Source organism: Nerophis ophidion, linkage group LG21 (assembly GCF_033978795.1).
Source record: "Nerophis ophidion isolate RoL-2023_Sa linkage group LG21, RoL_Noph_v1.0, whole genome shotgun sequence".
Classification (NCBI taxonomy): domain Eukaryota; kingdom Metazoa; phylum Chordata; class Actinopteri; order Syngnathiformes; family Syngnathidae; genus Nerophis; species Nerophis ophidion.
The window spans coordinates 45,409,934-45,482,022 of NC_084631.1; the positions used below are offsets into that span (position 1 = coordinate 45,409,934).

A 72,089-nucleotide genomic window follows, 5' to 3' on the forward strand; every position below is an offset into this window, starting at 1 on the left:
TTTATTAGTAGATTGCACAGTACAGTACATACTCCGTACAATTGACCACTAAATGGTAACACCCCAATAAGTTTTTCAACTTGTTTAAGTCGGGGTCCACCTTCATCAATTCATGGTAAATCTTCCTTTATTACCTCCTGCTTCCATTGAAAGTCCAGTTTAGAAAACTGTTTTATTTTAGATATGTAATCCTCCATGTTAAAAGTGCAAGCAAGAGGGAAAAATAAACACACGCTGCTTGTTGTCACTTCTTCTGCAGCCGAGTAGTCGCAAGAAGGATCACTAGCGCCCTCTACCACCAGGAGGCGGGAGTCATTTAATGACTCATATTTGACACACGCAGCTACGGTATATTAATAAAACATAGCTGCTTACTGTTCTTTTTAGCATATTCAATAGCTTGGACCTTAAATCCTACTGAATAGCTCTTAATCTTCTTCCCTTTATGCGATTTCAAATGATTGAAATCAGCCTCCTCCATTTTGAAAATGATGACAGGTGAAGTGTCACTCGTGACGTGACGTGTTTGACCCGGTGGAAATTCTAGACATGCGCTAATTATTTGGCGAAACGAGTTTGACCTGGCAGAAATTCTAGACATGCACTAATAAAAATAATATTTTGCGAAACGAGTTTGACCCGGCGTTAATCCTGAGCCGGCGTTAATGCTAAGCATGCGCTAATTATTTTGCGAAACAAGTTTGACGCGGCAGTAATTCTAGTCAGGTGCATACTATATACCTGGCGGCAATTCAAGGAAACGCGGTAGTCATGAAAATCAAAGTAACACATTGAATGAGGAGAAGGTGTCCACACTTGAGGCCTGCAATGTACATGTTGACACATTCAATGACCACAATACAAGTAGGGAAAGTGAAACTAAAACGGAAGTCTTTGAGCACTCTTGCATTAATTAGACTGGCGGACGAGTTTGTTTCAGTAAAAAAAACAACTTTAATGAGGCGAGTTAAATCTGAAGATTCCTCGACTCAGACACGCTACACAAATATGTCACATACTTTTCATGAACTGAGCATCTGCTCTGCAAATGGGCACTAGGGGAGGTTCTGACCATCAATGCTGTCGTTCTTGACCCACACACACACACACACACACACACACACACACACGTCACATTCAAGCGTCCGTGAGTCAGCCGTGACTTGAAGCGGGAGGAAGGAGCTGAGCCGGCGTGACGCCATCCACCTGAGAGGCGGGATCTGAGGCGAGGAAAGAAGCGGTTAAAAGAAGGTGTGTGTCGTCGGCCCTGAGAACCCCAGGCACACCATGCTCACACATGCCATTGGGCGCTCCTGAGGGTCGCGAGGCCCCGGCTGGCATGTGCCCTCCCCGGTTAGATAAAGACTGACCTGAGGACAGAAGCAGACTGCAATGTCAGAGCGTGACTTCACTTCCTCACACGGCTAGTTCTTGTCCTCACTTGAAGGCGTGGTGAAGCCCTGCTGCTCCCTCTGCTGGCGGATCTTCATCTCCGCCTGCTTGAGCTGCTCCGTGTGGAAACTCTGTCGCTCCGTCAGAAGCTGCTGGCGCTGCTGCTCCAGCTGCAAACAAACATGCTAAATAAGTGCTAGAAATACATGGAAAGGATCTCATAGCTCCTGAGCCGCCATTTTTCCACATTCATTTCACCGTCTGAGTCTGATTGCAGCAATTTTGCCGCCAATGTGAGTAAATTTAGGTCAATCACCATCAATTGATAGGAAATGAGAGAAGCACAGCATTTACTTATATGATTCAATCCAAACAACCTTCCTTAGTCATGGCGAAGGTTGTCCCAATACCAATATTTTCGAAACCAGAACCAAAATGTATGTCAATACTTTTCTAAATAAAGGGGAACACCAAAAAATGTCATTATTGGCTTTATTCAAACAAAAAATATTCAGGTACATGAAACATATGTTTATTATTGTCATTTAGTCCTTAAATAAAATGTTGAACATACTAGACAACTTGTCTTTTAGTAGTAAGTAAACAAACAAAGGCTCCTAATTAGTCTGCACTAACATATTGTGTCATTTATACACCTATTATTTTATACACATTATGAGGGACAAACTGTAAAAATTAATTATTAATCTACTTGTTCATTTACTGTTAATATCTGCTTATTTTCTCTTTCAACATGTTCTATCTACACTTCTGTTCAAATCACTTATTCTTTTCTTCTTTGATACTTGACATTAGTTTTGGATGATACCACACATTTAGGTATGGATGTGATACCAAGTAGTTCCAGGATCATACATTGGTCATATTCAAAGTCCTCATGTGTCCAGGGACGTACTTCCTGACTTTATAAACATAATATGAACTTTAAAAACAGGAAAAATGATTTTGTGACGATAAAAAATATCGATGTAATCATCGTAGTATCGACTAGATACACTATTGTACTTGGTATCATTACAGTGGATGTCAGGTGTGGATCCAACCATGGCGTTTGTTTACATTGTGACGTAATCATCACTTATTCTTCTCTTGTTTGATACTTGACATTAGTTTTGGATGATACCACACATTTGGGTATCGATCCGATACCAAGTAGTTACAGGATCATACATTGGTCATATTCAAAGTCCTCATGTGTCCAGGGACGTACTTCCTGACTTTATAAACATAATATGAATTTTTAATAAAGGAAAAAATATAGGTGTAATCATAGTAGTATCGACTAGATACACTCTTATAGTTGGTATCATTACAGTGGATGTCAGGTGTAGATCCACCCATGGCATTTGTTTACATTGTGACAGCAGTGATCTATTGTAACCTCCTATGGTGTGTAGTGAAGCATGTTTAGCTATTCCTCATCCATCCATTTTCTACCGCTTGTTCCGTTCAGGGACGCAGGAGCCTATCTCAGCTGCATTCGGGCGGAAGGCGGCGTATACCCTGGACAAGTGGCCACCTCATCACAGGGACAACATTCACACACTAGGGACCATTTAGTGCTGCCAATCAACATATCCCCAGGTGCATGTTTTTTTGGCCTTGTCCTGCAGTGATAATAATACTTGTAAGAGACTTACTTTTTTGGGCTGGGCAGTGGTTATTGCTATAGTCTTTACTATTTTTTGTGAATACTGGTTTTGTACAGTACAGGACAATAGTTAGGACACACCTTCTACTAATTCAATGTGTTTTCTTTATTTCCATGACTATTTACATTGTAGATAGTCACATCAAAACTATGAATGAACACATGTGGAGTTATGTACTTTGCACACTCTTGGCATTCTCTCCATGAGCTTCAAGCACACCTGTGGAGTGAAAAGCATTTCAAGTGACTATCGAGAGAATGCCAAGAGTGTGCAAAGCAGTAATCAGAGCCAAGTGTGGCTATTTTGAAGAAACTAGAATATAAAAGATGTTTTGGGTTATTTCACCTTTTCTTGTCAAGTACATAACTCCACATAGTTGTCGTGTCTTCAGTGACTATCTACACCACATGTGTTGATTCATAGTTGTCATGTCTTCAGTGACTATCTACACCACATGTGTTGATTCATAGTTGTCATGTCTTCAGTGACTATCTACACCACCTGTGTTGATTCATAGTTGTCATGTCTTCAGTGACTATCTACACCACATGTGTTGATTCATAGTTGTCATGTCTTCAGTGACTATCTACACCACATGTGTTGATTCATAGTTGTCATGTCTTCAGTGACTATCTACACCACATGTGTTGATTCATAGTTGTCATGTCTTCAGTGACTATCTACACCACATGTGTTGATTCATAGTTGTCATGTCTTCAGTGACTATCTACACCACATGTGTTGATTCATAGTTGTCATGTCTTCAGTGACTATCTACACCACCTGTGTTGATTCATAGTTGTCATGTCTTCAGTGACTATCTACACCACATGTGTTGATTCATAGTTGTCATGTCTTCAGTGACTATCTACACCACATGTGTTGATTCATAGTTGTCATGTCTTCAGTGACTATCTACACCACATGTGTTGATTCATAGTTGTCATGTCTTCAGTGACTATCTACACCACATGTGTTGATTCATAGTTGTCATGTCTTCAGTGACTATCTACACCACCTGTGTTGATTCATAGTTGTCATGTCTTCAGTGACTATCTACACCACATGTGTTGATTCATAGTTGTCATGTCTTCAGTGACTATCTACACCACATGTGTTGATTCATAGTTGTCATGTCTTCAGTGACTATCTACACCACATGTGTTGATTCATAGTTGTCATGTCTTCAGTGACTATCTACACCACATGTGTTGATTCATAGTTGTCATGTCTTCAGTGACTATCTACACCACATGTGTTGATTCATAGTTGTCATGTCTTCAGTGACTATCTACACCACATGTGTTGATTCATAGTTGTCATGTCTTTAGTGACTATCTACACCACATGTGTTGATTCATAGTTGTCATGTCTTCAGTGACTATCTACACCACACGTGTTGATTCATAGTTGTCATGTCTTCAGTGACTATCTACACCACCTGTGTTGATTCATAGTTGTCATGTCTTCAGTGACTATCTACACCACATGTGTTGATTCATAGTTGTCATGTCTTCAGTGACTATCTACACCACGTGTGTTGATTCATAGTTGTCATGTCTTCAGTGACTATCTACACCACATGTGTTGATTCATAGTTGTCATGTCTTCAGTGACTATCTACACCACATGTGTTGATTCATAGTTGTCATGTCTTTAGTGACTATCTACACCACATGTGTTGATTCATAGTTGTCATGTCTTCAGTGACTATCTACACCACACGTGTTGATTCATAGTTGTCATGTCTTCAGTGACTATCTACACCACCTGTGTTGATTCATAGTTGTCATGTCTTCAGTGACTATCTACACCACATGTGTTGATTCATAGTTGTCATGTCTTCAGTGACTATCTACACCACGTGTGTTGATTCATAGTTGTCATGTCTTCAGTGACTATCTACACCACATGTGTTGATTCATAGTTGTCATGTCTTCAGTGACTATCTACACCACATGTGTTGATTCATAGTTGTCATGTCTTCAGTGACTATCTACACCACATGGCAGTAATGGCTGCTTTCAAAGGGCCGCTTTTTTTCAATGAGTTGACATAATGTTTGCAGGTAACAACCTGTCATTAATCATCATTGATCAAAATGCATGTGCATTTTATTATTAGATTTGTTTATGTGTAACTTGCTTTGAAATCATAAACAAAGGTGAAAAGCAGATATTGAACTATTTGTTTTAACTCACAAAAATACTTTTGCATTACATCCATCCATCCATTTTCTACCGCTTATTCCCTTCGGGGTCGCGGGAGCCTATCTCAGCTACAATCGGGCGGAAGGCGGGGTACACCCTGGACAAATCGCAACCTCATTGCAGCTTTTGCAATACAGTATATAGTAATATACTTGGCCTGGTCAGATAATATCAAAGTATGAAATGTGCATTATTTCCCCCCGTCTAATTTGTAAGAACGAATGCATCTAGTAAAAAAATAAAACAAAAAAAGAAGTATTTTATTTAGAGATGTCTGATAATAGCTTTTATGGAGACATTCCGATATTCTCCAACTCTTAATTACTGATTCCGATATCAACTGATACCAATATATACAGTCATGGAATTAACACTTTATTAGGGATGTCCGATAATGGCTTTTTTGCCGATATCCGATATTGTCCAACTCTTAATTACCAATTCTGATATCAACTGATATCGATATATACAGTAGTGGAATGAACACATTATTATGTCTCATGTAGTTGTGATGCCCCGCTGGATGCATTAAACAATGTAACAAGGTTTTCAAAAATAAATCAACTCAAGTTATGTAAAAAAATGCCAACATGGCACTGTCATATTTATTATTGAAGTCACAAAGTGCATTATTATTTTTTTTGGAACATGCCTCAAAACAGCAGCTTGGAATTTGGGACATGCTCTCCCTGAGAGAGCATGAGGAGGTTGAGGTGGGCAGGGTTAGGAGTAGCGGGGGTGTATATTGTAGTGTCCCGGAAGAGTTAGTGCTGCAAGGGGTTCTGGGTATTTGTTTTGTTCTGTTACGGTGCGGATGTTCTCCTGAAATGTGTTTGTCATTCTTGTTTGGTGTGGGTTCACATATTTGTAACAGTGTTAAAGTTGTTTATACGGCCACCCTCAGTGTGACCTGTAAGGCTGTTGACCAAGTATGGCTTGCATTCACTTGTGTGTGTGTGTAAAGCCGTAGATATTGGCGCAGTGGGGAGAGTGGCCGTGCGCAACCCGAGCGTCCCTGGTTCAATTCCCACCTAGTACCAACCTCGTCACGTCTGTTGTGTCCTGAGCAAGACACTTCACCCTTGCTCCTGATGGGTGCTGGTTAGCACCTTGCATGGCAGCTCCCTCCATCAGTGTGTGAATGTGGAAGTAGTGTCAAAGCGCTTTGAGTACCTTGAAGGTAGAAAAGCGCTATACAAGTACAACCCATTTATCATTTATTTATCATTTATATTATGTGATTGGGCCGGCACAGAAAGGCAATACCTTTAAGGCACGCCCCCAATATTGTTGTCTGGGTAGAAATCGGGAGAAAATCGTGAGAATGGTTGCCCCGGGAGATTTTCGGGAGGGGCACTGAAATTGGGGAGTCTCCTGGGAAAATGGGGAGGGTTGGCAAGTATGACTGGGAGACACAACTGCTCTGTACTTCTCCCTACGTCCGTGTATCACTCTGTACAACGCCGTTTGAAACCGATAATTTCCGATATCACATTTTAAAGCATTTATCGGCCGATGTTATCGGACATCTCTAATTTTATTGAAACCCATTTTTTCCAGGCTCGGGTGTTTGTTCTGTTGCGATTTATTTTGTAAAACCTTGTTACATTGTTTAATGCATCCCAACTAAATGATATATACCACTGTATATATCGGTATCGGTATCAGTTTGAGACCTGTGATCTACAATGTAAATAGTCATGAAAATAAAGAAAACACATTGAATGAGAAGGTGTGTCCAAACTTTGGTCCTGTACTGTATATTTATATGTTATCTGCTGATGTAATTATGTTCAAACAAAAAAAATGGCAGACCCCAAATTGTCAAAATGCAAAATATCAACGGCGATCTCTGTCTCCAATTAATTACTAATTATTTTAATATTTAATTATGAACGTACTTGAACTGCATTCCCTTTACCATGAATTGATTAACGTGGACCCCGACTTAAACAAGTAGAAAAACTTATTGGGGTGTTACCATTTAGTGGTCAATTGTAGGGAATATGTACTGTACTGTGCAATCTAATAATACTAGTTTCAATCAATCAATCAATCAATCAATCAAAACTGGTTATGTCTTCTATGCACATATTCCCACAGCCACATCGAGCAAGCCCTGACTTATTCTTTGTTAAAAGCTCTGTATGCAAAATATTCATCAGAAATTGAATATTTTCATAGTGAGTGCCAAAAAACAAACAGTTTTCAACTTTCTAAATGTAAACATGAAAAGACCCTCCTAGTCACCTTTACAAGCTCCAAAGTCAAACTGCCTTCCAACACTCACGAGGCTGCTTATTAAAGCGCGAATGGGGGCCACAAACAATATTCCTGGTGCATGGTTGACTCACCGCCTCTTTCTCGCGGTCCATGATGGTCTCCAGCTCCTCAAAATGCCGCAGTTTGATCTCCAGCTTCTTCATCTGGGTCTCCACCAGCAGCGCCACCAGAGACTTGATCTTCCGCTCTTCCACCGCCGCCAGATGCTGCGCGAGGAGAGCGAGGACAATGTTAGGCACCCCCGGGAAATGAGAAAAGAGATGAGATGAAAATGGGTGTGACAGAGCTCGGACAAATCACATGTGACTAAATAATGAACTCAGTGTGGGGAATGAAAGCAACAATAAAAATAACTTCATGAGGCAATTCCTGAAGGAATTGTGTGTGGATGCTCCAATGCTGAAGTTGAACTGAAATACTGGAATTTGTTTTGGAATTCCTGAACAGGCGGAATATTTAGAAGTTGGAACTGTTTGAATCAGATGAAAAATGTGGGAGTTGTGGAACGTTGAAGGATGTTCCCTTGATTTCAATGGGAATTTCAGGAAAAGCAGGAACTTTTGAAAATTGTAAAAAACTTGATTGGTTGGCAATAATAATAATAATAGATTTTATTTGTAAAAAAAAAAAACCTTCACATTGAGCAAACTACCTCAGTGCTACACTGTATTAAAAAAAAAAACAGCCTAATAGCTAGAACTAGTATGGATATATCTAAAAAAAAAAAAAACTTTTTTAAAAAGAAGGGTTTTCAAGCCTTTTTTAAAAGCATCCACAGTCTGTGGTGCCCTCAGGTGGTCAGGGAGAACGTTTCACAGACCGAGCAGCGGAGCAGAAAGCCTGGTCTCCTATTGTTCGTCGCTTTGTCCTCGGGGTTGCAGGAGGTCAGCCTGTCCGAAGCGTGGGTGTGGTGTGGAGGATTTGGGGGTGAGTGGTTCTTTGAAGTAGAGGGGGGCATTTCCATGGAGGCACTGGTGGTTTAGTAGGGAGACTTTGTATTCAATCCTGAGTGGAACAGGAAGCCAGTGAAGGGATTTGAGAGTTGATGTGATATGCTGGTATTTCTGCACACCAAGTGTGTTGGTGTTGGAATTTTTTAAATTGGTCAAGAAATGTTGAAGTAGTAACTTGTTGGATTGAGAAATGACATTAAGGAATTTGGGGAAAACTAGGAATTTTTCCAGTTCAAAAAATCAACTTCATTTTTTGTTGTAATTAAGAGGAATGTTTTGATGTGTCAAAGTGATGTGGAAGGAGTAGACGCCAGAAAAAAGGGTGAAAATAGGGCTTTGGAAAACCAGGAACTCTGGAAAATCCTGGAAGTTTTTTGAACTTGGAAAAAAAGTCATTTAAATTTCCAGGATGGTGAAAAGTGTTGAAGGTGGAATAGGTTTGAAATGTGGAAGTTTGAAAAATGGCCAATTCATTTTGAATGGGGAAAAATGTCCTGGAAAACCTGGAATTCTGGGAAATGTGGGAAGAGTAGAGTGGCTGTGCCAGCAACTTGAGGGTTTCAGGTTCAATCCCCGCTTCCGCCATGCTAGTCCCTGCCGTGGTGTCCTTGGGCAAGACACTTGAGCCACCTGCTCCCAGTGCCACCCACACTGCTTTAAATGTGACTTAGATATTGTCTTTCACTATGTAAAAGCGCTTTGAGTCACTAGAGAAAAAGCTCTATATAAATATAATTCTATATCTTTGAGATGTATTGCTATGAGAGCAGCCTGGCGGAGGTAATTATGGCCGCCTGCCTTTCAGAGCTGCAGTCTATAATTACATTTAATGTAACACAGGAGGACATTGTGGCTCCCCAAAATGTCAAGAGTTGCTAGGAGACGGAATGTCTTCCTGTGATTGGCGGGGTTCCAAAGGAAGGGGCGGGCCTTACCTTGGCCTTTGTCGCAGCAGAGGCCAGAGCTGCCGCCGCTGCCGTGGTAACGGTGCTCTCCACCAGATCTAACTCCATCATCGCTCTCCCCTCGTCTCCTTCTGCCTCTTGTCCGTGAACATTGTCATCCTCCGCTTCTCTGCCTGGAAAAGGATGAAAGGATGGGGAGGTCATCTAGTGGACTAACATCAGGCCAGACCTGAGCAAATGAAGGCCCGGGGGTCACATGCGGCCCATAAACTTTTCAATCTGGCTTGGAGGACATTCCCAACTATTTTTGTTAAGATCTTTAAGATGTAAAGTGTAGCTGCCATTATGATGTGTGCTCATCTTTTATAATGACTGTAAGTCTTCAATTGTACTAAGTAGTTCAATGCTTGGAATCTGTGCTTGTTCATGATATACTAGTTACTATGGTCATCTAATTAGTTATTATGGTCATCTAATTAGTTACTATGGTCATCTAATTAGTTATTATGGTCATCTAATTAGTTATTATGCTCATCTAATTAGTTACTATGGTCATCTAATTAGTTACTATGATCATCTAATTAGTTACTATGCTCATCTAATTAGTTACTATGGTCATTATAGTCATCTAATTAGTTACTATGGTCATTATAGTCATCTAATTAGTTACTATGCTCATCTAATTAGTTATTATGGTCATTATAGTCATCTAATTAGTTACTATGCTCATCTAATTAGTTACTATGGTCATTATAGTCATCTAATTAGTTACTATGGTCATTATAGTCATCTAATTAGTTACTATGCTCATCTAATTAGTTATTATGGTCATTATAGTCATCTAATTAGTTACTATGCTCATCTAATTAGTTACTATGGTCATTATAGTCATCTAATTAGTTACTATGCTCATCTAATTAGTTACTATGGTCATTATAGTCATCTAATTAGTTACTATGCTCATCTAATTAGTTACTATGGTCATTATAGTCATCTAATTAGTTACTATGGTCATCTAATTAGTTACTATGCTCATCTAATTAGTTACTATGGTCATCTAATTAGTTACTATGCTCATCTAATTAGTTACTATGCTCATCTAATTAGTTACTATGGTCATCTAATTAGTTACTATGGTCATCTAATTAGTTACTATGGTAATCTAATTAGTTACTATGGTCATCTAATTAGTTACTATGGTCATCTAATTAGTTACTATGGTCATCTAATTAGTTAGTATGGTCATCTAATTAGTTACTATGGTCATCTAATTAGTTACTATGGTCATCTAATTAGTTACTATTGTCATCTAATTAGTTAGTATGCTCATCTAATTAGTTAGTATGGTCATCTAATTAGTTACTATTGTCATCTAATTAGTTAGTATGCTCATCTAATTAGTTACTATGGTCATCTAATTAGTTACTATGGTCATCTAATTAGTTACTATTGTCATCTAATTAGTTAGTATGCTCATCTAATTAGTTACTATGGTCATCTAATTAGTTACTATTGTCATCTAATTAGTTAGTATGCTCATCTAATTAGTTACTATGGTCATCTAATTAGTTACTATGGTCATCTAATTAGTTACTATGCTCATCTAATTAGTTACTATGCTCATCTAATTAGTTACTATGGTCATCTAATTAGTTACTATGGTCATCTAATTAGTTACTATGCTCATCTAATTAGTTACTATGCTCATCTAATTAGTTACTATTGTCATCTAATTAGTTACTATGCTCATCTAATTAGTTACTATGCTCATCTAATTAGTTACTATGGTCATCTAATTAGTTACTATGGTCATCTAATTAGTTACTATGCTCATCTAATTAGTTACTATGCTCATCTAATTAGTTACTATGGTCATCTAATTAGTTACTATTGTCATCTAATTAGTTACTATGCTCATCTAATTAGTTACTATGGTCATCTAATTAGTTACTATGGTCATCTAATTAGTTACTATGGCCATCTAATTAGTTACTATGCTCATCTAATTAGTTACTATTGTCATCTAATTAGTTACTATGCTCATCTAATTAGTTACTATGGTAATCTAATTAGTTACTATGCTCATCTAATTAGTTACTATGGTCATCTAATTAGTTACTATGGTCATCTAATTAGTTACTATGCTCATCTAATTAGTTACTATGGTCATCTAATTAGTTACTATGGTCATCTAATTAGTTACTATGCTCATCTAATTAGTTACTATAGTCATCTAATTAGTTACTATGGTCATCTAATTAGTTACTATGCTCATCTAATTAGTTACTATTGTCATCTAATTAGTTACTATGCTCATCTAATTAGTTACTATGGTCATCTAATTAGTTACTATGGTCATCTAATTAGTTACTATGGTCATCTAATTAGTTACTATGGCCATCTAGTTACTTACTATGGTCATCTAATTAGTTACTATGGTCATCTAATTAGTTACTATGCTCATCTAATTAGTTACTATGGTCATCTAATTAGTTACTATGCTCATCTAATTAGTTACTATGGTCATCTAATTAGTTACTATGCTCATCTAATTAGTTACTATGGCCATCTAGTTACTTACTATGATCATCTAATTAGTTACTATGCTCATCTAATTAGTTACTATGCTCATCTAATTAGTTACTATAGTCATCTAATTAGTTACTATGCTCATCTAATTAGTTACTATGCTCATCTAATTAGTTACTATGCTCATCTAATTAGTTACTATGCTCATCTAATTAGTTACTATGCTCATCTAATTAGTTATTATGGTCATCTAATTAGTTACTATGCTCATCTAATTAGTTACTATTGTCATCTAATTAGTTACTATGCTCATCTAATTAGTTACTATGCTCATCTAATTAGTTACTATGGTAATCTAATTAGTTACTATGGTCATCTAATTAGTTACTATGCTCATCTAATTAGTTACTATGCTCATCTAATTAGTTACTATGCTCATCTAATTAGTTACTATGGTCATCTAATTAGTTACTATGCTCATCTAATTAGTTACTATGCTCATCTAATTAGTTACTATGGTCATCTAATTAGTTACTATGCTCATCTAATTAGTTACTATGCTCATCTAATTAGTTACTATGCTCATCTAATTAGTTACTATGCTCATCTAATTAGTTACTATGCTCATCTAATTAGTTACTATGGTCATCTAATTAGTTACTATGCTCATCTAATTAGTTACTATGCTCATCTAATTAGTTACTATGCTCATCTAATTAGTTACTATGCTCATCTAATTAGTTACTATGGTCATCTAATTAGTTACTATAGTACTCTCCGTCACAGCAGGTCAGAGAGGCACCAAGCAGTGTGGGTTTCCACAGACGCGGTTGGAGATTTTCACAACAAAACTACTAAAGCTTAGTGATGTATCAGATCTCGGGTCACGATTTTGTCTTGACCCGAGATCTACAAAGCGGAGAGGAAGCAGGACCTGACCTTCTCCTCCAGGCACCTTTTCTTTTAACTGTTTTGTAACCAAAGGCGACGGCTGTTTACGACCCCCGTTCCTTTAAAAACAGCCTTTGCCATGTAATCAGGGAGAGTCCAAATTAAAGAGTTGGTGTACAACCTTTTGTCAGAGCATGGTGGACTATAGGTGGCTTTATTTTGTACCCTTCGCATTCATATTTCAATGTTTGTTGCATTTTTGTTGTGTTTCACTTGATTGTAAAATATGTCGATGGAAAGGGGGTGTGACGTCCATATTTTGTCAATATTCAGTGTTTTATCGTTCGTATAAAAATGTAACATTCCATCACGTCTTTTAAGGCGGTCTGTCATCACGTTTTTAGCATTCAATCAGACATTATTGTGAGGTCTTATATTAGTGTTACTAAAAATAGATATACCGGCCCCCCAGACACATTTTCTCTTCTAAATGTGGCCCCCCAGTCAAAATAATTTCCCAGGCCTGCATCAGGTGTTAATAATCACTGTCACTGCACCTATTTGCAGACTGTCTCTGTCCTCCGTGTTCTCTCTTTTCACTCGCTCTGCTTCCAGTATCGATCCCCTCGATTCAACCAAAAGCCCGTCAGCGTTGACGGCGACCTGAAGTAGGACGACAAAAAAAATATCACGGCGAGGTCACAAAATCTGGAAGAAAAAAGTTGTTAGTCTTCTTCCACCTGATGGGAGCTGGAGTTTATCTCCATTTGTGAGGCCTCCAGCGGGTCTGAGGGGGTGGAACAAAAAGAACATTTACTCCTCGCAGATGTTATTTGTGTGAGAATTTAAATGGTTAAAAGAAATCATCTCACCAGTTTGTTTCAGTTGGTTGCAGGTTATTTCGTTAAAAGACTCTTCGTGGACTTGGGAAAATTCCTCTGCACATAAATGTAGTTAGCGTGTTGCATTCAAATGCAGGACTTTTGAGTATCAGTGTTTGTTATCATGCTTGGACAATACCACACGCCCCCAGCTAGGTGGCAGCACTGTTCAGAGACAGCAACTCATACAGGATTTCATGAATTCAAGCAAATTATGCCCCGCACATTTTGGCCACTCAAATTTGTCCCAGCAGCACTCAAACGCAACGCAACTGCCTGACCAATGAAAAGTCTCCTTGCACTGCACAGCATCTTCAGTTCCTTGTTTATATTTGGTTACATTCTTAACCTCAGAACCCACCTTCTTACTCAAATATGTACAATATTAATCGTACTCTTGATTTTAATCATATTCAGTAACTACATCCAATCTGCTTTGTCAGAATAATTGTATCTTAAGTTATCACAAAACTGTGTTTCAATGAGTTCCTGCTGGGCAGACAAACGCTGTCTTTGATCTGAAAGGCTCGTAAATCTCCACTGTGTAGGATGGGAAGCTACATGAAGGTGTCAGTTTATTTGATGTACTGTAATCCACAGGAAGAGTTAGTCTTGGCCAGAGATCTTCAAAGCGGAGAGGAAGCAGGACCTGACCCCGCTCCAGGCACCTTTTCTTTGAGCTGTTTTATGACCAAATGTGATGGCTGTTCACCAACCCCCTTCCTTTACAAACAGTTGTTGCCATGTAATCAGGGAAAGTCCAAATAAAAGACATATTATGTTAGATCCACTATGGACTGGACTCTCACACTATTATGTTAGATCCACTATGGACTGGACTCACACTATTATGTTGGATCCACTATGGACTGGACTCTCACTATTATGTTAGATCCACTATGGACTGGACTCTCACACTATTATGTTAGATCCACTATGGACTGGACTCACACTATTATGTTGGATCCACTATGGACTGGACTCTCACTATTATGTTAGATCCACTATGGACTGGACTCTCACTATTATGTCAGATCCACTACGGACTGGACTCACACTATTATGTTAGATCCACCATGGACTGGACTCTCACTATTATGTTAGATCCACTATGGACTGGACTCTCACACTATTATGTTAGATCCACTATGGACTGGACTCTCACTATTATGTTAGATCCACTATGGACTGGACTCTCACTATTATGTTAGATCCACTATGGACTGGACTCTCACTATTATGTTAGATCCACTATGGACTGGACTCTCACTATTATGTTAGATCCACTATGGACTGGACTCTCACACTATTATGTCGGATCCACTATGGACTGGACTCTCACTATTATGTCAGATCCACTACGGACTGGACTCACACTATTATGTTAGATCCACTATGGACTGGACTCTCACTATTATGTTAGATCCACTATGGACTGGACTCTCACACTATTATGTTAGATCCACTATGGACTGGACTCACACTATTATGTTAGATCCACTATGGACTGGACTCTCACTATTATGTTAGATCCACTATGGACTGGACTCTCACACTATTATGTTAGATCCACTATGGACTGGACTCACACTATTATGTTAGATCCACTATGGACTGGACTCTCACTATTATGTTAGATCCACTATGGACTGGACTCTCACTATTATGTTAGATCCACTATGGACTGGACTCTCACACTATTATGTTAGATCCACTATGGACTGGACTCACACTATTATGTTAGATCCACTATGGACTGGACTCTCACTATTATGTTAGATCCACTATGGACTGGACTCTCACTATTATGTTAGATCCACTATGGACTGGACTCTCACACTATTATGTTAGATCCACTATGGACTGGACTCTCACTATTATGTTAGATCCACTATGGACTGGACTCTCACTATTATGTTAGATCCACTATGGACTGGACTCTCACACTATTATGTTAGATCCACTATGGACTGGACTCTCACTATTATGTTAGATCCACTATGGACTGGACTCACACTATTATGTTAGATCCACTATGGACTGGACTCTCACTATTATGTTAGATCCACTATGGACTGGACTCTCACTATTATGTTAGATCCACTATGGACTGGACTCACACTATTATGTTAGATCCACTATGGACTGGACTCTCACTATTATGTTAGATCCACTATGGACTGGACTCTCACTATTATGTTAGATCCACTATGGACTGGACTCTCACTATTATGTTAGATCCACTATGGACTGGACTCTCACTATTATGTTAGATCCACTATGGACTGGACTCTCACTATTATGTTAGATCCACTATGGACTGGACTCTCACTATTATGTTAGATCCACTATGGACTGGACTCTCACTATTATGTTAGATCCACTATGGACTGGACTCTCACTATTATGTTAGATCCACTATGGACTGGACTCTCACTATTATGTTGGATCCACTATGGACTGGACTCACACTATTATGTTAGATCCACTATGAACTGGACTCTCACTATTATGTTAAATCCACTATGGACTGGACTCTCACACTATTATGTTAGATCCACTATGGACTGGACTCTCACACTATTATGTTAGATCCACTATGGACTGGACTCTCACTATTATGTTAGATCCACTATGGACTGGACTCTCACTATTATGTTAGATCCACTATGGACTGGACTCTCACACTATTATGTTAGATCCACTATGGACTGGACTCTCACTATTATGTTAGATCCAGTATGGACTGGACTCTCACTATTATGTTAGATCCACTATGGACTGGACTCTCACTATTATGTTAGATCCACTATGGACTGGACTCTCACTATTATGTTAGATCCACTATGGACTGGACTCTCACTATTATGTTAGATCCACTATGGACTGGACTCTCACTATTATGTTAGATCCACCATGGACTGGACTCTCACTATTATGTTAGATCCACCATGGACTGGACTCTCACTATTATGTTAGATCCACTATGGACTGGACTCTCACTATTATGTTAGATCCACTATGGACTGGACTCTCACTATTATGTTAGATCCACTATGGACTGGACTCTCACACTATTATGTTAGATCCACTATGGACTGGACTCTCACTATTATGTTAGATCCACTATGGACTGGACTCTCACACTTCTTACACAAAATGTCAATGGAACATTGTTGGCTCTCTTTCTATGTTTCAGTGAGTACATGTGCAGGATAAAAGACTTCTAAAGGCTCCGATGTCAGCGTTCAGAAAATAAATGAGTCATGAAGAACTCACCAAGTGCAGCCTTAGCAGCGGCAGACGCCACCCGTGGATCCACCACGGACGCCAGGAAGGCCACGGTGCTCATCACGGGGTTCTCGGACTGACTGAAGGGTTTGGGCTGGAAGGCCAGCGGGCCGAGCGAGGCGGACGAGTCCTCCAGGTAGGGATCTTCTATGGGCAGCCGCAGGAAGTGGAGGATGCAGTCATCCTGCGTTCTGGAGCCCACGTGCTCCGACACTTTGTTCCAGTCGTCCCTGTACACCTCCAAGGCCTGGGGGAGCCAGGGAAACGTGTTTAATGCCGTAAAACCAGACGAGAAGTTCCACAAGAATCCTACCTCCAATAACAAAAGAGTCTCCTGCTCCGTCCACTCCCGGCCTGCACACGCTCCCTTGGTCTTCAGCCACAAACAGAAACATTTTAGATGACGGACGAAACACACTAGATTGTCTTTTCTGTCCTTGTTGAGACCTTGGGGTGTTTCCTGGTGTACACGTCCATGCGCAAGCCAAAGTTTTGGCAATCAGAAGGCTTCTCGCGGATTTTTTCTGGGAAGGACAACATGTGCTGTGACGCTGACACCTGCAAGAGTGCATGTGATACCTTAGCCGTGTCAGGTGATACACACGTGGTCAGAAGTTGACATACACTTGTAAAGGACATCGTTTTATACATATTTAATCATTTTATACGATATACATACAGAAATGTTGATACTGTATTTCCTTGAATTGCCGCCGGGTATACAGTATGTGCCTGCCTAGAATTTCTGCTGGGTCAAACTCGTTTCGCAAAATAATTAGCATATGCCTAGAATTTTCACCGGGTCAAACTCGTCACGTCACAAGTGACACTTCACCTGTCATCATTTTCAAAATGGACATCGCATAAAGGGAAGAAGATTAAGAGCTATTCAGTAGGATTTAAGGTCCAAGCTATTGAATATGCTAAAAAGAACAGTAAGCAGCTATGTTTTATTAATATACCGTAGCTGCGTGTGTCAAATATGAGTCATTAAATGACTCCCGCCTCCTGGTGGTAGAGGGCGCTAGTGATCCTTCTTGCGACTACTCGGCTGCAGAAGAAGTGACAACAAGCAGCAAGAGTGAGCAGCCATCCTTTATTTTTTCCTCTCGCTTGCACTTTTAACATGGAGGATTACATATCTAAAATAAAACAGTTTTCTAAACTGGACTTTCAATGGAAGCAGGAGGTAATAAAAGGAAGATCTCCATCGAGACAGAGAGACTTTTAAAACTGAAGAAAGATAAGGAAGACTTCTATAAACAAGTTATGGATGCTTTTGATCAGAAGGAGCTGCACATGGACTTCATTTATAAGTAAAGGTAAGACCATTATAACGCTTTTTTTATTAAATTTGCTTTTCATGATGGTATCCTTACATCACACTCAAATTTAGGAGCGCAGGCCTAAATTTACCGCATGCCTTTGGTAAGCGCCGGAGTGAGAAGAGGTTTTAAATTAATTAGCGCCCCGGCGGCAATTCAAGGAAATATGGTACTTGCTTACATGTCCCTTGGCAAGTTTCACTGCAATAAGGAGCTTTTAGTAGCCATCCACTATCTTCTGCTTACATTTTTGACCACTCTTGACAAAATTGGTTTAGTTCAGCTAAGTGTGTTGGTTTTCTGACATGGACTTGTTTCTTCAGCATTGTCCACAAGTTTAAGTCAGGACTTTAGGAAGGCCATTCTTAAAACGTTAATTCTAGCCTGATTTAGCCATTCCTTTACCACTTTTGACGTCATTGTCCTGTTGGAACACACAACTGCGTCCAAGAACCAACCTCTGGCATGAATATTTTAGTTTTTCCTAAAGAATTTGGAGGTAATCCTCCTTCTTCATTGTCCCATCTACTGTCTGTAAAGCAGCAGTTCCATTGGCAACAAAACAAGCCCAGAGCATAATACTACCACCACCATGCTTGACGGTAGGCATTGTGTTCCTGGGATTAAAGCCCTCACCTTTTCTCCTCCAAACATATTGCTGGGTATTGTGGACAAAGAGCTCCATTTTTGACCACAGAACTTTCCTAGAGGGCGTCTTATCTTTGTCCATGTGATGTCAATGTCAGACTACAAGTGTATGTAAACTTTCGATTGCGACTGTGAGTGAACTCCATACCTGTAGTGGTCTGTGCTGCAAGGGGGCCAACCCGGTGGGCGTGTCGGCCAATACGTTGAAATGAGGGGTGGGCGGGGGTCCCATGGGGAGTGGCCTGCTCTCTGCATCCACCTGGTAGTTGATCAAACCCCACTGCTCTAAAAATGCATGCACCCTAAAACACAAAGTGGATATTCCATAATAAGGCGGTCAAAGGTTAATGCATGCAATTAATCACACAAACTGGCTCATTAATTATGTATAAACGCAGATTAATCACACATTTTATTTCGACATGCTCCTTCAAAATACATTATGAGGGGACTGTAGATAAAAATATCAGGTTTTGAGCAAATCAGTGCTGTGCATCCAAATAAAACATTTAATTTTGCCCATCATCCACAATCCTTACACAAGACGAGCACACCTCTTTCTGTTGTCTGTGGATTCTAAATAGGAAAAAACTGCTAGCAATAGGAGGCTCATAATGCAAGCACTAAGCGTGGCATTTATTCTGCCTATAAAGCGTGCTGAAAAACATCCGGAAACCTTCAACAACGAAAACCTTTTCATGCCGTAACCTGCCTATTAAACAAGTATTAGCGACACTGTTTTTTAAAGAGCTAACACAAAATAACTTTTATTTCACACCACTCCTCTGCCACTAGCGAAAGGAAGGCTTGCGACTGAGCTACTGCTGCTAGATTGCCTCTTAATTTGTAAAAGTTATGCTTGATTATAAATCATACCTCGCACCTGTGTAGTAGAAGGTTGTGGCCATAAGATTATAAAGACATCGCTAGGAATATGCGGCAAGCTACTTGATTTTTTTTGTTTGTTTAATTTTTCAAATGTTCTTGTAATCAGACCATATTTTCAGTATATTGGATGGAATTTTATGGTAAAAATTCCATCTAATATACTGAAAATATGGTCTAATTACAGGAACATTTAAAAAAAAAAAAAAAAAAACTTTCGGTATATAAGATGGAATTTTTACCACAAAGTTCATTTAATACACTGAAAATATGGTCTGATTACAAGAAAATGTACAAGCTGCTTGATTTTTTAAAAAAATTATTATTATAAATTTTGGGGGTAAAAATTCCATCTAATATACTGAAAATATGGTCTAAATACAAGAAAATGTTAAAGAAAAAAAAAAATCAAGTAGCTTGTACATTTTCTTGTAATTAAACCATATTTTCAGTGTATTAGATGGAATTTTATGGAAAAAATTCCATATTATATATTGAAAATATGTTGTTTTTAAAAAAATAATCTTGTAATCAGACTATATTTCTGGTATATTAGATGGGATTTTTTATGGTAAAAATTCCATCTAATATACCAAAAATATGGTCTGATTACAAGAAAATGTAAAAAAATCAAGTAGCTTGTAAATTTTCTTGTAATCAGACCATATTTTCAGTACATCAGATAGAATTTTACAGTAACAGCCATACAGGTTACAGTGAGGGTGGCTGTATAAACAACTTTAACACTGTGAACCCACACCAAACAAGAATGATCGGGAGGACATCCGCACCGTAACACAAAATAAAAACAACAGAACAAATACCCAGGACCCCTTGCAGCACTAACTCTTCAGAGTTGCTGTAATATACACTCCCCCAACTCTGCCCACCCCAACCTCCTCATGCTCTCACAGGGAGAGCATGTCCCAAATTCCAAGCTGCTGTTTTGAGGCATGTTAAAAAAAAATAATCCACTTTGTGACTTCAATAATAAATATGGCAGTACCATGTTGGCATTTTTTTCCATAACTTGAGTTGATTTATTTTGGAAAACCTTGTTACATTGTTTAATGCATCCAGCGGGGCATCACAACAAAATTAAGCATAATAATGTGTTCATTCCACGACTATATATATCGGTATCGGTTGATCGGTATCGGTCATTAAGAGTTGGACAATATTGGATATCACCAAAAAGCCATTATTGGACATCCCTACTGTGAAGTGAAAAACACTTCTTGAAGCTCATGGAGAGAAATGCTAAGAGTGTGCCAATCAGTAATCGGAGCAAAGGGTGGCTATTTTGAAGAAACTAGAACATAAAGCATGTTTTCAGTTAGTACATAACTCCACATGTGTTCATTCATAGTTTTGATGTGACAATCTACAATGTAAATAGTCATGAAAATAAAGAAAACACATTGCATGGGAAGGCCTGCAGTAAAGGTTTCTGGGTAATCCTTAGTCTTGATAGGGGTTCACAAAGTCTGCCATGGTCAGCGGTAGTTGTTGACATAAATAATTGGTATGCGCTTCGTGAAATCGATGCGCCCCAAGCGGCCAAAATAGGGTTAGAGCAGTTTATCGTAAGATGAATTTTGTCAAATTAACATTTAAAGACCTTGTGATGGAACAGACGTCTCCGGTGAGGCTCCGCCTGCAGGATGTTGAACTCAGGTACTCCTGGGGGTTGAGTCTGTATGTGTCAATCATGAAATTACGATAGGCCAGGTAACTGCAATGGAAAAAAATACAGTTACTAATTGTATCTTTTGATTCTTTTTCAAAAAGCATCACTTACACTTCCGGAGATTTGGACTTGTTCTTTCCATTGAAGAACTCCGGCATGGCCCGCTTCTCTATTGAGTGGATGCTGACAAGAGGAGAAGGTAAGGGTCCAAAGTGACAGCATTTCTGCACATCTCACCTGTTGTTATTGAACCAGGATGTGAAACTTGGGATTATGATGTGATGGGTTTGCTCAGTGATGTTGTCCTCTCCCTCTAGTAGGCGAGGAATCTCCACTCTTCCTTCCTCCTCGTCCTGAGTGGACGTGCATGCACACACAGGGACCCCATCACAAACCACAAACCCACCACGCAAACATATTTATTTACAGTATTTCCCGGACCACAGGGCGCACCGGATTATAAGGCGCACTGCCGATGAGTGGGTCTAGTCAGGTCTATTTTCATATATTATAAGGCGCATTAAAGGGGTCGTGTCATTATGAATTTTTTCTACAAACCCCGTTTCCATATGAGTTGGGAAATTGTGTTAAAAGTTAAAGTAGCAATGATTGTCACACATACTAGATGTGGCGAAATCATTCTCTGCATTTGACCCATAACCCTTGATCAACCCCAGGGAGGTGAGGGGAGCAGTGGGAATTGATTAACGTGGACCCCGACTTAAACAAGTTGAAAAACTTATTCGGGTGTTACCATTTAGTGGTCAATTGTACGGAATATGTACTGTACTGTGCAATATACTAATAAAAGTATCAATAAATCAATCAAAAAGCAGCATTTATGGTGATTTAACCCCCAATTCCGACCCTTAATGCTGAGTGCCAAGCAGGGAGGTAATGGATCCCATTTTTATAGTGTTTGATCTCAGGGCGGACACTCTAACCACTAGGCCACTGAGAGGTAAATATCATGAGCTAAATTGAACTCTGTCTCTGCATGGTTCCTTGCTTCTTGTCTGATTAATAGATGTCATCAGTGTTTGAACCTGACAGTGAATAATGTAAACTCACTACACCGGTATGTTTTAGCACTTTCGTGGCGAGTTTACTGACAGATATAAGTAAGAACTTTACACTACTTTATATTAGAAATGGCAACAGTGGCGGATGAATGTCTCATAACAAGAAGATAGAGAAAAAGAAGCTTATTGACTACAGTACCAGAAGGTAAAAAAAGTCTCTTTTGCATAATATTGTGAAACAAAATGCCAAATAATTTGTCTTACCTTATACACACACCATAATAATAGTCCTATGTTGAAGCAGAGTACAATCCATCAAGAGGTGCGGCTTCATAGCTTACTAAAGTCCCACTAAAACATTTTTGATAGATTTTTGAGCGCCTTGTATATGTTCTAAATTTTCAATGAAACATATACAATATTTATGTTGTTATGAGTTATATTGCAGTCTACACGCATCTCTTATGTAAGACTGCCATCTACTGGTCACACTTATCATTTCACCATATACCAAATAAAATAGCGTCGAGGCCAGTAAGCACAACCAAAATGATGCCGTACATTTGGCACACCGGGTTATAAGGTGCACTGTCGAGTTTTGAGAAAATGAAAGGATTTTAAGTGCGCCTTATAGTCCAAAAAATACAGTAGTCATTTACCCTTCCCGGGTAGTCGTCCTCCTGGTCGTCTGCGAGGGAAACACAGGAGGAAGGTGTCAAAAGTGATGTTTATTTCCTTGCAATGTTCAGTCTGATGCATATTTACCAAGGTCAGCCATGATGCCTCCTTTGACCGGCGTGTTTTCACTGTCCTTTTTGAGGTTGACTGCAAGCACAAAAAGGACAACAACATCAAAACAAGCAAATGAACTCAACATATACATTGTACTAACTTTTCCATTTACAAACCACAGACTAGCCGCAGTCCCCATACCAATGTTTTGGTACCGGTACAAAAATGTATATCAATTATTTTCAAAATAAAAGGGATGACAAAAAATGTCATTAATGGCTTCATTTTAACAGAAAATCTGACGATACAATAATCATACGTTTGTTATTTCACTCAAAGAACAATTTTTGAAGATTTGAATTAAAATTAAAAAGGCATTAAAAACGCTGGGCTTTTCCATCCATCCATCTTCTTCCACTTATCCGAGGTCGGGTCACGGGGGCAGCAGCCCAAGCAGGGAAGCCCAGACTTTCCTCTCCCCAGCAACTTCGTCCAGTTCTTCCCGGGGGATCCCGAGGCGTTCTCAGGCCAGCCGGGAGACATAGTCTTCCCAACGTGTCCTGGGTCTTCCCCGTGGCCTCCTACCGGTCAGACGTGCCCTAAACACCTCCCTAGGGAGGCATTCAGGTGGCATCCTGACCAGATGCCCGAACCACCTCATCTGGCTCCTCTCCATGTGGAGGAGCAGCGGCTTTACTTTGAGTTCCTCCCGGATGACAGAGCTTCTCACCCTCTCTCTAAGGGAGAGACCCAAACTCATTTGGGCCGCTTGTACCCGTGATCTTGTCCTTTCGGTCATAACCCAAAGCTCATGACCATAGGTGAGGATGGGAACGTAGATCGACCGGTAAATTGAGAGCTTTGCCTTCCGGCTCAGCTCCTTCTTCACCACAACGGATCTATACAGCATCCGCATTACTGAAGACGCCGCACCGATCCGCCTGTCGATCTCACCATCCACTCTTCCCTCACTTGTGAACAAGACTCCCAGGTACTAGAACTCCTCCACTTGGGGCAGGGTCTCCTCCCCAACCCGAAGATGGCACTCCACCCTTTTCCGGGCGAGAACCATGGACTCGGACTTGGAAGTGCTGATTCTCATCCCAGTCGCTTCAGACTCGCCTGCGAACCGATCCAGTGAGAACTGAAGATCCCGGCCAGATAAAGCCATCAGGACCACATCATCTGCAAAAAGCAGAGACCTAATCCTGCAGCCACCAAACCGGATCCCCTCAACGCCTAGAAATTCTGTCCTTAAAGGTTCTGAACAGAATCGGTGACAAAGGGTCCAACCCTCACTGGAAATGTGTCCGACTTACTGCCAGCAATGTGGACCAAGCTCTGGCACTGATCATACAGGGAGTGGACCGCCACAATAAGACAGTCCGATACCCCATACTCTCTGAGCACTCCCCACAGGACTTCCCGAGGGACACGGTCCAATGTCTTCTCCAAGTCCACAAAGCACATGTAGACTGGTTGGGCAAACTCCCATGCACCCTCAAGAACCCTGCCCAGAGTATAGAGCTGGTCCACAGTTCCACCACCAGGACGAGAACCACACTGTTCCTCCTGAATCCGAGGTTGGACTATTGTCTTGCGCTCCTATTTTGGTGGCTTTTCCTGTTTTTTGGTATTTTCCTGTAGCAGTTTCATGTCTTCCTTTGAGCGATATTTCCCCGCATCGACTTTGTTTTAGCAATCCGGACTACCATATTTTTGAGACTATAATTCGCAGTTTTTTTCATAGTTTGGGTGCGACTTATACTCAGGAGCAACTTATGTGTGAAATTGTTAACACATTACCGTAAAATATCAAATAATATTATTTATCTCATTGACGTAAGAGACTAGACGTATAAGATTTCATGGGATTTATGGATTAGGAGTGAGAGATAGTTTGGTAAAGGTATAGCATGTTCTATATGTTATAGTTATTTGAATGACTCTTACCATAATATGTTAGCTTAACATAGCAGTTGCTTATTTATGCCTCATATAACCTACACTTATTCAGCCTGTTCTTCACTATTCTTTATTTAGTTTAAATTACCTTTCAAATGTCTATTCTTGCTGTTGGCTTTTATCTAATAAATTTCCCCCCCAAAAAATGCGACTTATGTTTTTTTCCTTCTTTATTATGCGTTTTCGGCAGGTGCGACTTATACTCTGAAAAATATGGTATTTCAGTTGTTTTTTATCCTTCTTTGTGGGGATTGATTGTCATGTCCTTGCTCCACAGTAAGTCTTTGCTGTCGTCCAGCATTCTGTTTTTGTTTACTTTGCGGCCAGTTCCGTTTTGGTTTGGTTCTGCATAGCCTTCCCTAAGCTTTAATGCCTTTTCTTAGGGGCACTCACCTTTTGTCTATTTTTGGTTTAAGCATTAGACACCTTTTTACCTGCACGCTGCCTCCCACCGTTTCCGACATCTACAAAGCAATTAGCTACCGGCTGCCACCTACTGACATGGAAGAGTATTACACAGTTACTCTGCCGAGCTCTAGACAGCACCGACACTCAAGAAGAACACATCATTTGCAAAAAATGGTTTGCAAATTTTTTTTTAACCCAAATAGGTGAAATTAGATCATCTCCCATGGCACACCAGACTGTATCTCACGGCCGCGGCACAGAGGTTGAAAAACAGCACAGTACTGTATTTCCCTTTATATTGTGTTCAAAGTGTACAAACTTTTACTATAATATGCACTTTTGTCAAGGCTAGAAGTAATTATTTATGTTTACATTGTTTGTTATGGGGAAATTTGCTTCTCTATACAAACTTTTGTATTTGCGATCCCGGTTCAAGAGCCAAGTAAATTGAGGTTCTGCTGTACTGGACACACATTAACATGTTTGACTAGTTAATGCTGCCAGCTCCTTCACTTAAACACAAATAAAGTTAATATCTCCCCCCTTCCCCCAACATAATTTGATGTATTTTACCGATCTTGGGTAGTATGACCTCCTCCATGTTAGGAACAGGAGTGGGGTCCTCCATATCTTTGGTCAAATCCTCCTCAGGCTCATCCTCCTGCTGTCCACGCCGTCTTCTGTGTGCACAAATGAATCATAAAAAAAAGTGCTGCGACGCAGTAGGAATACTTTTAAATTCAACGTACCCCTTCTTTCCTTTCTTGCGAGCTTCAGAGGACAGGGGAGATGGAGAGCGCCGTCTCTTTTTGAGGGGAGTGGACTTGACGTCCTGACACGGAAAAAAATATTTTTAGTTATTGTGCTGCAGAAAACTTTACGTTAGCTTAAAGACAAACCTGGTCTTCTTGTAAGCGAATGCGGCGACGCAGGACGACAGGTGCATTACTCTCGTCCACACAATAATCTTCCTCGTTCATCCACTCGTTGAAATCGTCCGTGTCCAGAACCCAGCCAGCATGCACCTGGAGCACACAGACAATGTATTTACGAGCACATCACTTTTTTTTTTTTTTATTCCTAATCATTGCAGCAACCTGGCTGTTAAAGTTAAGGGGTTTTGGGAATTCAAACTGTGTGCACCACAGCTCTAGTGACAGTGTGTGCGGGTGCGTGTCGGCAGGGCGACTGAAAATGAGGACAGTTTCGCTCGTTTATGTTTTGACTTTGTTATGAAACAGAAAAGTTGATCCTTAAACCCCTTGCTGTGTTTGTTTCCATACAAATACAATACAAAATCCTATCAGCAGGTCCGCATTGTTTTAGTATTATATGATGTCGGTACCAAATCAGTGCTTTTGAAACTAACACTTAAAGGTTTTGGAACAGAATAATAATTTAAAAACTTTGCTAAAATAAATTAAATACATGCCATATAGACCATGAGGAAGTGTTTTAGTTGTACAAAAAAAAAATCTTCATAATATGACCCTTTTAACAAAGCACAATTAAACTTTTAAGTGTTTTGACTTGAGTATTTCATATATATATATATATATATATATATATTATATATATATATATATACACAGATAGTTTGTTTACAAACACTTGTAAAGAACATAATGTCTTGAGTTTCCAATAATTTCTACAACTCTTATTTTTTTGTGATGTAGTGACTTGTTGGTCACAAAAAACATTCATGAAGTTTTCTTCCTTTATGAATTTATTGTGGCTCTACTGAAAATGTGACCAAAATGTGCTGGGTCAAAAGTATACATACAGCAATGTTGATATTTGCTTACATGTCCCTTGGCAAGTTTCACTGCAATAAGGCGCTTTTGGTAGCCATCCACAAGCTTCTGCTTGAATGTTTGACCACTACTCTTGACAAAACTGGTGCAGTTCACCTAAATGTGTTGGTTTTCTGACATGGACTTTTTTCTTCAGCATTGTCCCCACCTTTAAGTCAGGACTTTTGGAAGAGCCATTCTAAAACCTTCATTCTAGCCTGATTTAGCCATTCCTTTTACCACTTTTGTTGTCGATATCCTGTCTGAACACCCAACTACACCCAAGAACCAACCTCCGGCCTGATTATTTTAAGTTGTCCTGAAGAATTTGGAGGTAATCCTCCTTTTTCATTGTCCCATTTACTCTCTGTAAAGCACCAGTTGCATTGGCAGCAAAACAGGCCAAGAGCATACTACTACCACCACCATGATTGGTGGTAGGCATTGTGGTCCTGGGATTAAAGGCCTCACCTTTTCTCCTCCTAACATATTGTTGGGTATTGTGGCCAAACCGCTCCATTTTTGTTTCATAAGACCACAGAACGTTCCTCTTTTTCTTATGGGGAATTCTGCTTGATCTTACAAACATTTTAAGTTCGTACAACGTGGTCCTAGAGAATGCGCTTGTATAGTATAGTGAAACTTGTGTTGTTTTTTTTTACTTCCTTTACAACATTTGACGATACCAACTCAAACAAGTCTGTATTCTACCAAGTGAGGAAGCAAGTTCCCCCTCAGAAAATATAGCGCGTTTGCTCACCCTCCATGGTTTTTCTGCATTAAGAGGCTCTTCAACGTCGCCGTCTACTTCACTCGATGACAACCAGCTGTCGTAGCTATTATTGAGACCAAAAAAAATTGTGAACTTAAATGTTTGCATGTTTGTGTTTCCATGTAAACAATACCTGTCAGGGTGCATGCCCCAGTGTACCAGGACATGGTTTTGTTTTTGCATGACGGGACGCATCCATTCCTCTGCAATGCAAATACATACATACATACATATATATATATATATATATAAACATAATAATAATTAAATATTTTCTATGTTGCATTTAGCGTTTTTATTCACCTTCATCTGTGGATTCAGGGAATGGACATATGTGGTGACTGGCCAGGACTCTGTCCACCGTAATTGTGCTCTGCATGGATACAAGCAAACCAGGCACAAACTTTATTATGCAGACTATTTCCATTTTGCACAGGCTCAAAAGAGGTGGAAAACTGCTCAATTTAAAAAGGCAGATTTGCAGTGGTGGTGTATAGAAAAAAGATATACATAAATGCATATATTCTTATACCTGGTGCTTGGTGACGATGCCACTGATTCTGCTGGCCAGCGCCTGATCCAGTGAAGGGTCCAGATAAACCACGGGGTGTGACATACAGTTGTGCTGGAAAACATCAATTAAGGGGAGTTGTAGATTCCTAATAAAGTCTTAAGCTTGACGCTCCTCTACAAACCCTGTTTCTGTATCAGTTGGGAAATTGTGTTAGATGTAAATATAAACAGAATACAATGATTTGCAAATCCTTTTCAAGCCATATTCAGTTGAATATGCTACAAAGACAACATATTTCATGTTCAAACTCATAAACATTTTTTTTTTGCAAAATAATCATTAACTTTAGAATTCGATGCCAGCAACACGTGACAAAGAAATTGGAAAAGTTGGTAATAAATACTAATAAAGTTGAGGAATGCTCATCAAACACTTATTTGGAACATCCCACAGGTGTGCAGGCTAATTGGGAACAGGTGGGTGCCATGATTGGCTATAAAAACAGCTTCCCAAAAAATGCTAAGTCTTTCACAAGAAAGGATGGGGCGAGGTACACCCCTTTGTCCACAACTGCGTGAGCAAATAGTCAAACAGTTTAAGAACAACCTTTCTCAAAGTGAAATTGCAAGAAATTTAGGGATTTCAACATCTACGCTCCATAATATCATCAAAAGGTTCAGAGAATCTGGAGAAATCACTCAACGAAAGCGGCATGTTCGGAAACCAACACTGAATGACCGTGACCTTTGATCCCTCCGACGGCACTGTATCAAAAAACGACATCAATCTCTAAAGGATATCACCACATGGGCTCAGGAACACTTCAGAAAACCACTGTCACTAAATACAGTTTGTCGCTACATCTGTAAGTGCAAGTTAAAGCGCTAATATGCAAAGCAAAAGCCATTTATCAACAACATCCAGAAACGTCGCCAGCTTCTCTAGGCCCGAGATCATCTAAGATGGACTGATGCAAAGTGGAAAAGTGTTCTGTGGTCTGATGCGTCCACATTTCAAATTGTTTTTGGAAACATTCGACATTGTGTCATCCGGACCAAAGGGGAAGCGAACCATCCAGACTATTATGGACGTAAAGTTCAAAAGCCAGCATTTACATTCATATTTTGTTGAAGTAATATTCAATAAATACACAAAATATTTTTTTTAAATCTCCCGTACCCCTTGGCATACCTTCAAGTACCCCCAGGGGTACGTGTACCCCCATTTGAGAACCACTGCTCTAAGCCTTCAATATATAAATTTTCGTATTATGCAAAGAAAGTAAATAGTCCCCTATTGGCTGAGTAAACATAAGGCACTGTCCATAAAATGAAAATTAACTTAAACAGCATTTGGCCTCCTACAGGAGTTTTTCTTGTGTTTTTTTAACTTTAATTTCAAGTGTGAATTCATTACCTGTATTAGTGTTTTTTCAATCGTAGCAAACATTTCAACGTTCCTGTCTGTTCTCGAGGGATTTTGGAAGTCGAACCTCCGCCTGTGAAAGCAGAAAAGTTGAAAAAAAAAGGTCTGGTAGTTCATTGTTACTTGTGTTTATGAGGGTACTTACCAGCCCTGCTCAACTTTGAATTTGTACACAGAGCCCAGGATGTGACACAGTCCCCCACCTGGTCGCAGGTCCAGGAAACACTGCGTCTAACCGAGAAATGAGGTTGTTGTTTTTTCATTTTTTTTAATTAATGCACACATGTTAAAAGTGAAATTTCTATGTTGATGCCGACAAACAATCACTGCAAAATACAATTAAAAACTACACTGCAAAAGTAGTTCATACATCAGGGTTTCCCACACATTCATTTATTTGTCGTGGCCCACCACAAAAGAATTACGGCCGCCACAAATTTAAAAATAAATATCTAAATAAAAAAAATTATTTTCTTTTTTTTTTTCGGGCTTTTGACTCGCTCGACCGCTCATAAAAGCAATGGGACTCTGTCTGTGAATGGAGCTTGTAGTTACATATTATAGAAATATGTAAATATTATATAAATATGCATATAAATATGTACATAAAGTGTTGTAATTATATTCAGACTCCGCGTTCTTCTTGGTCATCGTCGCCGCCAAAGCCAGCCCCCATTGCAGCCCCCCCCACCCACCCACCCACAACACCACAAATAGATGCCTGACCTGTGGGAAACACTGTATGTATGTGTGTATATATATATATATATATATATATATTAGGGCTGGGCAACGATTAAAAATTTTAATCGTAGTTAATCGCACTATTCCTCAGATTAATCGTGATTAACTGCGTTGTATACACAAAGCCCAATAATGAATACAAAAGTAGTGTGTAGTGCACCTTTATTGGAATATTCTCCCACATGAACAAAAGCGCCAAAACATTTGTTGTGCAAACACAGTTTAAATCAGTCCTTGTTAAACAGTAGCAGTTAAATAGCATATTTTATGAAAATCAACTCAAAAAATGTAAATACAAACATTTAAGCTTATTGCCACTGCCAGGGTATTTAAGTTATCCTGTCTGAGCCACAATCATAACATCTGAATAGGCAATTTCTGAGGTAACAGCAGAAACATTTTTTTTTATCAGGGATCTTATGTTTAAAAAACCTATATTATAGGTAGTGGGCTGTTTTAGGGAATTTTTGATCAAATTATCCGTAGTAGCAATATTAATAATGTTGTGTTTATTCTGCGTAGTGCACTTAAAATAATTATGACCATATCTAGGAATTGATATGATGGGAATTTTCCGATTGTTTGCTTGGTGCTTTGATAAACTGAACGCATATACATGGTACTATATTGTGATGTTATGAGCCAGGGAAATAAAGAACTACCCTACCCAGCATGCAACAGGAGTGAGGAGCATGTATAGGTTGTGTCGCCATGACGGCATCTTGTATGTTGTGATATGCACGCTCTGAAAGCAAACGTTAAGAACTCAGCCAACACTCCTGGTCTGCATTATTCATAAATAGACAGACAACACATATACTCCGCTGCTTCACAGGCCGCTGGATGTAGCCGGCAAAGTATTCCCATGCTAGCTAGCCGCTCTAGCAAGCACGCCTCATTCAGTCCAAAACGGCCCGATCTATCCACATCCAGAATTGTCTGGCGGTCGTAAGTGATCCCGGAGTGACCACGCTGTAAGCCTGCCATGAAATTTGCTGAATTGTCCGGTATTTTTGCCAAATGTTCCATCTTTACCAAGAGCCCCTCCACGCCGAAGACCGTCCGGGCGACACCATCTTGTTAAGAAAAGGCGTTAACAAAATAAAAGCATGTAAACAACATACGCAAATGTGCGATAAAATAATTGTCGGCGTTAATAGATTGATGAGTTAACTCGTAATTAACGCATTAATTTGCCCACCCCTAATATATATATATATATATATATATATATATATACACTGTATATTCCTTGCGCACTAATTGACTGAAAGAGCACGCACTTGGCGCAATGATGTCATGTTGTCGATGGAAAAATGCATTTTTAGACCACATGATTTGCCTGAGCGGCTAGGAGACCCCGAGAGTAACAGGCGGTTGCCTTGTAGCCTTTCCATTATGAACAATAAATTAGATTTTAGTATGAGTTTGCTGGTTTCAAGAAATGTAATGCTGAGCGCATATAATGATGTCAAGATAATGGCACTAGCATTTACTTCATTTAAGAATATTTTTCAACATATTGAAAATATTTGTTTTTTCTATCAAGAAAAGTGCACTTGTTATTAGTGAGAATATAATTATTTTATGGTAGTTTGGGGTTCATTGAGGTTAGCTAATTTTAATTGTTTTGGAAAGTCTTGTCAAGCCAAATTTTCTTGTTCTATTGGCAGATCCTTTTGCTAAGTTCAAGTAAAATACCCAAATATTTTTTTTTTCCCTTGTTTTTGAACACTGACTTTTTGCAGTGTACTCATCTACTTAGTGGCCTAGAGCGGTGTTTTTCAACCTTTTTTGAGGCAAGGCACATTTTTTTCCATTAAAAAATCTGGAGTCACACCAGCAGAAAACGTTATAAAATGAAACTCCACCAGGTCATCGTGCCTTATTTTGAGTTTGCTGGTGTTTTCCTGTGTGTAGTGCTTTAGTTCTTGTCTTGCGCCGTTATTTTGGTGGCCCTTCCTGTTTTGATGGTATTTTCCTGTAGCAGTTTCATGTCTTTCTTGGAGCGCTATTCTGTGCACCTGCTTTGTGTTAGCAAGCAAGGCTATTTGCGTTGTTGTTGTCCTTTGTGTGGACATTGTTGATTGTCACGTCATGTACGGATGACAGGAGATACAGGATAATAAAATGCCGGACAAAAAGATTTAAGAAGACTGTTTACCTGAAAGCAATAGTGTCGCTGAACACAAGACAATAATGACTGTGCATGTGAGCTGTGTGCTGGGTATTTTTATGTATTTATACATGTTATCATGTTCTTATGTGTTATTATGAATTTGCACTAAATTAGTTTTTGCTTACAATTTTGTTGTACAATGTACAATGACAATAAAGATCTATTCTATTCTTTGCGGGCGCCGTAAGTTTTTGCTGTCGTCCAGATTTCTGTTTCTCTTTACTTTGTAGCCAGTTCAGTTTTCCATGGCCATTGCCTTTTCCTTTCGTTTATTTTGGTTTAAGCATTACATACCGTTTTACCTGCACACTGCCTCCCGCTGTGGTCTGCGTAATGGGATCATAACAAACCATCATTGTCTCCCCCGACACAATCCGACTTTTGCAAAGCAATTAACTACCTGCTGCCACCTGGTGACATGGAGTATTACGTGGTTACCCTGCCAAGTTTTTACACAGCACAGACGCTAAGCTACGGCACATTATTTGCAGATTATAATTATTGATTTGCAAAAATTATTTTTGCACCAATTAGAGGACGTTGCTTGATTTCCCACGGCACACCAGACAATATCTCACGTTACACTAGTGTGCCACGGCACAGTGGTTGAAAAACACTGGCCTAGTGAATAGAATATAATAGAGTAGAATAGAATAGAGTTTTATTGTCATTATTGCAGTGAACAGGTTAAAAAAACTACGAAATTGGAGCAGATCCCCTAAGGTGCATACACAATAATTTGGTAATATAAATATTGAAAAAAAAAAAAAAAAGATAAAAAAAAGAGACGATTAAGATATGTATCTATCTATATATATATATATACACACACCATATTTTTTGGACTATAAGTCGCAGTTTTTTTTATAGGTTGGCCGGGGGGGAGACTAGGAAAAACAAAAACAAAACAAACAAAAAAGTTATTTTTTTTTTAGTTTGGCCAAGTCTCACCCCCGGCCAAACTATAAAAAAACTGCGACGTATAGTCCGAAAAATACGGTGTATATATACATATACACATAACATTATAGCACATTATAGTTTGAAAAAAAAAAAAAAAGACTTGACACATGAGGACATGATGGACACATTGTGCTCACTCAGTGCCTGTTTCATGCTACTATGGCTCTTGGGTGAAAACTACTGGTTAGAGTGTCCGCCCTGAGATCGTTAGGTTGTGAGTTAGAACCCCGGCCGAGTCATACCAAAAACTATAAAAATGGGAGCCATTACCTCCCTGCTTGGCACTCAGCATCAAGGATTGGAATTGGGGGTTAAATCACTGCTCCCCTCACTCCTCAGGGGGTGATCAAAGGGGATGGGTCAAATGCAGAGGAAAAATTTCACCACACCTAGTGTGTGTGTGACAATCATTGCTACTTTAACTTGGAATATATTTTTTTGTGGAACCTCTGGAATCCGTTTCTTTTTTTTGGGGTGTCGGGGTTCTAACACAGCCTCTTACATCAGGCTCTGCCCTATTTTAAGTTTGAGTTTTCTCCGGTGTTTGGTGCTTTAGTTCCTGTCCTGCACTTTTATTTTGGTGGTACTTCCTGTGATGTCGGTATTTTCCTATAACCACTTCACATCTTTCTCTGAGCCCTGGTCCACGCACCTGCTTTCTGTTAGCAATTAGGTCTATTTAAGTTGAGTCTGAACCAGCATTCTTGGCCGGGACTTGATGTGTGGATGTACTACTTGTGGACGCTTCTCCTGCCACACAGCTTGCTTTGTAAGTTTTTCTGTGTTCCAGCATTCCGTGTGTTATTTATGTAGCCTGTTTAGTTTTGTTTCCAAAATTGCTACATGAAATACTTTAACCTGCACAACGCTTCCTCGCATATTTGTAACAGTGTTCAAGTTGTTAATACGGCCACCCTCAGTGTGACCTGTATGGCTGTTGACCAAGTATGTATGCATTCACTTGTGTGTGTGTGTAAAGCCGTAGATATTATGTGATTGGTCCGGCACGCAAAGGCAGTGCCTTTAAAGTTTATTGGCGCTCTGTACTTCTGCGTTTTAAAAAGTCATACATTTTGCTTTGTGACACAGATACCAATCATTTCCGAACCGATATTGCATTTTAAAGCACTTATTGGCCAATAATATTAGCAGCCCGATATTATCAGACATCTAGGTTTTTTTGGAGGAAGATTTTTGCGTTTAGAGTCTAAAACCATAATTCTAAGAGAAATATATTTGACAGGTCCGGTGGCCATGGATCAAGTGCTGGCTGTCCATAGTCGGGACTTGGAGTGGACCGCTCGCCTAAGCATCGGTTGGGGACATCTCTGTACTGCTGACCCGTGTCCGTTCGGGATGGTCTCCTGCTGGCCCCATTATGGACTGGACTCTCACTATTATGTTAGATCCACTATGGACTGGACTCTCACTATTATGTTAGATCCACTATGGACTGGACTCTCACACTATTATGTTAGATCCACTATGGACTGGACTCTCACTATTATGTTAGATCCACTATGGACTGGACTCTCACTATTATGTTAGATCCACTATGGACTGGACTCTCACACTATTATGTTAAATCCACTATGGATTGGACTCTCACTATTATGTTAGATCCACTATGGACTGGACTCTCACTATTATGTTAGATCCACTATGGACTGGACTCACACTATTATGTTAGATCCACTATGAACTGGACTCTCACTATTATGTTAGATCCACTATGAACTGGACTCTCACTATTATGTTAGATCCACTATGAACTGGACTCTCACTATTATGTTAGATCCACTATGGACTGGACTCTCACACTATTATGTTAGATCCACTATGGACTGGACTCTCACACTATTATGTTAGATCCACTATGGACTGGACTCTCACACTATTATGTTAGATCCACTATGGCCTAGACTCTCACTATTATGTTAGATCCACTATGGACTGGACTCTCACTATTATGTTAGATCCACTATGGACTGGACTCTCGCACTATTATGTTAGATCCACTATGGACTGGACTCTCGCACTATTATGTTAGATCCACTATGGACTGGACTCTCACACTATTATGTTAGATCCACTATGGCCTAGACTCTCACTATTATGTTAGATCCACTATGGACTGGACTCTCGCACTATTATGTTAGATCCACTATGGACTGGACTCTCGCACTATTATGTTAGATCCACTATGGACTGGACTCTCGCACTATTATGTTAGATCCACTATGGACTGGACTCTCGCACTATTATGTTAGATCCACTATGGACTGGACTCTCACTATTATGTTAGATCCACTATGGACTGGAGTCTCACTATTATGTTAGATCCACTATGGACTGGACTCTCACTATTATGTTAGATCCACTATGGACTGGACTCTCACTATTATGTTAGATCCACTATGGACTGGACTCTCACTATTATGTTAGATCCACTATGGACTGGACTCTCACTATTATGTTAGATCCACTATGGACTGGACTCTCACTATTATGTTAGATCCACTATGGACTGGACTCTCACACTATTATGTTAGATCCACTATGGACTGGACTCTCACTATTATGTTAGATCTACTATGGACTAGAGTCTCTCACTATTATGTTAGATCCACTATGGACTGGACTCTCACTATTATGTTAGATCCACTATGGACTGGACTCTCACTATTATGTTAGATCCACTATGAACTGGACTCTCACTATTATGTTAGATCCACTATGGACTGGACTCTCACTATTATGTTAGATCCACTATGGACTGGACTCTCACACTATTATGTTAGATCCACTATGGACTGGACTCTCACTATTATGTTAGATCCACTATGGACTGGACTCTCACACTATTATGTTAGATCCACTATGGACTGGACTCTCACTATTATGTTAGATCCACTATGGACTGGACTCTCACTATTATGTTAGATCCACTATGGACTGGACTCTCACACTATTATGTTAGATCCACTATGGACTGGACTCTCACTATTATGTTAGATCCACTATGGCCTAGACTCTCGCTATTATGTTAGATCCACTATCGACTGGACTCTCACACTATTATGTTAGATCCACTATGGACTGGACTCACACTATTATGTTAGATCCACTATGGACTGGACTCTCACTATTATGTTAGATCCACTATGGACTAGATTCTCACTATTGTGTTAGAAACACTATAGATTGAACTGTCAAAATATTATGTTAGATCCACTATGGACTGGACTCTCACTATTATGTTAGATCCACTATGGACTGGACTCTCACTATTATGTTAGATCCACTATGGACTGGACACTCACTATTATGTTAGATCCACTATGGACTGGACTCTCACTATTATGTTAGATCCACTATGGACTGGACTCTCACAATATTATGCTAGACCCCATCGACGTCCATTGCATCTGGTCTCCCCTGGGGGGTGTTACCCACATTTGCGGTCCTCCCCAAGGTTTATCAGTCACTCATCGACGTCCCACTGAGTTGTGAGCTTTTTTCCTTGCCCTTATGTGGGCACTGGACCTCGGACGTCGATGTGGCTTGTGCAGCCCTTTGAGACACTTGTGATTTAGGGCTATAGAAATAAACATTGATTGATTGGTTTTATACACATATTAAAATCGTTAATGTATATATCACAATGAGGGAGAAGTGAGACTTACTGGTAGTTTGGTGCGGGCAGGATTTGGAACTTGCTTGCCAAATGCATCCTCCTGAAACTGGAGCAGCTGCAGTGTCACGGCAGCCAAAGCCTGGCATGATGGAGAGTCCAACGCTACAAACTACACAAATACAGATTTCAAGTTGGGGACGGTGCAAGGATACATATTTAGATTTCAAGTTGGAGACTGTGCTAGGGCACATACAAACCCCGTTTCCATGTGAGTTGGGAAATGGTGTTAGATGTAAATATAAACAGAATACAATGATTTGCAAATCCTTTTCAAGCCATATTCAGTTGAATATGCTACAAAGACAACATATTTCATGTTCAAACTGATAAACATTTTTTAAAAATAATCATTAACTTTAGAATTTGATGCCAGAAACACGTGACAAAGAAGTTGGGAAAGGTAATGATAAAGTTGAGAAATGCTCATCAAACACTTATATGGAACATCCCACAGGTGTGCAGGCTAATTGGGAACAGGTGGGTGCCATGATTGGCTATAAAAACAGCTTCCCAAAAAATGCTCAGTCTTTCACAAGAAAGGATGGGGCGAGGTACACCCCTTTGTCCACAACTGTGTGAGCAAATAGTCAAACAGTTTAAGAACAACCTTTCTCAAAGTGACATTGCAAGAAATTTAGGGATTTCAACATCTACGCTCCATAATATCATCAAAAGGTTCAGAGAATCTGGAGAAATCACTCCATGTAAGCGGCATGGCCGGAAACCAACATTGAATGACCGTGACCTTCCATCCCTCAGACGGCACTGTATCAAAATCAGACATCAATCTCTAAAGGATATCACCACATGAGCTCAGGAACACTTCAGAAAACCACTGTCACTAAATACAGTTGGTCGCTACATCTGTAAGTGCAAGTTAAAGCTCTACTATGCAAAGCGAAACCCATTTATCAACAACATCCAGAAACGCCGCCGGCTTCTCTGGGCCCGAGATCATCTAAGATGGACTGATGCAAAGTGGAAAAGTGTTATGTGGTCTGACGAGTCCACATTTAAAATATTTTTGGGAAATATTCGACATCGTGTCATCCTGACCAAAGGGGAAGCGAACCATCCAGACTTTTATCGACGCAAAGTGTAAAAGCCAGCATGTGTGATGGTATGGGGGTGCATTAGTGCCCAAAGCATGGGTAACTTACACATCTGTGAAGGCACCATTAAAGCTGAAAGGTACATAAGCGTTGTCTTTTTCATGGACGCCCCTGCTTATTTCAGCCAGACAATACCAAGCCACATTCAGCACGTGTTACAACAGAGTGGATTCGTAAAAAGAAAAAAAAAAATGCGGGTATTTTCCTGGCCAACCTGTCCATCCATCCATTTTCTACCGCTTATTCCCTGTCGGGGTGGCGGGGGGCGCTGGCGCCTATCTCAGCTACAATCGGGCGGAAGGCAGGGTACACCCTGGACAAGTCGCCACCTCATCGCAGGGCCAACACAGATAGACAGACAACATTCACACTCACATTCACACACTAGGGCCAATTTAGTGTTGCCAATCAACCTATCCCCAGGTGCATGTCTTTGGAAGTGGGAGGAAGCCGGAGTACCCGGAGGGAACCCACGCATTCACGGGGAGAACATGCAAACTCCACACAGAAAGATCCCGAGCCTGGATTTGAACCCAGGACTGCAGGAACTTCGTATTGTGAGGCAGACGCACTAACCCCTCTGCCACCGTGAAGCCCGGCCAACCTGTCTCCCATGAAAAATGTGTGGTGCATTATGAAGCGTAAATTACGACAGCGGGGACCCCGGACTGTTGAACGACTGAAGCTCTACATAAAACAAGAATGGGAAAGAATTCCACTTTCAAAGCTTCAACAATTAGTTTCCTCAGTTTCCAAACGTTTAGGTGTTGTTAAAAGAAAAAGGTGATGTAACATAGTGGTGAACATGCCCTTTCCCAACTACTTTGGCACGTCTTGCAGCCATGAAATTCTACGTTATTTGCAGAAAAAAATAAAGTTAGTGAGTTGGAACATCAAATATGTTGTCTTTGTAGCATATTCAACTGAATATGGGTGGAAAATGATTTACAAATCATTGTATTCTGTTTATATTTACATCTAACACAATTCCCCAACTTACATGGAAACGGGGTTTGTATGCATGCATTTTTCTAAAACATAATTAAAAACAGCCGTTTTTAATCAGTTACCCACTGCTTGGTATCATGTCAGTGTCTATTTAGAGTTGGACTTCCATGTCCAGAATGATGTTAGAAGAGTGAGTCCTGGCTGATGTTTACATTTGCTGCGCCTGCTAGCTAACAAGCTAACAAGCTAACAAGCTACCTTCTTGTGCTGCCTGCCCAGCCACTGACGCACCAACTCCAGCTGGGATAAAGTGTCCGCGCTCTCCCAAAACCAGGCTGACGGGCCGCTGTCCTTCTTCCGATGTGCGGCGAACCCGGAGCTGGTCTGACTTGTCCCCGGAACGTCGAGGTTAGTTCCCGCGGACATAGCGAGATAAACAACACTCCAATCAACTTCAAGCAGGAGAACACTGGCTAGCGCGGGGCGTGCTAGCTGCGCGGCTCTCGCGAGAACACGCGAGATGTGAGATTTACTCGTCTAACACACATAGACGTCATATAACAGTGGTCTCCAAAGTGCGGCCCGCGGGTCATTTTTAAACCGTCCTAAGGACATTGGAAAAATACGATTAAAGGCCTACTGAAATTAGATGTTCTTATTCAAACGGGGATAGCAGCTCCATTCTATGTGTCATACTTCATCATTTCGCGATATTGCCATATTTTTGCTGAAAGGATTTAGTAGAGAACATCCACGATAAAGTTTTGGTCGCTAATAAAAAAGCCTTGCCTGTATCGGAAGTAGCAGATGTGCGGGTGACGTCACGGGTTATGGAGCTCCTCACATCCCCACATTGTTTACAATCATGGCCACCAGCAGCGAGAGGGACGGTTTAGCTCGGTTGGTAGAGTGGCCGTGCCAGCAACTTGATGGTTGCAGGTTCAATTCCCGCTTCTGCCATCCTAGTCACTGCCGTTGTGTCCTTGGGCAAGACACTTTACCCACCTGCTCCCAGTGCCACCCACACTGGTTTATATGTAACTTAGATATTGGGTTTCACTATGTAAAGCGCTTTGAGTCACTAGAGAAAAGCACTATATAAATATAATTCATTTCATTTCATTTCATGTATCACACATCATACATCACACATCATGTATCACACGTCATGTATCACACGTCATGTATCACACATCATGAATCACACATCATGTATCACACATCATGTATCAAACATCATGTATCACACATCATGTATCACACATCATATATCACACATCATGTATCACACATCATGTATCACACATCATGTATCACACATCATGTATCACACATCATGTATCACACATCATGTATCACACATCATGTGTCACACATCATGTATCACACATCATGTGTCACACATCATGTATCACACATCATGTATCAAACATCATGTATCACACATCACGTATCACACATCACGTGTCACACATCATGTGTCACACATCATGTATCACACATCATGTATCACACATCATGTGTCACACATCATATATCACACATCATGTATCACACATCATGTATCACACCTCATGTATCACACATCATGTATCACACATCATGTATCACACATCATGTATCACACGTCATGTATCACACGTCATGTATCAAACATCATGTATCACACGTCATGTATCACACATCATGTATCACACATCATGTATCACACATCATGTATCACACGTAATGTAACACACATCATGTATCACACATCATGTATCACACATCATGTATCACACATCATGTGTCACACGTCATGTCTCACACATCATGTATCACACATCATGTATCACACATCATGTATCACACATCATGTATCACACGTCATGTATCACACATCATGTATCACACATCATGTATCACACATCATATATCACACATCATGTATCACACATCATGTATCACACATCATGTATCACACATCATGTATCAAACATCATGTATCACACATCATGTATCACACGTCATGTATCACACATCATATATCACACATCATGTATCACACATCATGTATCACACGTCATGTATCAAACATCATGTATCACACATCATGTATCACACATCATGTATCACACGTCATGTATCACACATCATATATCGAACGTCATGTATCAAACATCATGTATCACACATCATGTATCACACATCATGTATCACACATCATGTATCACACGTCATGTATCACACATCATGTGTCACACATCATGTATCACACGTCATGTATCACACATCCTGTATCACACATCATGTATCACACATCATATATCACACACCATGTATCACACATCATGTATCACACATCATGTATCAAACATCATGTATCACACATCATGTATCACACATCATGTATCACACATCATGTATCACACATCATATATCACACATCATGTATCACACATCATGTATCACACGTCATGTATCAAACATCATGTATCACACATCATGTATCACACGTCATGTATCACACATCATGTATCACACGTCATGTATCACACATCATATATCACACATCATGTATCACACATCATGTATCACACGTCATGTATCACACATCATGTATCACACGTCATGTATCACACATCATGTATCACACGTCATGTATCACACATCATGTATCACACGTCATGTATCACACATCATGTATCACACGTCATGTATCACACATCATGTATCACACATCATGTGTCACACATCATGTATCACACATCATGTGTCACACATCATGTATCACACATCATGTATCACACATCATGTATCACACATCATGTATCAAACATCATGTATCACACATCACGTATCACACGTCATGTATCACATGTCATGTATCACACATCATGTATCACACAATACATGATGTGTGATACATGATGTGTGATACATGATGTGTGATACATGATGTGTGATACATGATGTGTGATATATGATGTGTGATACATGATGTGTGATACATGATGTGTGATACATGATGTGTGATACATGATGTGTGATACATGACGTGTGATATATGATGTTTGATACATGATGTGTGATACATGATGTGTGATACATGATGTTTGATACATGATGTGTGATACATGATGTGTGATACATGACGTGTGATACATGATGTGTGATACATGATGTGTGATACATGATGTTTGATACATGACGTGTGATACATGATGTGTGATACATGATGTTTGATACATGATGTGTGATATATGATGTGTGATACATGATGTGTGATACATGATGTTTGATACATGATGTATGATACATGACGTGTGATACATGATGTGTGATACATGATGTGTGATACATGATGTGTGATACATGATTTGTGATACATGATGTGTGATACATGATGTGTGATACATGATGTGTGATACATGACGTGTGATACATGACGTGTGATACATGACGTGTGATACATGATGTGTGATATATGTTTGATACATGATGTGTGATACATGATGTGTGATACATGATGTGTGATACATGACGTGTGATACATGACGTGTGATACATGACGTGTGATACATGACGTTTGATACATGATGTGTGATACATGATGTGTGATACATGATGTGTGATACATGATGTGTGATACATGATGTTTGATACATGATGTGTGATACATGATGTGTGATACATGATGTGTGATACATGATGTTTGATACATGATGTGTGATACATGACGTGTGATACATGACGTGTGATACATGACGTGTGATACATGACGTGTGATACATGACGTGTGATACATGACGTGTGATACATGACGTGTGATACATGACGTGTGATACATGACGTGTGATACATGACGTGTGATACATGATGTTTGATACATGATGTGTGATACATGATTTGTGATACATGATGTGTGATACATGATGTGTGATACATGATGTGTGATACATGACGTGTGATACATGACGTGTGATACATGATGTTTGATACATGATGTGTGATACATGATGTGTGACACATGATGTGTGACACATGATGTTTGGTACGTGATGTGTGATACGTGACGTGTGATACGTGACGTGTGATACGTGACGTGTGATACGTGACGTGTGATACGTGACGTGTGATACGTGACGTGTGATACGTGACGTGTGATACGTGACGTGTTTTACGTGACGTGTGATACGTGACGTGTGATACGTGACGTTTGATACGTGACGTTTGATACGTGACGTGTGATACGTGACGTGTGATACATGACGTGTGATACATGACGTGTGATACATGACGTGTGATACATGACGTGTGATACATGACGTTTGATACATGATGTGTGATACATGATGTGTGATACATGACGTGTGATATATGACGTGTGATACATGACGTGTGATACATGATGTGTGATACATGACGTGTGATACATGACGTGTGATACATGACGTGTGATACATGACGTGTGATACATGACGTGTGATACATGACGTGTGATACATGACGTGTGATACATGACGTGTGATACATGACGTGTGATACATGACGTGTGATACATGACGTGTGATACATGACGTGTGATACATGACGTGTGATATATGACGTGTGATACATGATGCTTGATACATGATGCGTGATACATGACGCGTGATACATGACGTGTGATACATGACGTGTGATATATGACGTGTGATACATGACGTGTGATACATGACGTGTGATACATGACGTGTGATACATGACGTGTGATACATGACGTGTGATACATGACGTGTGATACATGACGTGTGATACATGATGTTTGATACATGATGTGTGATACATGATGTGTGATACATGATGTTTGATACATGACGTGTGATACATGATGTGTATCACACATCATGTACCTCATCATACTTTACTAAGGCCGGGAGTCATCGATTACATTTGTGTATGGACTAAAATCCTTCCTTTACAAGACTGAAAGTAGCCCAGTGGTTAAAACTGTTGCATGAGAACAAACTGTACAGAGTTCAAACCCCACTCCGATCAGCAGTATTTTTTCCACCTCATCTTACTCCAGTGAGTCAGGGGTCGTAGATAACATTTGTGTATGGAAAGAAATCCTCTCTTCACAGGACCAGGGATAGCTCAGTGCTTAAGACAGGTACTGGGTTCGAATCCCACTCATGTTGACAAAATTGAGTTTAAGCTTGTCATACTTTACTGAGCCAGGAGTCCTCGATTACATTTGTGTATAGAACACAATCTTCTCTTCACGAGACCCAGGATAGACCAGGTGTTAAGACATCTGACTCGGAATGAAAAGTACTGGGTTCAAGTCCCACTCAGGTTGACTGTATTTTGTTCTACCTCATCAAACTTTCCTGGGCCATCAGTCCTCGATTACATTTGTGTATGAAAAAAAAAATATCTCATCAAGACCCGGGATATCCCAGTGGTTAAGACTGCTGACTCTGAATGACAGGTACTGGGTTCGAATCCCACTCATGTTGACAACATTTTGTTTAAGCTTGTCATACTTTACTGAGCCAGGAGTCCTCGATTACATTTGTGTTTAGAACACAATCTTCTCTTCACAAGACCCAGAATAGACCAGGGGTTACGACAGCTGACTCGGAATGAAAAGTACTGGGTTCAAATCCCACTCAGGTTGACTGTATTTTGTTCTACCTCATCAAACTTTACTGGGCCATCAGTCCTCGATTAGATTTGTGTATGAAAAAAAAACATCTCATCAAGACGCAGGATAGCCCAGTGGTTAAGACTGCTGACTCTGAATGACAGGTACTGGGTTCGAATCCCACTCATGTGGACAAAATTTTGTTTAAGCTTGTCATACTTTACTGAGCCAGGAGTCCTCGATTACATTTGTGTATAGAACACAATCTTCTCTTCACAAGACCCAGGATAGACCAGGGGTTAAGACATCTGACTTGGAATGAAAAGTACTGGGTTCAAATCCCACTCAGGTTGAGTGTATTTTGTTCTACCTCATCAAACTTTACTGGGCCATCAGTCCTCGATTACATTTGTGTATGAAAAAAAATATCTCATCAAGACCCAGGATAGCCCAGTGGTTAAGACTGCTGACTCTGAATGACAGGTACTGGGTTCGAATCCCACTCATGTTGACAAAATTTTGTTTAAGCTTGTCATACTTTACTGAGCCAGGAGTCCTCGATTACATTTGTGTATAGAACACAATCTTATCTTCACAAGACCCAGGATAGACCAGGGGTTAAGACATCTGACTCGGAATGAAAAGTACTAGGTTCAAATCCCACTCAGGTTGAGTGTATTTTGTTCTACCTCATCAAACTTTACTGGGCCACAGTCCTCGATTACATTTGTGTACGAAAAAAAATTGTCTCATCTAGACCCAGGATAGCCCAGTGGTTAAGACTGTTGACTCAGGTTGAAGAGTGTGGGGTTCGACTCCTGCTTGGGTCGATGTGAAATTTAAAAGATCAGCTGGAGGCTGCAAGTTGACAAATATTGTAACTGTGTCATTTCTCTCATGTAATGTTAAAATAATAATTTAATTTACTTTTTTTTTTATCCAATTACAATTAACCTATTTTATTTTATTTGTACCCAGGAGAGCTCATTGGTCAACGCTCTTTATTTATCCTATTCCCACCCACCTCAGGAGTTACACTCACTCGCACACACTCCTACACACACACACACACGCGCACTCATTCTCACACACACACACACACACAGGTAACCCCTGAGGTGTCATCATTGACTATTTGACAATTTATTTTGGATTATTATTAGCTTTAGTGTTGACTTAATTTTTCAACTATATGTTAGTCAAAGAAGTAGCACATAACATTACTCTGTGTGGGGGAGAAGAAGCAGCCCACAATGTATGTCGTCTTGACGCCATACTGCCAAATTACTGACTCCATGTATGGGATTTGAACTCACTACTCCTGTATTAGGAGCCCACAGTGTTGACCATTGAGCTATCCTGGGTCCCAACAAAGTTTGGTTCTCGCTCATATACAAATGTTATCAGTGAACTATGATCAAGGCAAAACAAAGAACAAGAACTTCCCAGATGTGGATTTGAACCCAGTAGTACTGCGTGTGAGGCAGCAGTGTTAACCATTGAGCTATCACAGGTCCCACTAAGTATTGTTTTTCACTCATATACAAATGTAATCAGTGAACTATGATCAAGGCAAAACAAAAAACTAGCTCTTCCTACAAATGGATTTGAACCCAGTAGTTCTGCATGAGAGGCAGCAGTGTTAACCATTGAGCTATCCTGAGTCTTGTTGGAAGTGTAGTCTGGCTCCTTCATTAATGGAATCGTGACATCTGTCCCAGTAAACTACGATTGAGGTGGAGCTCAATTTTGAACTGAAGTTACATATCAAACCAATTGGGATTCAAACCCAGTACCCCCATATTTGAAGCTCACAGTGTTGACCATTGAGGTATCCTGGGTTCCATCAAGACATGATTTTCACTCATAAACAAATGCAATCATTTAACAATGATAGAGATGAAACAAAAAACAAGACCTCCCATCTTGTGGATTTGAACCCAGTAGTACCGTGTGAGAGGCAGCAGCCTTAACCATTGAGCATTTTGGGTTCTACTACTTCATGATCTGGATCAATATACCAATGTTACATACCTGTTGTTGAGTAGTTGGTGTGTGCCATGTCTCTCAGGTGTGACATACCTGTTGTTGGTGTGTGCCATGTCTCTCAGGTGTGACATACCTGTTGTTGGTGTGTGCCATGTCTCTCAGGTGTGACATACCTGTTGTTGGTGTGTGCCATGTCTCTCAGGTGTGACATACCTGTTGTTGGTGTGTGCCATGTCTCTCAGGTGTGACATACCTGTTGTTGGTGTGTGCCATGTCTCTCAGGTGTGACATACCTGTTGTTGTCATACCTGCCAGCTTGTCTGCAGCAATAAACAAGTCATCAATTGAGTCCACAACATGTTTGTTGTTTATTCCTCTCATGTTGAAGTAGTTCCCATCTGCAGTTCGCCCACTGCACTCTATCGCCACCATGTGGTCATACCTGCAACAACTTCATAGTTCTTTGAAACTATCGCCACCATGTGGTCATACCTGCATCAATTTCATAGTTCTTTGAAACTATCGCCACCATGTGGTCATACCTGCAACAACTTCATAGTTCTTTGAACCTAAAATCTATTGAGATATATATCGTATATATGGAGCGGAAAACACAACCCAAAATTCAAAGTTTCTTCATGCGACGTAGCCGGCCTACCTCACCACAGTCAGTGGTCTATTGCCCCCCCCCCAGGCAAAGATGAGATGGAGATGTGATGGTGACGACTAACACATTTTCTGGGGGGGAAATCACTGCATAGATAACATTTGTGTATGGAAAGAAATCTATTCTTTACAAGACCGAGGATAGCTCAGTGGTTAAGACTGCGGACTCTGAATGAGAGGTACTGGTTTCGAATGCCAATCTAGTTGACGTCATTTTGTTCAAACTCATCATACTTTACTGAGCCAGGAGTCCTCAATTACATTTGTGTATGGAACACAATCATAGCTTCACAAGACCCAGGACAGTCCAGTGGTTAAGACTTCTCACTTGGAATTAAGCGCACTGGGTTCAAATCCAGCTCTAATTGATTTTTTATTTTTTTTTCCCCCAAGATGGCGCTGCTGTAGTGGCTGCTGTTGGCAGGAGCTCCGTGCTCTTGTGTCATCATTTTGTGTTTCCCTCTTGTTTTCATGTCTTATTATATTTTTTTGCCTTTTGGTCCGGGACCCTTTGGGACTGTGTGACAAGGGGTGGCACTTTCGTGACCTCTGTGCTGCTTTTTGTGGACTTCTGGATCTTCCTCCCGGGAGCCTTTTGACCATGGAGACCAGCTGCTGGGTGTCTGCCACACCGGAGTCGCTTTGGAGGGACTGGAGGAGACGCGGATGAAGGGACAGGTCTGCGGAGCAAGCTCTGAGCGCTGGGACGGAGAGGCTTGGCGGTGTCTTGGCTGGGTGAGCAGGTGTCGTACACCTCAGTCTCCTTGGACGTATCCTCGCTCATCCATGCGGACTGGACACTGGCCGAGAGTTGGTTGGCGGCTTAGAGTGGAGTCAGTTCTCTTGGTTGCTTTGTTGGGTCTGCTCCTGTTTCTGGCCACGCTCCCTCCACCCCAGTGGACGATGGCGTGGAACAGCGCAGAGACCACCACAGTGTCTATGTTTCTTTTAGTTGTTATTCATAGCTGGATGTAGAAGTGTCTGCTTGTATCCGCTGCTTTAATGTCTTTCATGTCCTTTGTCTTCTTTGATGTTTACCTCTTACACACATGTGAGAGGGATGTGTACTATGGCTATGAGTTGTTGTTGTTTTTTCCCTTGGCCTCAGTCTGGACCCCTTCTCCAGGGCCCAGGTTTAGACCTTTTTTTTTTTAGTATATTTTATTTTATATTAATATTCTATTTTTTTCACCCATTCCCAACCTCATTATACTTTACAGAGCCAGGAGTCCTCGATTACATGTATGTATGGAACACAATCTTATTGTCACAAGACCCAGGGTAGACTAGGGGTTGAGACTGCTGACTTTGAATGAAAAGTGCTGAGTTCAAACCTCACTCTGGTTGATAGTATTTTTTTTTTTACCTCATCATACTTTACGAAGGCCGGGAGTCATCGATTACATTTGTGTATGGACTAAAATCCTACCTTTACAAGACTGAAAGTAGCCCAGTGGTTAAGACTGTTGCATGAGAACAAACTGTACACAGTTCAAACCCCACTCCGGTCAGCAGTATTTTTTCCACCTCATCTTACTCCAGTGAGTCAGGGGTCGTAGATAACATTTGTGTATGGAAAGAAATCCATTCTTCACAGGACCAGGGATAGCTCGGTGGTTAAGACTGCTGACTCTGAATGATAGGTACTGGGTTCGAATCCCACTCATGTTGACAAAATTTAGTTTAAGCTTGTCATACTTTACTGAGCCAGGAGTCCTCGATTACATTTGTGTATAGAACACAATCTTCTCTTCACAAGACCCAGGATAGACCAGGGGTTAAGACATCTGACTCGGAATGAAAAGTACTGGGCTCAAGTCCCACTCAGGTTAACTGTATTTTGTTCTACCTCATCAAACTTTACTGGGCCATCAGTCCTCGATTACATTTGTGTATGAAAAAAAATATATCCCATCAAGACCCAGGATAGCCCAGTGGTTAAGACTACTGACTCTGAATGACAGGTACTGGGTTCGAATCCCACTCATGTTGACAAAATTTTGTTTAAGCTTGTCATACTTTACTGAGCCAGGAGTCCTCGATTACATTTGTGTATAGAACACAATCTTCTCTTCACAAGACCCAGGATAGACCAGGGGTTAAGACATCTGACTCGGAATGAAAAGTACTGGGTTCAAATCCCACTCAGGTTGAGTGTATTTTGTGCTACCTCATCAAACTTTACTGGGCCACAGTCCTCGATTACATTTGTGTACGAAAAAAAATTGTCTCATCTAGACCCAGGATAGCCCAGTGGTTAAGACTGTTGACGCAGGTTGAAGAGTGTGGGGTTCGACTCCTGCCTGGGTCGATGTGAAATTTAAAAGATCAGCTGAAGGCTGCAAGTTGACAAATATTGTAACTGTGTCATTTCTCTCATGTAATGTTAAAATAATAATTTAATTTACTTTTTTTTTTATCCAATTACAATTAACCTATTTTATTTTATTTGTACCCAGGAGAGCTCATTGGTCAACGCTCTTTATTTATCCTATTCCCACCCACCTCAGGAGTTACACTCACTCGCACACACTCCTACACACACACACACGCGCACTCATTCTCACACACACACACACACACAGGTAACCCCTGAGGTGTCATCATTGACTATTTGACATTTTATTTTGGATTATTATTAGCTTTAGTGTTGACTTAATTTTTCAACTATATGTTAGTCAAAGAAGTAGCACATAACATTAGTCTGTGTGGGGGAGAAGAAGCAGCCCACAATGTATGTCGTCTTGACGCCATACTGCCAAATTACTGACTCCATGTATGGGATTTGAACTCACTACCCCTGTATTAGGAGCCCACAGTGTTGACCATTGAGCTATCCTGGGTCCCAACAAAGTTTGGTTTTCGCTCATATACAAATGTTATCAGTGAACTATGATCAGGCAAAACAAAGGACAAGAACTTCCCAGATGTGGATTTGAACCCAGTAGTACTGCGTGTGAGGCAGCAGTGTTAACCATTGAGCTATCACAGGTCCCGCTAAGTATTGTTTTTCACTCATATACAAATGTAATCAGTGAACTATGATCAAGGCAAAACAAAAAACTAGCTCTTCCTACAAATGGATTTGAACCCAGTAGTCTGCATGAGAGGCAGCAGTCTTAACCATTGAGCTATCCTGAGTCTTGTTGGAAGTGTAGTCTGGCTCCTTCATTAATGGAATCGTGACATCTGTCCCAGTAAACTACGATTGAGGTGGAGCTCAATTTTGAACTGAAGTTACATATCAAACCAATTGGGATTCAAACCCAGTACCCCCATATTTGAAGCTCACAGTGTTGACCATTGAGGTATCCTGGGTTCCATCAAGACATGATTTTCACTCATATACAAATGCAATCATTTAACAATGATAGAGATGAAACAAAAAACAAGACCTCCCATCTTGTGGATTTGAACCCAGTAGTACCGTGTGAGAGGCAGCAGTCTTAACCATTGAGCATTTTGGGTTCTACTACTTCATGATCTGGATCAATATACCAATGTTACATACCTGTTGTTGAGTAGTTGGTGTGTGCCATGTCTCTCAGGTGTGACATACCTGTTGTTGGTTTGTGCCATGTCTCTCAGGTGTGACATACCTGTTGTTGGTGTGTGCCATGTCTCTCAGGTGTGACATACCTGTTGTTGGTGTGTGCCATGTCTCTCAGGTGTGACATACCTGTTGTTGGTGTGTGCCATGTCTCTCAGGTGTGACATACCTGTTGTTGGTGTGTGCCATGTCTCTCAGGTGTGACATACCTGTTGTTGGTGTGTGCCATGTCTCTCAGGTGTGACATACCTGTTGTTGGTGTGTGCCACGTCTCTCAGGTGTGACATACCTGTTGTTGGTGTGTGCCATGTCTCTCAGGTGTGACATACCTGTTGTTGGTGTGTGCCATGTCTCTCAGGTGTGACATACCTGTTGTTGGTGTGTGCCATGTCTCTCAGGTGTGACATACCTGTTGTTGGTGTGTGCCATGTCTCTCAGGTGTGACAAACCTGTTGTTGTCATACCTGCCAGCTTGTCTGCAGCAATAAACAAGTCATCAATTGAGTCCACAACATGTTTGATGTTTATTCCTCTCATGTTGAAGTAGTTCCCATCTGCAGTTCGCCCACTGCACTCTATCGCCACCATGTGGTCATACCTGCAACAACTTCATAGTTCTTTGAAACTATCGCCACCATGTGGTCATACCTGCAACAACTTCATAGTTCTTTGAAACTATCGCCACCATGTGGTCATACCTGCAACAACTTCATAGTTCTTTGAAACTATCGCCACCATGTGGTCATACCTGCAACAACTTCATAGTTCTTTGAAACTATCGCCACCATGTGGTCATACCTGCAACAACTTCATAGTTCTTTGAAACTATCGCCACCATGTGGTCATACCTGCAACAACTTCATAGTTCTTTGAAACTATCGCCACCATGTGGTCATACCTGCAACAACTTCATAGTTCTTTGAAACTATCGCCACCATGTGGTCATACCTGCAACAACTTCATAGTTCTTTGAACCTAAAATCTATTGAGATATATATCGTATATATGGAGCGGAAAACACAACCCAAAATTCAAAGTTTCTTCATGCGACGTAGCCGGCCTACTTCACCACAGTCTGTAGTCTATTGCCCCCCCCCCCCCAGGCAAAGATGAGATGGAGATGTGATGGTGACGACTAACACATTTTCTGGGGGGGAAATCACTGCATAGATAACATTTGTGTATGGAAAGAAATCTATTCTTTACAAGACCAAGGATAGCTCAGTGGTTAAGACTGCGGACTCTGAATGCTAGGTACTGGTTTCGAATGCCAATCTAGTTGACATCATTTTGTTCAAACTCATCATACTTTACTGAGCCAGGAGTCCTCAATTACATTTGTGTATGGAACACAATCATAGCTTCACAAGACCCAGGACAGTCCAGTGGTTAAGACTTCTCACTTGGAATTAAGCGCACTGGGTTCAAATCCAGCTCTAATTGATTTTTTATTTTTTTCCCCCAAGATGGCGCTGCTGTAGTGGCTGCTGTTGGCAGGAGCTCCGTGCTCTTGTGTCATCCTTTTGTGTTTCCCTCTTGTTTTCATGTCTTATTATATTTTATTGCCTTTTGGTCCGGGACCCTTTGGGACTGTGTGACAAGGGGTGGCACTTTCGTGACCTCTGTGGTGCTTTTTGTGGACTTCTGGATCTTCCTCCCGGGAGCCTTTTGACCATGGAGACCAGCTGCTGGGTGTCTCCCACACCGGAGTCGCTTTGGAGGGACTGGAGGAGATGCGGATGAAGGGACAGGACTGCGGAGCAAGCTCTGAGCGCTGGGACGGAGAGGCTTGGCGGTGTCTTGGCTGGGTGAGCAGGTGTCGTACACCTCAGTCTCCTTGGACGTATCCTCGCTCATCCATGCGGACTGGACACTGGCCGAGAGTTGTTTGGCGGCTTAGAGTGGAGTCAGTTCTCTTGGTTGCTTTGTTGGGTCTGCTCCTGTTTCTGGCCACGCTCCCTCCACCCCAGTGGACGATGGTGTGGAACAGCGCAGAGACCACCACAGTGTCTATGTTTCTTTTAGTTGTTATTCATAGCTGGATGTAGAAGTGTCTGCTTGTATCCGCTGCTTTAATGTCTTTCATGTCCTTTGTCTTCTTTGATGTTTACCTCTTACACACATGTGAGAGGGATGTGTACTATGGCTATGAGTTGTTGTTGTTTTTTCCCTTGGCCTCAGTCTGGACCCCCCTTCTCCAGGGCCCAGGTTTAGACCATTTTTTTTTTAGTATATTTTATTTTATATTAATATTCTATTTTTTTCACCCATTCCCAACCTCATTATACTTTACAGAGCCAGGAGTCCTCGATTACATGTATGTATGGAACACAATCTTATTGTCACAAGACCCAGGGTAGACTAGGGGTTGAGACTGCTGACTTTGAATGAAAAGTGCTGAGTTCAAACCTCACTCTGGTTGATAGTATTTTTTTTTTTACCTCATCATACTTTACGAAGGCCGGGAGTCATCGATTACATTTGTGTATGGACTAAAATCCTACCTTTACAAGACTGAAAGTAGCCCAGTGGTTAAGACTGTTGCATGAGAACAAACTGTACACAGTTCAAACCCCACTCCGGTCAGCAGTATTTTTTCCACCTCATCTTACTCCAGTGAGTCAGGGGTCGTAGATAACATTTGTGTATGGAAAGAAATCCATTCTTCACAGGACCAGGGATAGCTCAGTGGTTAAGACTGCTGACTCTGAATGATAGGTACTGGGTTCGAATCCCACTCATGTTGACAAAATTTAGTTTAAGCTTGTCATACTTTACTGAGCCAGGAGTCCTCGATTACATTTGTGTATAGAACACAATCTTCTCTTCACAAGACCAAGGATAGACCAGGGGTTAAGACATCTGACTCGGAATGAAAAGTACTGGGCTCAAGTCCCACTCAGGTTAACTGTATTTTGTTCTACCTCATCAAACTTTACTGGGCCATCAGTCCTCGATTACATTTGTGTATGAAAAAAAAAATATCTCATCAAGACCCAGGATAGCCCAGTGGTTAAGACTGCTGACTCTGAATGACAGGTACTGGGTTCGAATCCCACTCATGTTGACAAAATTTTGTTTAAGCTTGTCATACTTTACTGAGCCAGGAGTCCTCGATTACATTTGTGTATAGAACACAATCTTCTCTTCACAAGACCCAGGATAGACCAGGGGTTAAGACATCTGACTTGGAATGAAAAGTACTGGGTTCAAATCCCGCTCAGGTTGAGTGTATTTTGTTCTACCTCATCAAACTTTACTGGGCCACAGTCCTCGATTACATTTGTGTACGAAAAAAAATTGTCTCATCTAGACCCAGGATAGCCCAGTGGTTAAGACTGTTGACTCAGGTTGAAGAGTGTGGGGTTCGACTCCTGCTTGGGTCGATGTGTAATTTAAAAGATCAGCTGGAGGCTGCAAGTTGACAAATATTGTAACTGTGTCATTTCTCCCATGTAATGTTAAAATAATAATTTAATTTACTTTTTTTTATCCAATTACAATTAACCTATTTTATTTTATTTGTACCCAGGAGAGCTCATTGGTCAACGCTCTTTATTTATCCTATTCCCACCCACCTCAGGAGTTACACTCACTCGCACACACTCCTACACACACACACACACACACACACGCACTCATTCTCACACACACACAGGTAACCCCTGAGGTGTCATCATTGACTATTTGACATTTTATTTTGGATTATTATTAGCTTTAGTGTTGACTTAATTTTTCAACTATATGTTAGTCAAAGAAGTAGCACATAACATTAGTCTGTGTGGGGGAGAAGAAGCAGCCCACAATGTATGTCGTCTTGACGCCATACTGCCAAATTACTGACTTCATGTATGGGATTTGAACTCACTACTCTTGTATTAGGAGCCCACAGTGTTGACCATTGAGCTATCCTGGGTCCCAACAAAGTTTGGTTTTCGCTCATATACAAATGTTATCAGTGAACTATGATCAAGGCAAAACCATAAACTAACGCCTCCTAACAATGGATTTGAACCCAGTAGTTCTGCATGAGAGGCAGCAGTGTTAACCATTGAGCTATCCTGAGTCTTGTTGGAAGTGTAGTCTGGCTCCTTCATTAATGGAATCGTGACATCTGTCCCAGTAAACTACGATTGAGGTGGAGCTCAATTTTGAACTGAAGTTACATATCAAACCAATTGGGATTCAAACCCAGTACCCCCATATTTGAAGCTCACAGTGTTGACCATTGAGGTATCCTGGGTTCCATCAAGACAGGATTTTCACTAATATACAAATGCAATCATTTAACAATGATAGAGATGAAACAAAAAACAAGATCTTGTGGATTTGAACCCAGTAGTACCGTGTGAGAGGCAGCAGCCTTAACCATTGAGCATTTTGGGTTCTACTACTTCCTGATCTGGATCAATATACCAATGTTACATACCTGTTGTTGAGTAGTTGGTGTGTGCCATGTCTCTCAGGTGTGACATACCTGTTGTTGGTGTGTGCCACGTCTCTCAGGTGTGACATACCTGTTGTTGGTGTGTGCCACGTCTCTCAGGTGTGACATACCTGTTGTTGGTGTGTGCCACGTCTCTCAGGTGTGACATACCTGTTGTTGGTGTGTGCCATGTCTCTCAGGTGTGACATACCTGTTGTTGGTGTGTGCCATGTCTCTCAGGTGTGACATACCTGTTGTTGGTGTACCAAAAAGTTCTATCTTGGTTTCATCTGACCACATGACATTCTCCCAATCCTCTGCTGTATCATCCATGTATCCATTTTGTTATAAACTCAACTCGTCGTATTTGGAGAATACTAAGTTGCATCCCAAGAACACCATACCTACTGTGAAGCATGGGGGTGGAAACATCATGCTTTGGGGCTGTTTTTCTGCTAAGGGGACAGGACGATTGATCCGTGTTAAGGAAAGAATGAATGTGGCCATGTATCGTGAGATTTGGAGCCAAAACCTCCTTCCATCAGTGAGAGCTTTGAATGGTTGACCAAATACTTGTTTTCTACCGTAATTTACAAATAAATTATTTAAAATTCCTACAATGTGAATTCCTGGATTTTTTTTTCACATTCCGTCTCTCACAGTTGAAGTGTACCTATGATGAAAATGACAGACCTCTGTCATCATTTGAAGTGGGAGAACTTGCTGACTAAATACTTTTTTGCCCCACTGTATGTATACATTTTACAGGACTCTCATCGTCTGCCTCAGAGACCCAAGTAGTTTTTAGTGTATTATGCAAATGAGCCATGTTAGTCATTGTAGGAGCCAGATCATGTGTGTATGTCACGTGGTGTTTGTGGATGTGTACACAAGGAACAGAAGCATGTGTCACGTGACATAGGTGGCCGTCACCATAAAGAAGGTTTTTTTACCTGTACTCAAGAGGGAGAGAGGAAAGAGTAGAGCTCGGTAGCCATCATTTCTGCTCGGTTGGTAGAGTGGCCGTGCCAGCAACCTGAGGGTTCCAGGTTCGATCCCCGCTTCTGCCAACCTAGTCACTGCTGTTGTGTCCTCGGGCAAGACACTTTACCCACCTGCTCCCAGTGCCACCCACACTGGTTTCAAAATGTAACTTAGATATCGGGCTACACAATGTAAAGCGCTTCGAGTCACAAGAGAAAAGCGCTATATAAATATAATTAACTTCACATTAAATCAAATAATTTACTGTATTGTGAATTGTGATTGAAAAGTATGCCAAGAATAAACGTGTGGAATGTTTATTAAAAATATGTATCATGGAATAAAAACAGTATTTTCCAATAGATGTCCTTTACTTGACATTCTGTCTTGTCAGTCTCCCGCTACGTGTCTTGAAGCCTGCAACAAAAAGTAAGTTTACCACACTTACAGTATAATCTACAAAAGGTTTATGTGTATCAAAACACATGCAAACTTGTTAGCACACGCAAAGCTGATCTAAATATTTGTCGATTAATGAGCAAAATAAGGAGTGCAATCCATCCCATCCATCCATTTTCTATCGCTTATTCCCTCCATTTAACATATTTGTCTTAATGATGTATGCAGAATATATGTTGATTATCAGAATGCCCACAATACTGGGAGGAGAAAATGCAAATACAAATCACTCAACATGAACAGTGAGATTTATCAATGCTGAAAGTGTCCTGCAGGCAGTATCGTGCCTCTTAAAAAGTCTGAAATCTGCGTGCAAACTGGCATAGTTGCACACAGGGCTGTGAGAAAGGAGGCCATCACGCTGCAAAGACAACTGACATAGTTGCACACAGGGCTGTGAGAAAGGAGGCCATCCCGCTGCAAAGACAACTGACATAGTTGCACACAGGGCTGTGAGAAAGGAGGCCATCACGCTGCAAAGACAACTGACATAGTTGCACACAGGGCTGTGAGAAAGGAGGCCATCACGCTGCAAAGACAACTGACATAGTTGCACACAGGGCTGTGAGAAAGGAGGCCATCACGCTGCAAAGACAACTGACATAGTTGCACACAGGGCTGTGAGAAAGGAGGCCATCACGCTGCAAAGACAACTGACATAGTTGCACACAGGGCTGTGAGAAAGGAGGCCATCACGCTGCAAAGACAACTGACATAGTTGCACACAGGGCTGTGAGAAAGGAGGCCATCACGCTGCAAAGACAACTGACATAGTTGCACACAGGGCTGTGAGAAAGGAGGCCATCACGCTGCAAAGACAACTGACATAGTTGCACACAGGGCTGTGAGAAAGGAGGCCATCACGCTGCAAAGACAACTGACATAGTTGCACACAGGGCTGTGAGAAAGGAGGCCATCACGCTGCAAAGACAACTGGCATAGTTGCACACAGGGCTGTGAGAAAGGAGGCCATCACGCTGCAAAGACAACTGACATAGTTGCACACAGGGCTGTGAGAAAGGAGGCCATCACGCTGCAAAGACAACTGACATAGTTGCACACAGGGCTGTGAGAAAGGAGGCCATCACGCTGCAAAGACAACTGACATAGTTGCACACAGGGCTGTGAGAAAGGAGGCCATCACGCTGCAAAGACAACTGACATAGTTGCACACAGGGCTGTGAGAAAGGAGGCCATCACGCTGCAAAGACAACTGACATAGTTGCACACAGGGCTGTGAGAAAGGAGGCCATCACGCTGCAAAGACAACTGGCATAGTTGCACACAGGGCTGTGAGAAAGGAGGCCATCACGCTGCAAAGACAACTGACATAGTTGCACACAGGGCTGTGAGAAAGGAGGCCATCACGCTGCAAAGACAACTGACATAGTTGCACACAGGGCTGTGAGAAAGGAGGCCATCACGCTGCAAAGACAACTGACATAGTTGCACACAGGGCTGTGAGAAAGGAGGCCATCACGCTGCAAAGACAACTGACATAGTTGCACACAGGGCTGTGAGAAAGGAGGCCATCACGCTGCAAAGACAACTGACATAGTTGCACACAGGGCTGTGAGAAAGGAGGCCATCACGCTGCAAAGACAACTGACATAGTTGCACACAGGGCTGTGAGAAAGGAGGCCATCACGCTGCAAAGACAACTGACATAGTTGCACACAGGGCTGTGAGAAAGGAGGCCATCACGCTGCAAAGACAACTGACATAGTTGCACACAGGGCTGTGAGAAAGGAGGCCATCACGCTGCAAAGACAACTGACATAGTTGCACACAGGGCTGTGAGAAAGGAGGCCATCACGCTGCAAAGACAACTGGCATAGTTGCACACAGGGCTGTGAGAAAGGAGGCCATCACGCTGCAAAGACAACTGACATAGTTGCACACAGGGCTGTGAGAAAGGAGGCCATCACGCTGCAAAGACAACTGACATAGTTGCACACAGGGCTGTGAGAAAGGAGGCCATCACGCTGCAAAGACAACTGACATAGTTGCACACAGGGCTGTGAGAAAGGAGGCCATCACGCTGCAAAGACAACTGACATAGTTGCACACAGGGCTGTGAGAAAGGAGGCCATCACGCTGCAAAGACAACTGACATAGTTGCACACAGGGCTGTGAGAAAGGAGGCCATCACGCTGCAAAGACAACTGACATAGTTGCACACAGGGCTGTGAGAAAGGAGGCCATCACGCTGCAAAGACAACTGGCATAGTTGCACACAGGGCTGTGAGAAAGGAGGCCATCACGCTGCAAAGACAACTGACATAGTTGCACACAGGGCTGTGAGAAAGGAGGCCATCACGCTGCAAAGACAACTGACATAGTTGCACACAGGGCTGTGAGAAAGGAGGCCATCACGCTGCAAAGACAACTGACATAGTTGCACACAGGGCTGTGAGAAAGGAGGCCATCACGCTGCAAAGACAACTGACATAGTTGCACACAGGGCTGTGAGAAAGGAGGCCATCACGCTGCAAAGACAACTGAACAGAGAAGCCTTTGTTCTACGTGTGCATGTCATATTTGGACTGTTAGAAAGAAAAAGAAGAAGATATATATTCAGCAATATCATTTTATAGCTGCTGGACAACTTAAAGGGCCGATTAAACCAAAGTCTATTAATTTATTTTGTTTTTTAATGGTATTCCTTTTTTGATTTAGAAAATATGCACCGTATTTTTCGGACTATAAGTAGCAGTTTTTTTTTCATAGTTTGGCCGGGGGTGCGACTTATATTCAGGAGCGACTTATGTGTGAAATTATTAACACATTACCGTAAAATATCAATATTATTTATCTCATTGACGTAAGAGACTAGACGTATAAGATTTCATGGGATTTATGGATTAGGAGTGAGAGATAGTTTGTTAAAGGTATATCATGTTCTATATGTTCTAGTTATTTGAATGACTCTTACCATAATATGTTAGCTTAACATAGCAGTTGCTTATTTATGCCTCATATAACCTACACTTATTCAGCCTGTTCTTCACTATTCTTGATTTATTTTAAATTGCCTTTCAAATGTCTATTCTCGGTGTTGGCTTTTATCAAATAAATTTCCCCCCAAAAATGCGACTTATACTCCAGTGCGACTTGTATGTTTTTTTTCCTTCTTTATTATGCATTTTCGGCAGGTGCGACTTATACTCCGAAAAATATGGTATTGAACAAATATATAAACGCAACACTTTTGTTTTTGCTCCCATTTATCATGAATTGAACTTAAAGATCTGAAACTTTTACTATACAGAAAATATATATTCCTCTCAAAAATTACTTACTGGGTGACATGTCCGGTGAGTATGCTGGTCATGCAAGAACTGGGATGTTTTTAGCTTCCAGATCCTTGCAACATGAGTTAGTAAATGTTATTTATAAAGGTGATGGCCTCGGGTGATTAGTACAACAATGGGGCTCAGGGTCTCGTGACGGTATCTCTGCGCATGGAAAATGCCATCAATAAAATGCACGTGGTTTCGCTGTCAATGATAACATACCAAAACCTCTGTATTGTGCCAGACGCCATTGAGTGTGAGCATTTGCCCACTCAAGTTGGTTAAGAAGACAAACTGCAGTTAGGTCGAGACCCCGATGAGGACCACGAGCATGCAGATGAGCTTTCTTGAGACAGATTGATTGATTGATACTTTTATTAGTAGATTGCACAGTTCAGTACATATTCCGTACAATTGACCACTAATTGGTAACACCCCAATATGTTTTTCAACTTGTTTAAGTCGGGGTCCACGTTAATCAATTCATGGTAGTTTCTTACAGTTTGTGCAGAAATGCTATGGTTAAGCAAACCAATTGTTGTAGCAGCTGTCCGGGTGGCAGGTCTCAGCCAATCAATATGGTCTGCGGCTGTGAGGCCAGTTGGATGTATTGCCAAATTCTCTGAAACACCTTTGGAGGCGGCTTATACTAAACGGCCTGGGCTACTGGGTGTGAAGTTGGAGAAGATGCAGGTGGAGGCCCCCTTGGTGTCCTGGGTTGTAGATTACCTGACTGACAGACCACAGTATATGCCACTGCAGGACTGTGTGTCTGACAGGCTGGTCAGCAACACCGGGGCCCCGGAGGCTACAGTACTCTTCCCCCTTCCTCTACACCATTTACACCACCCATTTCCACTATCAATCAGAGTCCTGCCAACTTCAGAAGTTTTCTGATGACTCTGCGATAGTGGGGTGTATTGAGGAAGGTGATGACGAGGAATACAGGACACTGGTGGAGGACTTTGTCACATGGTGTGGAAAGAACCACCTCCAGCTCAATGTTACGGAGACCAAGGAGCTGGTTGTGGACCTGGGAAGGAGGAGGAGTACTCTGGCGACCCCTCTTTCCATCAAGGGGGTGGATGTGGACATGGTAGAGGATTATAAATACCTCGGAGTACACATGGACAACAAGCTGAATGGGTCAAAACACGCTGAGGCCCTCTACAAGAAGGGACAGAGCCGAATCTATATTTCCTTTGGAGGCTAGGATCCTTCAACGTCTGTACAAAGATGTTGAAGATGTTCTACGAGTCGCTGGTGGCAGGCGCCCTCTTGTACGCCGTGGCCTGCTGGGGCAGCGGGCTGAGAGTGAGGGACACATACAGACTGGACAAGTTGGTAGAGAAGGCCAGTAACAAGATGGGAGTGGAGCTGGACTCTCTGGCGGTGGTGTCAGAGAGAAGTCTAGCAAAACTCCTAGCCATTATGGACAAAACCTCCCACCCACTACACTCGGACCTTGCAGAGAGAATGAGCACCTTCAGTGGAAGGCTCAGACTCCCAAAATGCAACACGGAACGACACAGGAGGTCCTTCACACCGACAGCCATCAGACTGTATAATGCATATGTTCCTTGACTGCACTTAAATGTAGAATATATTTATATTTTTCATATATATTATATTATTTATTATTATCATTGTTTATTGTGAGCGAACTGTGGTGCTGAATTTCCCCCAGGGATCAATAAAGTACTTTCTATTCTATTCTATTCTTATGGCGGAGAAATAAACATTTAATTGACGGGCAACAGCTCTGGTGGACATTGCTGCAGTCAGCATGCCTACTGCACGCTCCCTCAAAACTTGCGACATCTGAAGCATTGTGTTGTGTGATAAAACTGCACATTTCACAGTGGCCTTTTATTTTGGACAGCTCAAGGCACACCTGTCAGGTGGGATGGATTATCTTGGCAAAGAAAAAATGCTCACTAACAAATGTATACAGATTTGTGAACAATATTTGAGAGGAACAGGTATTTTGTGTTTATAGTCAAAGTTTTCGATCTTTGAGTTCATTTAAATTGGGAACAAGAACAAAAGCGTTGCGTTTTTTTTTTTTGTATTTAGTATAACTCCTAAAAAAAATGTCTTGCAATATACAGTTTGATCATTCCTGCTGCAAATAGTATACATACTGTGATTCTATATTGCAGAAAAGGTGTTAGATGATCGATATGTGCTATAATCTAATATAAGCCCCCCTCCAGTGTGGAGAGCATAATAACATGAATGTAGAGGGAAAGAAGTGTTTCCAAGGGCACATAATGCTTCTAGTACACAAAAATAGGGTGATCTGTGCCACTTTTGCTGCTATCAATTGCACAAAGTAGATCACATACAACACGTCCACCAACAGTACATGCAATTTTATAGTTTGCGCACACAGATAAGTGCGTGGGAATTGGATCCTCAAAGATCAGGCTCTTAATATTTTCAGAAAATGGGAGTATTATTAGAATCAGACCTGCAGCTGGCTCTGTATTGTTCTTTTTCCTCCTGCCTGACGTGGATTTCGGTTCTTGCTGAGATGTGTTTGCTGATCTTCTTCTGGGTGTGGCTTCTTCTTGAGGTCCATTTTCTTCTTCCTTTGCTGCTTTTGTGGGCTTTTTGGCTGCTTTTTTCTTCACTGTGCTGTCAGAGTTGTGTTTCCTGGACACCTGAAGTACAGCCACAATGGGGTTAGATTTCTATGTGCTGGTGGTGATTACCTACTGAATATACCTTTTTCTTGCGGGGGTAATCATGGTCTGCATCTGTATCTTTTCTCTTTTTGGCCTTTGGAGACTTTGATTCTGGTGTGTGAGAAAAGATAAAGACACACTAAGCTTTCTCTTATGTGTAATGGTATCTCAACTATTTTTTCTGGCGTTTACCTTTAGGAGCCATAGGACCTGGATCGCCCTGAAATGACACCATTTTCTATTAGTCAATACATGCTACAAATATAGTTGTTACGTATGAAAATGTGTTTGCATACTTTGAACCACATAGTCCTGCCATTGTGGTCGCGTACAGACTTCATTCCATCCACATAGTAACACTGCAACCAGGCCTCAAAACCTGAGTAGTCTTTCTTCTCTGGATCGTAACCTTTCCCACCTCCATAAACAAAAAGTCTAAATAAGAGGAGCACCTCTGTGTCGTTGTCTTCCCCCCACCCCGATCAACCTTGAAACATGGATTCTTACCTAAGTTCACCACCTCCAGCGGTACTGTGTGGCAAAGTCTGAGCAGGTCTGTATTCTCCTCTTCCATTTTGTCCTTTTTGGCTCCCTTAACATTTTTGGGCAAAATAAACTGTTAATAATCGAGGTAAAATACTTGTTTGTACTTATTTGACCTTTTTGCTATGGATCTCCTTTTTTACAGCTTTCTTGTCTTCACACGCATCCTCTGACTCGAGGCCTTCCAGCACAGTCCGGGCAGGCACAAAGGGTGGAATGTTCAACCTGGAAGACACACATGGGCATCTTTCCAAAAACAGAAGGTATTTTGTGTGGAAACAGTGCTACACTTTTATAGTAAACACATTTCCAAGTGAAATTAGGAATTGCTTGTTTATTCATCCAAGATGATTAGAATCTGGGGAATACAAAAACATTCTTCACTCTCCTTTTCAGATCACGGTGACCTGAGTATGTATCTTCATTCAATGGTCATTTCTTTTACAGCAGGCTCTTTGGTGAAGTGTAATATTATTGCTAGGAGTCTTGCAAAAGTACTTCACACAGTGGGCACGGCTGTAACAAAATAACACTGCAATGTACTGTCAACATGTACAAAACCCCAAACCAGTGAAGTAGCACGTTGTGTAAATGGTAAATAAAAACAGAATACAATGATTTGTAAATCCTTTTTAACTTATATTCAATTGAATAGACTGCAAAGACAAGATATTTGATGTTGGATCTGAGAAACTTTTTTTTTTGCAAATATTAGCTCATTTTGGAATTTGATGCCTGCAACATGCTTAAAAAAAGCTGGCACGAGTGTCAAAAAAGACCGAAAAAGTTGAGGAATGCTCATCAAACACTTGTTTCCCATAGCAAAGCAAAATTGAAGATGAGATCTCATGTATGTCTTATATATATCTCCTAGACATAAAAGAGCACTAATGGAGACCAAAGTAGTTTTCTCCTTCTTCTCAAATGTATCTCCTGAGAAATAAGGCTCACAGTGAGCACTATGAGAGATCTCATAGTTGTCTAATAGTTATCTCTTTTCCCCATTTCAACTAAGACCAAAATGAGAGATGAATGAGCTGGTCTCCAATATGTCTCAATTATGACTCAGTGAGAGAAACACCTGGTTTTGTTTCTCACTACTCACTGTTTGAGTTCTCAGATGTCTCTTTTCTATTTCGGCAAAAAGACAATTGATGAGTATTGGTTTCAATATGTCTCAATGATGTCTCAGTGAGAGATATACTTGGTTTTGTCTCTCACTGCTCACTATTTGAGTTGTTAGATATACCCGTTTTCTAAAAAAATGCATTTTAATGGGCTCAATTTAGTTATACCTCAATCATATTCCAGTTGATCTCATGCCAACATTGGGAGAAAATAATGAATTCAGACAATATGGATATATGGTCTGTAATCTAAATGGTTTATTTAAATAAAGTTGGACTTAATTTGTTGATTTCTTATCCACACGTCATGTACAGTAACTCAGTGACTACAATTGTGAGATTTAAAACTGAACCCAAACAATACTGATATGATCACAAGACACTTTGTAAGAGCTTTTAACATTTGTGAACTTTCTAGAGCAGTGGTTCTCAAACTCTTTTAACAAAGTACCACTTCAGAAGATATTTGGCTCTCCAACCACCATCATAAGGACTAATATTAAAATGCAGTAGCATAGTAGGCCTATGTATTCATTAAAAAGGACAGTGGCTTTATTAAACAAGTAAATGTAATATATTTGCCACTGAAATATTACACACAATGCAAAAACATCATCAACAATGATACTCCATATACAGTACATATTTACAGAATCCACGGCAACATCACATCAGTGTGTATTTTCAGAGCATTTATAACAATGATTAAAGATTTGATTTGTGGCTTCTTAGGCCAGTTCAGTTCTTCATTATTTCAAACTTTTCAAGTGTGTTGGGGAAATGAACTGCAATCACTATGCCAGGCATAGATGTGAAGTCAAGGAAAACAACTTTACCCAATATGTCATCCAAGAATACTACTGTACTGCAGAGGTTTCCAATAGGGGAATAACATGACTGCATGTCTCATATGTTACACTATCTTGCAGCAAAGAAAAACCTGCATGTTTATATTCACCAACGAGGGCCCATTTGGCACATGCATGTGCTGTGGTAAACAAGAAATCAATCTGTACATACTTTAAAAAAAGGATGAGAACCTTTCTTCTGACACACTGGTCCCACAAAGCAGGCATTTTATTTGTTTACTTTCTATTGGCCCAAAACAATTCTTGGAGGATTTATGTAATATAGTAGGCGATGATGCAGAGTGGGATAAAAAAAAGTTTTGGAACTTCTGCACACTGTTTAAGCAGTCTGTGTTCAGACTATCGGGATAAAGCAACTTGAACATTTTGAGCATATGGCTTAGGGCCTTACCTGTGACTTTAGGACAGTTTACATAACCCATGCTGATCAGAAGGCACTCTGCCATGGTTTCTGATGCATTGTCATGTATTGGTTTGTCTGTTGTGTCCTTGAAATTGGACTCTTCTGCACACTCCTCACTCAAACCATCTTCAAATCCTTCATTAAACGTATGTCCGTCATTGTACATCCAATCCCCTATATCAGGGAGAGCTTCCTCAAATGATTGAAATGGATCATACTCAGCATCGACATGTCATTCAGTTGTTAGGCCATCAGGAGGATGTATGAGGGCTGATCTGGAAAATGGTTTTCCATTCTCTTCGATGGTCAGAAGTAGAAATATTTTCATGTGCTGAAATTAAAATAGAATACAAATCACTAAAGGTTTTTTGATAACATTTTGTCACAAGGCAAAACGTATAACATCTCAGCATATCGCTCACATTCTTACACTCCAAAGTTTGTCACATTTGAGCAGGATTTGCTTTGTGACAAAATTCACAGCAAAACATTATTCAGCCACAGAAGACGGTGGGTGTACCTGGCAGGTGGGGAGAGGCTTGATGTTCCAGAGTGGTACATCCTGCACGGTCACCTGAAGGTTGGATGTGTTCCATTTGAAGAGCAGTGTTTTGGGCTCCTTCAGGGGGCACCGCCTCATGCAGTGTTACCCTGCTGCTACCCCCTGACACAAAGAAGAGGAACCAAAAAACTCTAAAGATTCAAATCATTGAAAAAAAAAAACAGACAAAAACATGCAAAACAAGAAGGAAGTTGACATAAATTGAACACATTATACAAATCCAGCTAATGGAATGCATTTCCTTTTTCCCCACATCTTGAGCGCATTGTAGTTCATGTTTACGTATCTTCTGTGTTTGTGGTAACACATCATCCACAGTGTTAAATGTAACTCATCACAATACAACACACACTATAAAAAGAAAGTTGTGGATGCTAATGCCAATCATTAGTAAATACACAACAGCAAACCAAACCTATGAGAAAGGATCTTGACGAGGGATGCAACATTATTGTAAATATAACCTTATTTTGATTTCAAAATTGTCACAATAATGCCGTGATGTGTGACGCTATCAAACGAGAACACCAGTCGCTGTGTTTTTTTCTGACAATATTAAGTGGGCTCATCTGAGAAGTAAACTGGTTCTCCCATGAAAACCCGCCGTGTGGGAAAACAAGGTTCAAACGGGACATTATAGAAGGGCGAAAAAGTGGAAGTGTGCAGGAGTGATGGGAACGTTTGTGCTTAGGTTAGCCGAGGAATTGTTGCTGTGAAATATTTCTGTGCCTATAACTGTCGTGTTAGTTGAACCTTAAACAAAGTCTGCATACTGCAAGGTAAAGCATGCCACGTTCATCCAGACCATTTCCAAATCGACCCAGAGCCCTTGCAGCTCACCAGAGGAAATGTGGACATGCACAAAATAAGACATTTGCTGACACTACACACCACAATGTCTACAATAAGTTAGGGAATAGGAGTAATATATTAGAATGAGTTATATGTTAGAACCGTTATTTGGAAAATATCGTTCATGTGAAACCAAGATGTCAGCAAGGGAAAATATGCATTTGTGAGGTATTTACATGATTAAAAGTCAAATTATTAGTTAACTCTTAAGAATCAGTATTCTACAAACTAATACAATTTGGACTGCAGAGGGCAGTTTCTTAGGAAGTTAAAAGTTTAAAAACACTCAACTAAACAGCAGTGATGTAACAATATCAAAATGTCATGTCACCGTTACTGTGACCAAAATGATCACTGTTTGCATTATAATGGCAGTATTGTTGAATGTGCTAAAAAGGTCATCAAACCCACAATAATACCAAGTTGTATTGAAAAAAAAACATACCGGACACACAGTATAGTTTCTTGGCAAAAGAAACATTATTGTTCTACATTAGTTACACTGGATGTTTACTGTTTATGTCAGTTTAAAGACACTTATTTGAAAATGTTGGTTTTTGTGTGTTACTTGAAATTCTGCACCATTCCTTTGCACCTAAAATACCTGTTTTTAATGATAAATATGATTACAATATATGAAAATGATGTTTGTGTTCAATTACAGTAAGTGTGTTTATCCTAAACATTCCTCCCACGTCATTTAACACACTTTGACATTTTTGTAACAATATCTTACCCTGGCTTTAACACTATGACGATATCATACCGTGAAATGTTGATATTGTTACATCCTTAGTCATGACCTGATGTTACCTACCAGCTTTAACTTGGAGGTGAAAGGTTCCAAAAACATGAATTACACATGCTGAGATAACTCCTATTTGAAGTTTCATTCTTCATATGTGCTAATGTAATCAGGGTCAAAGAAAGCAATATTTTCATGTTTGTTCCTGACAAACTGTGGACAGCTTTTTATCTGTAAATCTCAATCAGAACTAATTGACTTCAAGAAAGAACAGGCATATACATATAACTTACTTGGACATTGCTGGTCATTCTCCACATTCACATAGGTGCATGCTGCAGGACGGGATGACTGCAGGAAGAAAAAGAAAGTATCACATATTATATCTGCTGCCAGTTTAATGCACCACCACTATACCAGTCTACTCAGCAACTTTACAGTCCTTCTTGATCTTTTATTTGATTCCACTTCTTTACCAGTTCTTCTTCATCCTTTTCCAGCTTTTCCTTTTGTCATTTCGACACTCCAATACTATATAAATCAATCAATCAATCAATGTTTATTTATATAGCCCCAAATCACAAATGTCTCAAAGGACTGTACAAATCATTACGACTACAACATCCTCGGAAGAACCCACAAAAGGGCAAGGAAAACTCACACCCAGTGGGCAGGGAGAATTCACATCCAGTGGGACGCTATTGACAATGCTGACTATGAGAAACCTTGGAGAGGACCTCAGATGTGGGCAACCCCCCCCCCTCTAGGGGACCGAAAGCAATGGATGTGGAGCGGGTCTAACATGATACTGTGAAAGTTCAATCCATAGTGGCTCCAACACAGCCGCGACAGTTCAGTTCAAGCGGATCCAAGACAGCAGCGAGAGTCCCGTCCACAGGAAACCATCTCAAGCGGAGGCGGAAACCATCTCAAGCGGAGGCGGATCAGCAGCGTAGAGATGTCCCCAACCAATACAGGCGAGCGGTCCATCCTGGGTCCCGACGAGCGGTCCATCCTGGGTCTCGACTCTGGACAGCCAGTACTTCATCCATGGTCATCGGACCGGACCCCCTCCACAAGGGAGGGGGGGACATAGGAGAAAGAAAAGAAGCGGCAGATCAACTGGTCTAAAAAGGAGGTCTATTTAAAGGCTAGAGTATACAGATGAGTTTTAAGGTGAGACTTAAATGCTTCTACTGAGGTGGCATCTCCAACTGTTACCGGAAGGGCATTCCAGAGTACTGGAGCCCGAACGGAAAACGCTCTATAGCCCGCAGACTTTTTTTGGGCTCTAGGAATCACTAATAAGCCGGAGTCTTTTGAACGCAGATTTCTTGCCGGGACATATGGTACAATACAATCGGCAAGATAGGATGGAGCTAGACCGTGTAGTATTTTATACGTAAGTAGTAAAACCTTAAAGTCACATCTTAAGTGCACAGGAAGCCAGTGCAGGTGAGCCAGTATAGGTATATATGTATGTATATATGTATATAAAGGTATATACAGTATAGGTATATATGTATGTATATATGTATATAAAGGTATATACAGTATATATGTATGTATATACGTATATAAAGGTATATACAGTATATATGTATGTATATACGTATATAAAGGTATATACAGTATATATGTATGTATATACGTATATAAAGGTATATACAGTATATATGTATATAAAGGTATATACAGTATATATGTATGCATATATGTATATAAAGGTATATACAGTATATATGTATGTATATATGTATATAAAGGTATATACAGTACAGGCGTAATGTGATCAAACTTTCTTGTTCTTGTCAAAAGTCTAGCAGCCGCATTTTGTACCAACTGTAATCTTTTAATGCTAGACATGGGGAGACCCCAAAATAATACGTTACAGTAATCGAGGCGAGACGTAACAAACGCATGGATAATGATCTCGGCGTCTTTAGTGGACAAAATGGAGCGAATTTTAGCGATATTACGGAGATGAAAGAAGGCCGTTTTAGTAACGCTTTTAATGTGTGCCTCAAAGGAGAGAGTTGGGTGGAAGATAAATACAGACAAAGGTTGCTGGAATATAGCTGGAACTTCTTGTAAATGTAAAACTCTATATTATGTGTTCAGTAATGTATATTGTTCCACTTCAAATGTTCTCTGAACATTTATTTCTCTCATTGTTATTTCACTTCTTGTTATTATACTTACCTCGGTGGAGGTAACTATCACAACTTCTAGCAAGGTGCTTGCGGCATTTATAGCTCTATTTCCGTAACTGCGTGACGTTCCAGTAGTTTAAAACAAATAACTGGTGTGTGTTAAAGTCATATAAATACCAAAAGAGAAACAATAAATGGTATTACTTACTTTCAGTTGTTATTCCTTCGATGCTGAATATTATTTCTTCCCATCGAAATCATTACATCCGCCCACTTAATGCGCATGCGTGTTTTTCAGGAAAAGCCAATCTGATTGGACAGATTCATGGAGTGCCGTGCCAAATCTCGCGATCTCAGGATTTACATCAAGTTCATTTTCTCCTTATATGTCCATCTGAAAATAGCCCTTTTTGGCTAGGACATCATTTTCAAATGATTTGAAAATGTATGCTTTCTATCAGACGGCGGCGGACATGACGCGTTATTTGCCATCAGTTAACGTCAGAAGAAGAAGAAGCGGGGAAACAGTAGGTGGCGTAACATTTGAAGGTTGTCAGTGCGCCTACCTTCAACTAAAACAAGGAAGAAGAAGAAAGCCAACACTTAGTTTTTTTTTTTAAAGGTTTATTTATAAATGTCAACAATTACAAACAGTAAGACAAACAACAATATACAACATTATAAAACATTATGAAAACAGTACAAAACAGCGCCAGGGGGTTGTAAGTTCAAAATAATAAAAAAAAAGAATAAAAACATATATATATAAATAATAAACAAAATGCAAAGCCGTAGGCTTATTCAGATTCATCAAACAACTTAAATGTGGAACACAGCATCATCGGTTTCACAGCTTTTTTGTTGTTAGAGGTAGAGAGCGTTTTAATGTAAAGTTCCAGATCTTTTTTAAAGGCACAAAAGATAGGACGGGTATTAAGAAACTTACATTTATGAATATAAAACTTAGCCAATAAAATAATGAGCTTGCAAAGGTAGAATTCCTTTTCAATTTTTTGTTCATACAGTGTAAAACCAAAAATCACATCTTTAAAGTAAAGCACAAATTTGTCATAAATATTGTCCAGGATGAAGCGACAGATGCCTGCCATAGTGATGGAGTGTTTTCACAAGTATAAAACAAGTGGTTAACAGTCTCTGGGTGCATGTTACAAAAGGTGCAGGTGACATCAATGTCCTTTTTGTATCTAACCATCACAGTCTTTACAGGGTAATAGCGATGGATGATTTTAAATGATATCTCTTTGACTTTGTTGCTAAGTAAATACCTGTTAGGAAGGGACCACGTTTTGGTCCAACAGATGTCATTTACAACA

At 40.5% G+C, this 72,089-nt stretch overlaps 2 protein-coding genes across 3 annotated transcripts; both read right to left on the reverse strand.

The window, feature by feature from the left end:
* Nucleotides 1-930: 930 nt before the first annotated feature.
* Nucleotides 931-40,342, reverse strand: smarcc1b (SWI/SNF related, matrix associated, actin dependent regulator of chromatin, subfamily c, member 1b). 2 transcript variants are annotated; one of them, XM_061882772.1, is made up of 28 exons: nucleotides 40,089-40,342; nucleotides 37,760-37,879; nucleotides 30,333-30,418; nucleotides 30,179-30,260; nucleotides 28,781-28,873; nucleotides 28,552-28,621; nucleotides 28,382-28,451; nucleotides 28,237-28,312; nucleotides 26,583-26,708; nucleotides 26,433-26,515; nucleotides 26,257-26,363; nucleotides 23,344-23,403; nucleotides 23,238-23,266; nucleotides 21,794-21,909; nucleotides 21,668-21,739; nucleotides 21,488-21,601; nucleotides 19,130-19,283; nucleotides 17,456-17,566; nucleotides 17,322-17,381; nucleotides 16,997-17,255; nucleotides 13,709-13,774; nucleotides 13,577-13,623; nucleotides 13,394-13,499; nucleotides 9,447-9,589; nucleotides 7,630-7,764; nucleotides 1,442-1,562; nucleotides 1,287-1,370; nucleotides 931-1,220 (listed from the first exon to the last, which is right to left on the reverse strand). In XM_061882772.1, exons 1-28 carry the CDS (start codon nucleotides 40,254-40,256, stop codon nucleotides 1,153-1,155), a joined length of 2,826 nt encoding a protein of 941 aa, XP_061738756.1. In that variant the 5' UTR covers nucleotides 40,257-40,342; the 3' UTR covers nucleotides 931-1,152. The 2 variants fall into 2 exon arrangements, with proteins under 2 accessions (XP_061738756.1, XP_061738757.1); XM_061882773.1 differs by having other exon boundaries at nucleotides 1,296-1,370; nucleotides 40,089-40,341.
* A 17,015-nt stretch (nucleotides 40,343-57,357) lies between these two features.
* Nucleotides 57,358-71,014, reverse strand: LOC133540198 (endonuclease 8-like 1). The gene is made up of 9 exons (XM_061882774.1): nucleotides 70,964-71,014; nucleotides 68,896-68,953; nucleotides 64,161-64,269; nucleotides 64,009-64,093; nucleotides 63,798-63,919; nucleotides 63,694-63,721; nucleotides 63,542-63,612; nucleotides 63,285-63,477; nucleotides 57,358-57,473 (listed from the first exon to the last, which is right to left on the reverse strand). Exons 2-9 carry the CDS (start codon nucleotides 68,901-68,903, stop codon nucleotides 57,427-57,429), a joined length of 663 nt encoding a protein of 220 aa, XP_061738758.1. The 5' UTR covers nucleotides 68,904-68,953; nucleotides 70,964-71,014; the 3' UTR covers nucleotides 57,358-57,426.
* Between the last annotated feature and the right edge of the window lie 1,075 nt (nucleotides 71,015-72,089).

Excerpts from the sequence above, each read along its gene's own strand:
- smarcc1b (XM_061882772.1), bottom strand. The coding sequence starts at position 40,256 with ATGTCCGCGGGAACTAACCTCGACGTTCCGGGGACAAGTCAGACCAGC. Across the intron at positions 17,382-17,455 it reads ACACCAGGAAACACCCCAAG|ACCAAGGGAGCGTGTGCAGG; the intron begins GTCTCAACAAGG and ends TTGTGGCTGAAG. Across the intron at positions 17,256-17,321 it reads AGACTCTTTTGTTATTGGAG|GCCTTGGAGGTGTACAGGGA; the intron begins GTAGGATTCTTG and ends TGGCTCCCCCAG.
- LOC133540198 (XM_061882774.1), bottom strand. Across the intron at positions 63,613-63,693 it reads AGGTCCTATGGCTCCTAAAG|AATCAAAGTCTCCAAAGGCC; the intron begins GTAAACGCCAGA and ends CTCACACACCAG. Across the intron at positions 63,478-63,541 it reads ATTACCCCCGCAAGAAAAAG|GTGTCCAGGAAACACAACTC; the intron begins GTATATTCAGTA and ends GCTGTACTTCAG.